Source organism: Salvia hispanica, chromosome 3 (genome assembly GCF_023119035.1).
Source record: "Salvia hispanica cultivar TCC Black 2014 chromosome 3, UniMelb_Shisp_WGS_1.0, whole genome shotgun sequence".
Lineage (NCBI taxonomy): Eukaryota > Viridiplantae > Streptophyta > Magnoliopsida > Lamiales > Lamiaceae > Salvia > Salvia hispanica.
In genome coordinates this window covers 23,529,760-23,599,849 of record NC_062967.1, presented here as the reverse complement: position 1 = coordinate 23,599,849, position 70,090 = coordinate 23,529,760, and the positions used below count along the sequence as shown (strand labels likewise).

At 36.4% G+C, this 70,090-nt stretch overlaps 9 protein-coding genes across 12 annotated transcripts in view; 8 read left to right on the top strand and 1 right to left on the bottom strand.

Moving 5' to 3' along the window:
* The window catches only part of LOC125216995 (subtilisin-like serine-protease S), a 4,045-nt gene extending 1,511 nt beyond the window's left edge, over window positions 1–2,534 (top strand). For all 4 annotated transcript variants that reach the window (XM_048118809.1, XM_048118808.1, XM_048118807.1 and 1 more), the window contains 7 exons: window positions 1–15; window positions 112–640; window positions 718–812; window positions 907–1,149; window positions 1,239–1,353; window positions 1,462–1,648; window positions 1,782–2,534. The exon at window positions 1–15 is cut by the window's left edge and continues 97 nt beyond it. In XM_048118809.1, coding sequence (XP_047974766.1) covers window positions 1–15; window positions 112–640; window positions 718–812; window positions 907–1,149; window positions 1,239–1,353; window positions 1,462–1,648; window positions 1,782–2,341 — 1,744 coding nt within the window. In that variant the 3' untranslated portion in view covers window positions 2,342–2,534. The remainder of the gene's footprint in view (window positions 16–111; window positions 641–717; window positions 813–906; window positions 1,150–1,238; window positions 1,354–1,461; window positions 1,649–1,781) is intronic.
* Window positions 2,535–11,211: 8,677 nt separating this feature from the next.
* Window positions 11,212–12,011, top strand: LOC125212555. Its single transcript, XM_048112763.1, has 3 exons — window positions 11,212–11,583; window positions 11,673–11,789; window positions 11,874–12,011. Exons 1-3 carry the CDS (start codon window positions 11,284–11,286, stop codon window positions 11,949–11,951), a joined length of 495 nt encoding a protein of 164 aa, XP_047968720.1. The 5' UTR covers window positions 11,212–11,283; the 3' UTR covers window positions 11,952–12,011.
* A 9,008-nt stretch (window positions 12,012–21,019) lies between these two features.
* Window positions 21,020–23,895, top strand: LOC125215334 (probable L-type lectin-domain containing receptor kinase S.5). The gene is made up of 2 exons (XM_048116723.1): window positions 21,020–22,320; window positions 22,884–23,895. Exons 1-2 carry the CDS (start codon window positions 21,093–21,095, stop codon window positions 23,699–23,701), a joined length of 2,046 nt encoding a protein of 681 aa, XP_047972680.1. The 5' UTR covers window positions 21,020–21,092; the 3' UTR covers window positions 23,702–23,895.
* A 372-nt stretch (window positions 23,896–24,267) lies between these two features.
* Window positions 24,268–34,134, bottom strand: LOC125214790 (kinesin-like protein KIN-14E). The gene is made up of 24 exons (XM_048115947.1): window positions 34,035–34,134; window positions 33,296–33,556; window positions 33,072–33,144; window positions 32,830–32,961; window positions 32,495–32,733; window positions 31,994–32,321; window positions 30,497–30,593; window positions 30,204–30,385; window positions 29,918–30,033; window positions 29,674–29,776; window positions 29,173–29,325; window positions 28,909–29,055; window positions 28,593–28,817; window positions 28,233–28,397; window positions 28,034–28,138; window positions 27,516–27,656; window positions 27,239–27,433; window positions 26,947–27,073; window positions 26,264–26,466; window positions 25,995–26,177; window positions 25,678–25,773; window positions 25,335–25,532; window positions 24,970–25,241; window positions 24,268–24,814 (listed from the first exon to the last, which is right to left on the bottom strand). The coding sequence occupies exons 2-24, from the start codon at window positions 33,436–33,438 to the stop codon at window positions 24,622–24,624; spliced, it is 3,816 nt and encodes a 1,271-aa protein (XP_047971904.1). The 5' UTR covers window positions 33,439–33,556; window positions 34,035–34,134; the 3' UTR covers window positions 24,268–24,621.
* A 2,764-nt stretch (window positions 34,135–36,898) lies between these two features.
* Window positions 36,899–37,828, top strand: LOC125209635. The gene is made up of 2 exons (XM_048109224.1): window positions 36,899–37,335; window positions 37,795–37,828. Exons 1-2 carry the CDS (start codon window positions 36,899–36,901, stop codon window positions 37,826–37,828), a joined length of 471 nt encoding a protein of 156 aa, XP_047965181.1.
* Window positions 37,829–38,801: 973 nt separating this feature from the next.
* Window positions 38,802–39,776, top strand: LOC125209634. The gene has a single exon (XM_048109223.1). The coding sequence runs from the start codon at window positions 38,802–38,804 to the stop codon at window positions 39,774–39,776; it is 975 nt and encodes a 324-aa protein (XP_047965180.1).
* A 3,974-nt stretch (window positions 39,777–43,750) lies between these two features.
* LOC125213198 (auxin response factor 8-like) lies at window positions 43,751–51,373 on the top strand. The gene is given in 15 exon segments (XM_048113596.1): window positions 43,751–44,391; window positions 44,612–44,730; window positions 44,824–44,922; window positions 45,026–45,082; window positions 45,190–45,345; window positions 45,423–45,507; window positions 46,348–46,438; window positions 46,524–46,688; window positions 46,751–46,873; window positions 47,228–47,303; window positions 47,621–47,768; window positions 49,296–50,257; window positions 50,330–50,520; window positions 50,846–50,978; window positions 50,980–51,373. Coding segments are annotated over 15 exon segments (2,628 nt in total). The 5' UTR covers window positions 43,751–44,321; the 3' UTR covers window positions 51,133–51,373.
* Window positions 51,374–54,101: 2,728 nt separating this feature from the next.
* On the top strand, window positions 54,102–59,952 carry LOC125209633 (auxin response factor 8-like). The gene is made up of 16 exons (XM_048109222.1): window positions 54,102–54,369; window positions 54,438–54,535; window positions 54,625–54,683; window positions 54,827–54,939; window positions 55,015–55,113; window positions 55,214–55,270; window positions 55,361–55,516; window positions 55,592–55,676; window positions 56,123–56,213; window positions 56,307–56,471; window positions 56,545–56,667; window positions 56,900–56,935; window positions 57,810–57,843; window positions 58,131–58,278; window positions 58,539–59,580; window positions 59,672–59,952. The coding sequence occupies exons 1-16, from the start codon at window positions 54,349–54,351 to the stop codon at window positions 59,799–59,801; spliced, it is 2,457 nt and encodes an 818-aa protein (XP_047965179.1). The 5' UTR covers window positions 54,102–54,348; the 3' UTR covers window positions 59,802–59,952.
* Window positions 59,953–60,899: 947 nt separating this feature from the next.
* LOC125213199 (protein LEAD-SENSITIVE 1) lies at window positions 60,900–63,764 on the top strand. Its single transcript, XM_048113597.1, has 2 exons — window positions 60,900–61,056; window positions 62,854–63,764. Exons 1-2 carry the CDS (start codon window positions 60,960–60,962, stop codon window positions 63,564–63,566), a joined length of 810 nt encoding a protein of 269 aa, XP_047969554.1. The 5' UTR covers window positions 60,900–60,959; the 3' UTR covers window positions 63,567–63,764.
* The last annotated feature ends 6,326 nt before the right edge of the window (window positions 63,765–70,090 follow it).

The following is a 70,090-nucleotide window of genomic DNA, read 5'->3' as shown; positions in this document are numbered from 1 at the left end:
TTCCATGTGCAACAGGTTGAGTACATCTGGCTTCTTCTTCTTCACCAATCATTGCATATATTTCATCGTTCGTTGTACTGAATTGCATGGGGTAATATGTCTTTCTTGTAGGAAAGTGATTGGTGCAAGATACTACCTGAATGGCTATCAAGCGGAAGAAGAGCAGGAGAAGATAGTATCATACAGATCTGCAAGGGACAGTGTTGGACACGGGAGTCATACCTCGTCAATTGCTGCAGGTCGATTTGTTGATAACATGAACTACAGCGGGTTGGCAGCGGGTGGAGCCAGAGGGGGTGTTCCGATGGCTAGGGTTGCTGTATACAAGACCTGTTGGAGGTCTGCTTGCTATGACGTTGACTTGTTGGCTGCATTTGATGATGCCATTAGGGACGGGGTGAATATCATATCCCTATCTTTGGGCGGTGATTCTCCACAGGGAGATTATTTCAGTGATGCCATTTCCATCGGGGCCTTTCATGCTGTCAGCCATGGAGTGGTGGTGGTTGCTTCAGCCGGAAATGAAGGGACTCCGGGGTCTGTAACGAATCTTGCTCCTTGGATTATCACTGTGGGAGCTAGTTCCACAGACAGAGACTTCACATCTGATATTGTTCTTGGAAATGGAGCTCATTTTTCGGTAAATCACAATCTCCTGAATTCCAAGTGCTGTCGAGTAATTCATTCAATCCTCAACAAGTCCTTTTTGTTCAACAGGGTGAGAGTCTAAGTATTTCAAAGATGCACACCTCAGCTAGTATCATATCCGCTGCTGAAGCTTACGGAGGATACTTCACTCCTTACCAATCCAGGTGAAGCCGAAAGGTAGTTTGTTGTGAGTACGTTCAGCATATCTATTTTCCACGTAGAATCTCAAGTTGCTTTAGTCTTTTGTGTTCATACCAGTTACTGTTTGGAGAGTTCCTTGAATATCACGAAGGTGAAAGGTAAAGTTCTGGTTTGTCGTCATGCTGGGAGCTCCACAGAGTCGAAGCTTGCAAAAGGCACTGTAGTGAAAGATGCCGGTGGAGTTGGAATGATCCTCATTGATGAAGCTGATAAAGATGTCGCCATTCCTTTTGCAATCCCAGCAGCCATTGTTGGAAATAGAGTTGGATATAGGATCTTATCTTACATAAAAAAATCAAGGTTTGCTCTCTCTCCCTCTCTCCCTCTGTCTGTCTGTCTGTCTGTCTCTAATTATAACCTCCTTTCTAACTCACTTATTTTTGTAACAGGAAACCTACATCAACAATTATGTCTGCCAAGACTATTATAGGATCTCGATCTGCACCTCAAGTTGCTCCATTTTCTTCAAAGGGTCCGAACGCGTTGACTCCTGAAATCCTTAAGGTGAAATGATGGATTCTTTTGCTTCCTTTTTGGCTGCTTCTTTTTGTTACTCGTTGAGTATTTGGTCATAACAGGCTCGTTTCTGTGGCCTATTTGATGAATTTGTAGCCCGATGTTCTAGCTCCGGGACTCAATATCCTGGCTGCCTGGTCCCCAGCAACCGCAAAAAGGAACTTCAACATACTCTCTGGAACTTCCATGGCTTGCCCTCATGTAACAGGAATAGCAGCCTTGATCAAGTCCGTGCACCCGTCTTGGTCCCCGTCTGCCATCAAGTCTGCTATTATGACAACTGGTAAAAAACACTGGAGTTTCAAATTTCAAATAAGTATATGCATTTTGCTAAAATTTGGTATGACGTCGCTCAATGCCTGCACTATAAGCACGTTCTTGGATTAAAGAACGTAACTTTTAACTTTTTTATGCAGCTACGACATGGAACAAGCACCGGAAACCCATTAGGGCAGGCCCTGATGGCCGGAAGGCGAATCCATTTGACCTGGGGTCAGGCTTTGTGAGGCCAAAACAAGTCCTCGATCCTGGTCTGGTATATGATGCAACACCCTCTGACTACAAAGCTTTCCTCTGCTCGATTGGCTACAGCGACAGGAAACTGCAGCTGATCACAAGAGACAACAGCACTTGCAGTAGTGAAGTATCAACATCGGCCCTCAACTATCCTTCCATCACGGTCCCGGATTTGAAAAGCTCGTTTTCAGTGATCCGGACAGTGACAAATGTTGGGAGGCCGCGGAGTGTCTACAAAGCAGTGGTGTATCCCCCAACCGGTGTCAATGTTACTGTGGTGCCTAAGAGGCTGGTATTTTACAGGTACGGCCAGAAGATCAGCTTCACAGTTAAATTCGAGGCGACTGCTCCAACCAGAGACTATGTGTTCGGGTCGTTATCATGGAGGAGCAGGAGGTCGTGGGTGACCACGCCATTGGTAGTCCGTGCCTTGAGTTCGAGGTCGGGTTTACAGATGTAGGCTGCGCGCTCGGGTTGGATATGAAGGTGAAGAAGGTGTAGAGCCAAATGGAGTTGAAGATTAAAATTTTGGTTTGCAACATTTGATTCGTGAATAGGGTTGTTTAGAACTAGGAAAAGAGTAGGATATTCATTGCACCCACTTCTTGTATTACAAATGTTGTTTGAAGTATTTATCTTATTGTTAGTAGTGAGTATAATGTGTTGTTGCTCCTGTAACATTTCTGACTACTAAAAGAGTATAAATACAATCACTATTTTTTACAAAAATAAAATAAAATAAAATAAAACAGTATTCACTTTTGTGTATTATAAAAAACCTTTTTTACAATATGTTTGCGAATTTGTTGAGATTGATGGTTTAATTTTCTGTTTCGAATTATAAGTGATAACTAACTTAATTTTAGGTCTTGACACAACATAAGGTTACAAATCTTGAAATGCGAGGCATGCTTTCATCACAAAAATCTCCCTTGGTCACATATTATAAGTTTTCTATTTTATGGCTTGTGAGAACAAAATAATCAAATTCAAAATTAGTAGTGACTTCAAAATGATGCATCAACAAGACTTTTAAAACAAAATCTCCTACCGTTTCCAGATGAAATACATACAGATCACTCACAAAAATAACAAATGATATGATAAAACAAAGTACTCCCACATCAACAAAGCCAAAGACAACAAGCAAGAAACAATGAATATAACACCAAATTATAATCACAACCTATCACAAACCAAAGAGTCAGCCACTCCAACCAAAAATTAGAACTAAGGATGTATTGTACCTTACAAATGAAATAACAATAGTAGGTACTAGTATTACTATATCGAAGGATTTTATATTTAATTTTTCGAGCTACTATGTACTCCATAAGAGACCAACTTCACATAGATTATAATGTTCCGAGAAATCTGATTAAAAATTTAAGACATGATATCTCCTATTATGACTCATTGTCACATAGGGTTTGGATCCTTGTCCCATATTGTCTCTCCTGACTCAGAGTCCTCACTTTATAGTTTTGAATTTAACTAACACTTCAATTATCATAGATTAATTAAATTAATTAATTAATTAATATACTAAATATACATCATTTTATAAAATTTTAAGTACTACTTATAGGTGAAATTGTGAATAACATGAATTATCCGTCATTATCAATTTTAAAACTAGATTTTCCAACTTTATACTACCAACAAAAGTAAGATTTCCAATTAAATAAACGTTGATCAAGCACAAACTTCTAGGCAGGGTTACTTAGGTCATCCGCATCTCTGTTTTTTATCCGACTCTTAACCGTCTCATCTCTTAACTATTCATGGGCCCCACTGTACTTTTCAGCTCATCTCTTAACTAAGAGACAACACCTGCATCCCTCCATCTCTTAACCATCTCTTAACTATTCATTCAATTTCATTTTTAATTTTTAATTCCAACAAATTCAATTAATAAAAAACACACTTCATTAAATAAAATAAAATTACAATTTAAATACCTAAAAAAATAAAAAAGACATAATTAAAAAACTAGAAATTACAAATTGCACACTTAAACTCAAAAAAAAAAAAAATGGAGGCAAAGAAGCAGAAAAAGGAGTTCTCTAGTGACGATCATCTAACGGTTGCCAAATTTTGCCCAAATATGCTCCATTAGATCCTCCTGGAGTTGGGCGTGGGCGTTAGAATCACGTGTCCTTGCCCGAATAGACAACCGCTCTTGCAAAGACCGATGCACTCCCGTTCGAGGCGGACTACTTGCGGTTGAGCTTCCCGGGGTTTCAGGATTGAACCAATTTCCCGCCTCAGGTCCTTCGTCGCGACAATCATGTTGTGCAAGATTATGCCCGGACGTCTTTGCAGAAGTTCAACAAACAAAGTCTCCCAGTGGATTCTCCGACGTGCAGGTATTCGTCGACGGAAGTAGATATCTCCCCATACCGGGTTCGGACTGAAGTAATCACGTTCCAACCTTGCGGCGGCTTCCTCTCGGTTACGATGGAAGTAAGTCCGGCGTCGCCTTTGAGGAGGCGTGGCGGCTTCCTCCTCCCTACGTCGATCTTCTTCTAGCGATTCTTCCATTATTCGACGCATTTGCTTAAATGGATCCATAATGGATTAAATTTGGGAGAAGAAAAAAATAAAGGAATGATTTTATAGAAGTGATTGGAGAGGAAAGAAAGAGAGATGAGAGAATAGATGTGTGTTTGTGTGTAAAATGGAGAATGGAGAAGAGTATATATAGAATAAAATAAAATAAAAAAATTTAAAATATTACCGTTGAACGATCATATTACCGTTTTTTTTAAATTTTTTTTTTTGGAAAATTGATTTTTTTTTAAAATATGAATTATGACGTCATAATTCCGACGCTCACTCGCGGATCAGCGAGTGGGCGTCACACCAGCCGCCCGCGCGCGTGTCTCGCGAGCTCAAGGCCGGCCTCGCCGGGACGCGTCACGTGTCAAGACAGCTCGTCTCGTCGAGATGAGACGGAGCCCGCATCGCTGTCTCGATACCGTCTCGTCTCGTCGAGACGAGATCAAGACTGCATCGCGCAGCGATGCGGATGCCCTTAGTGCCGAGTCACGCATAAAAACCTTGGAAAATAAATCATATGATTGATCCCTGATCTATCACGTAGAGCACGAACATATGTACAAGGGACTTTGAATGAGAAAGCAAAAATATAGCCCTAATTGAGGTGCTATGGTTTGCAATGTGACTGAAAAAAGGTACCCCCTCCATCATTTGATTCGGTACGGGTTTTAAAAAATGTAACGAAAAGTGGGTTGAAAAAGTTAATGGCGTGTGAGTCCTACTTTTATATGTTAGTTTTAAAATAAAATGTTGACTCAGCTTATCTTAAGCACAAATATACCCGCAAGTGTATGAGGCTACTGTAGCAAATAGCAAGCAAGAGTATCATATCCGGAGAGACAGTATGTGTCAACCTAAATACCATAAACCAATCTTCACTACAATAGACGAATCAAAAAGGTTTTTTTTTTCTAAATCTGTTTGAAAGCAAAAGCATAAACAATAATTTGAATAACAAAATCAAATAAAAACAACTTGGAAAGCAAAAAAAAGATGTAGGTTATAGATCAAGAATTGGAGAGGTAGAATCCTACGAGTTTGATAACAACTATCATATGCTCAACTAAATTTCAAACTATGTCAACAAAGGGTCTCATGGGTTATTAAGCTATCACTAAGGTAAAACTATATCTTCTCTCAAGCATACAATTAATTTGTAGATTGCTACCTACAACCGAAGTCTCCTTCCTAGAACTAAGGCAACAACCCTTAAAAGCTCCTAAGATACTTAGCTTCGTTCAAAGGCTCAAATCTCTCGATTATATTGGCAAAGACGTCAATTTCTCATCTTTCAAATTAAACTACTCTATCTCACGATTATTGTAGTAGAATCCACATGCATAATATATAAGGTGATCAGTCAAATATATGTATAAGTACGAGACAAATCAAAATAACCACGTGAGCCAAGACATAGGAAAAAGAATTTAATTAAACATAAGAATCATTGTATCTCCCTTGTAGAATTCTATGGAAGGTTTAGCCACAAATGTTCATCATGAAAGTCAAATAACAAAAGGGATGAAACATCATAAATCTAAACTAACTACACCCTTGAGTTGGGAAATCTTGATTGGAAGCTCCTTCTTCAAACCTTGGAATGAAATGGAGAAGTTTAATCTTGAGTCCTTGCTCTCAAAGTTGTTTCTTCCCCCTCCCCCCTCTCTCTCAGCCTCTCGGATTGTAGGAATGATCTCCAATGATGTGAAAATCTCCCAGTACCCAAAGTTTCCAAACATGAATAGGCATCAAAATCCCGCAAATATGGAAAGAATTTGTGCTTTGCCGCCTCTCCGGAGCAAGCCGCTCGGCACAGGAGTGAAGGCTCGATATTTCTGCCTGGGATTGCCTTGACTGCACTCCGGAGCGGGCCGCTCGAGGTGTTGGTCTGGATTGGAGCGGACCGCTCCATGTCTCTGGAATGGGGCTGCTTCGACTCCTTTCAAAGCGGGCCGTTTGGGGCTTGGTTTTCGGCTAAGCGGGCCGCTCGGGGCTCCTTTCTTCGACTTCATTTGATACTTGACACCATTTTTCATCCATTTTTCACCTATTTCTCAACATTTCCTCAACAAACTCATCATATAACCAATTGCTGCATAATTAACACAAATATGGGCTTCAAGTTACTAAACTCGACAATAAACAAGTCAATTCAATGCTCAGAAATCACAAAATAACGAGTTTATCAAATGTGAATGAGAATGAGTCAGCAGAATATGAGGTCCACTACCAAAAGTGGTAAAAGTGAAAGGTGACAAATTTATAGGGATGTACGAAAATGGAAACAAGTAACAAAGTTTCAAGAACGGAGGGAGTATTTCTTTTACTACCTCCGTCTCACAATAGAAGTCACATTTGGTGTGAGTACGAATTTTAATAAATGTAAACAATAGTGGGTTGGAAAAATTAGTAGAATATGTGGCCCACTTTTTTATATTGGCTTTATAAAAAAATGTGAGTGAAGTGAGTTAGTGGAATGTGAGTCCTAATTACCATTTATGGTAAAAGTGAAATGTGACTCTTATTGTGGAACAGGCCGAAATGACAAAATGTGACTCTTATTGTGGGACAGATGTAGCATTTCTCAATGAATATTTTCCTATGAAATTCTAATATTTATAGAATCCACAATCCTATACGGTTCGACCTTTCTAGTTCATTTCGGGAAATAAACGTCAAGAAAAACCAAGGATAGACATAAACTATGACTCAACGCTATCTCGCATCGTAACGAAAATATTAAAATGAAAATTACAATAAAATAATACTCCTACAAAAGATATTCATGAACGATCCTAACTATTTGAAGTTATCGACCATGAAGCGGGCGGGCTTTTTTCAAGCGTGAACCAGACAATCCAAATGTGTCGCTTAGGCCGTGGCTGGAGGCTTATCGGTATTGTTTGGTTGCTTGTCCATGTTGCTTTGCGGTGACGTGGTCATTGGGAAGGGTGACGATGTTGTTGTATGATCGGAGCTCCTATCATCACACTCTCTCCATCCATGAGAAAAGGCCCAAAGATGATCAGAATGACTTAAAATTTGCACGGTACTTGAAGTTCGCACGGTGGCCTTATATATGACTTCGTTTAGGGAGCGAAAAAGAAAACTTAGGTTGCTTGAAATTTGCACGGTGGCCATATGACTTGAAATTCGGATGGTGACCACATGACATCGTTTAGGGAGTGAAAAGACAATTTACTAGTACTATTTAATTGAATACGAGTGATATGAAATGATGAGCAGTCCAAACACAAACACCCGATGCAAAAACAAACTCCAATTCCAAATTTCTATATGGTTGGCCGCCGTGGTTGCAGAGGGTACAAAGATGACAATGTGCGACGTAAGCTATAAGGATTTCAATGCAGTCAAAGACACATTTATTCGGGAAGGCTTTGCATCAATCAACCTAGGTAACCACCGATACTGGTAGTTCCATTATTGACATCTCCTATATCTCTAATCACATCTTCCTTTACAAGCGCTTTCGCCTCAGCGAAAATCCCTCTTTCAACATATTCCTGATCAACATTTATTCTGTTGGAACATATATACTAAAAAGCATTTTTCGAGTTTTTGAATTTGATAAATTGCTTGTATATTGTATACACTCTTCATTTAATGAGAATAATAAATGTTTTCTTCACACTGTGTATTTTACTTTAATGGGTATTGACCGTATTTAATTATATATTAAATTATATATAATTAAAGCGCCGGAAAGTAAAATCAGTCTAAGTCTTCTACATTGAAGGTTGGGTCGTGGAACAGGTCATCACAGTAGGTGGCCCAACCGGTACCTTGTAGAAGTAAAACTTTTTCACAACCTAGATAGGCTTTGGCTACCTATCGTGAAAGGTTGCAGTGTCCATCCGAAAGTCGTCTTTACCTTGAGAATGACTAGTGACACTGGTGTGGTATAGCATTGAATGGATCTAAAGTATAGACACGTCTTTGTTGCTATCTACTGTAAGACGATGTCTTGGAGATTTAATATTTCCTAATCTTTGTAATAATATAGGACACGCGTTATTTAATCATACGCTGCTTTGACTTATCAATAGGTGCGGGTTTTTCGTAACCCAATATTCCTGATATCTTGGGTAGTAGTAATTAATAACTAGTATGGTGTCAGTTTTATTATTACATTGAATCGTGTGCCTGCGCGGTTTGACTATATCCCCAAGAGGTGTTCGAGAGAAGTTCTATTATTCGGAAACCCGGCCGGTTTGGATTTAATCCAAGAATAAATAGAAAAGGAAAAGTATATTTTTAATATACATCTCGTACTAGACAAACTCTTGGAAATAAAGATATTAATTAATTTAAACTCTATAGCAGACTACAAATTAATTAATGGATATAGAAAGTCTTAGACACGGGAAATAATATATTAAAGAGGTTAACCCGGATTGCTTGTAATCACGGATTGGATGGGCGGTCAATATTTCTTCTATAGTGGCACAAGAAATATTCCATTGGCCTTATATTAAATTATGGGTTATAATTTAATTAGTAAAGAAGGTCCAATGGGGGAGGCTCAATCCAAGCCCCATAGATCCCTAACCTAGCCCATCATAAACTCTATAAATAAGAATGTAAGGAGATGAGACAAATGTTATCACAAACCCTAGCCTCCACACTTGGCTTTCTTGTCCTCTCCTTCAAGATTCTTATAATTTCTAAGAGATTCCTCCCACAAGGAATTTAGATCTATAGAGTTAAGGGTCATAGGTTAGAAGATCTTTGGTCTTGCATTCATAATCAAGCTTCAAGATCTACACGTGGAGAAGTAGCAAGCCACTTCGATTCTTTGGAGAATCATTGTTGTAAGTATTTAACAACATAATTTAAATTAAATTATGTGATTAATTGCGCAATTATATGTTTCTACATGTTCAAGCATGAAATTGAATCGATCCACATAATCACCTAAATAGATTCTTTTGTGAATTTATTTGTTTTGCAATTTCCGCTGCGATTATCCCCAACATATTCCCCACATAAAAAAACGAAGGAAGGATGTGTTTAATGAGGGTTGGCAAGCTGGATCTTTCTATAGGCGAAAGTGACTGCTGAGGAGGATGCAGCTGGAGAGATTGGTGATGATGATATAGGAACCACTTACTAGCAGAGCTTTAAGGTGGATTGATGAATTGCCTTCCTGAATAAACGTGTCCTTGTCTCTAGCTGCATCGAAATTAGTGTAGCTTCCCGTGAACATTTTCATATTTGTGTCTTCCACAACCACGACTTCCAAGCATATGACTAAAACGGCGGCAGCGGCGAAGTACACCATATGGAGTTGGATTTTCGTTCGGGGTGTTTGTGTTTGGATCCTCTACATCATTGGTCTCTTGAATTTGCTAGTTCTTTTTATCTGGTTTTGAAAAGTTGAAAACAGTATCGATTTTTATTCATCGAAGGTGAAAAGTTGGTAAATATAGAAAAATAATTCCATAAATAACCAAGCAACAATTTTGTTGTTAGTGAAGAACTTAATTACGCGTTTCTGATGTTGATGTAACAATACATATATGATGTTTCAAGTCATATGACCACCGTGCAAATTTCAAGTCATATGGCCTCCATGCAAATTTCAAGCAACCTAAATTTTCTTTTTCGCTCGCTAAAAGAAGTTATATGGCCACAGTGCGAATTTTAAGTCTCTGATCATCTTTGGGCTTTTTTTCGTATTTTTACTATTATTGAGTTTACTTTGTTTTATAACTTGTTATTCTCTTACGAAATCATCCTATTGCAATAAAAGAACTTGTACATTTATTATAATTCTCGTATTTCCACTATCAATATTCTTATTTGTAAGTTTTGTGTCTCATACTATTTGTTTCGGTCTGCAACATCTGATTCGTGGATAGATTTGTTTTGAACTAGGAAAAGAAAAGAGTAGGATTGCAGCCATTTCTTCAACTACAAATGTTGTTTGAAGTATTTATCTCATTTTTAGCGGTGAGTATTTGGTGTTTAGTATCGTCTTTGACATAATTTTAGAATGAAAGTGATATTTTTATTGTTATAAAACAGATAAACAAGCTTTTGAATAAGATGTCACTGCATTCTAAAATATAAAGGATAGAGTAATTCATGATTTAGAAGCTCATCCCAATTAGAGATGTTTATTAAACTTAATAATCTATGGATAAAGGTGCGTTAAAATGTCAACATCTCTTAAAGTAACACTATACCATCATTCCTAAATTTTATAAATTAAAATTGCCTTTATTGATTAATTGTTAATTTATAAAATAAAATATTTACTATTTATTATAAAATTTATATTATTTAATTGTATTTTAATTATTTAATAAATTATTGTTATTATTATGAATTATTATAAAATAAGTTATAATTATGATAATTTTAATTATAGTTTTTTTATTATAGTGAAATTAAGTATGATTTATAATTTTAAATTATTTTAAAAACATTATTATTATTATTATTATTATTATTATTATGTTATTATTATTATCATTATTAATAATAAAATTATACTATATTGCTTAAATATGTAAGAATCCTAAAACTATGATTTGGATTGTTATTTAATACCAACAAAAAATATCAATACATTTTAATACGGTGTTGATATTGTGTTGACCTTTCTATTGCTACTATTTTGTACAATATATAAAGTTTGCATTTTATGACTGCCTATTATATCTCCCATCATTGTACTAATATTGTAAGTTGAATAATATTAAATCGAAAATAATTTTGAATTTATATCTGAATATCATAATTTATCCATTGGCAGTTTCACACAACCACAAGTTGAAATATCTGAAAGCTCCCCTGTGTTGTTGAAATTCCGGCATGGCCGCCGCATTAGCCTCTTCTTGTCTCCACTTATCAGCAGCTCGGCAGCTATTGAAGTCACCAGCTTTCGCCTATCCAAAGAAACAGAATTTGAAGGTTGGGATTCGAGTGAGGGCCGCCTCAAAAGGGAAAGACGATGGCAGTGTGGAAGACCCTTCAATTCCTCAGTGGGCCCAGCCCGGTTCGGAAGAGCCTCCACCGTGGGCCCGAGAAGAAACCCAGAAAGAGAGCTCATCGGGCGTGGAGGTTCCCTTCTACGCTTACTTGATCGCATCCAGCATCACCGCCATTGCTGCGGTACTTTACTTACATTCTTTCTTTCTTGCTTTGGAATTGAATCAAGATTGCTCTTTTTTGGAGTTAGAATTTTATCCTGATTTGTACAGATTGGGTCAATTTTTGAGTACGTGAATGAGAAGCCGGTGTTTGGGGTATTGAGTTCGGACAGTGTATTGTATGCGCCTGTGCTGGGGTTCTTTGTATTCACTGGCATCCCCACTTCGGTGAGTTAAATTTGATTTCAATTTTCAACATAAATGGTACTCCGTATAATAAATTATGAGAATTGGTTGATGATTCAAATGCAGGCATTTCTTTGGTACAAATCGGTTGAAGCAGCTAATAAAGAGGCGGAGGAACAAGATCGGAGGGATGGATTTCTCTGAACTTACTTGTATTTCTGGCTGGATGTATATACCATAATATATCAATTTTGTTGTGCATTCGATCCCATTCCCACCATTTTGATTTGCATTCACCCATCTCAAGATTTGTCCTAGTTTTAACATTGTTGGTTGCTCTGTGAAATTTTCAGACTACTATAGACAGAGATATTACACGATTGATGGTGGGGTCCATCACACATGCTCGTGTGGGTGGAGGAGGAATTGTGGTAGGTGCTATATAGTAGTAGTACTTTCTTAGGATGAGGTGTGATTTGTTGCTGATTTTCTTAATTCTAGTTGATATTTTAACGTGATCATGTTGACATTTTCAATACACTGCATAATGCGTCGATGAGTTAGCAAATTAGCAAGAAAAGTTATTATTACAATACACCCCTTCTCAGGGAGGTGGCCAAGCCACCGCTCCAGCGGGGGCTTGGCCGGAACCAGACCCATACCCACCCCTATGCAGCCGCGGGGGCTTGGCCGGAACCAGACCCATACCCACCCCTATGCAGCCGTGACCCGGAGTTCGGATGGCCTGAACTTCTGCGAGTCTGCGACGGCAAAACTGGAAAAGAGTAGTCTGAGCAGATCCCAATTTGGAGAAGACAACATTGATGAAATTGGGCTTCTAACTGGGTCATTAATTATATTGTATATTAGACTATAAAACTTGGGCCTTTAATATATGATAGAAAAACTAAAATAGCCTTACTTGAACATCGAAGCCCAAATTTATAATACAATTAATTTTCTTCTCCTATTAAAATCATCAGAGACGCACCGCAATTTACAACAGGTCAGCAACGGCAAAATCATATCAGAGGTCTCCTACTAAAATCAAGGAATGATTCAAGTGTTGAAGCTAATCCGGAAAACATAGTTAATGACCAGAGTGCGATTTTGAATCAAGAAAGAGTCAATGTTGAAGTTAATCCGAAAAACATAGTTAGTGACCCGGGGCTACGGCTTATTTGAATCAAGAAAGAATTAATGTTGCAATTTTTTTTGTTTTTTTTTTAAAGATTTCAGCACTGGCTTATTTGAAAGTCTAGCTCCGTCCCTGCCCCTTCTCACAATTGTATCCCAAATCAATAGATAAAAATTTAAAAAATAAACACTTTTTAAATTACCAAAAATACGATAAATATTCACTTTGTGTTTTATAGAAAAACAATTTTACAATATGTTCGTAGAGATTGATGGTTTTATTTTTTGTTTCAAATTATGACTATGAGTGATAAGTGTCAAGTGATAACCAATTTTTTTTCGATCCTGAGTCCTTGACACAATATGAGATTAGAACTATTGATAAGATGCAAAGCATGCTTTCTAGTTTCAACACAACAATCTCCCTCGGTCATAGATTATATGTTTTCTATCTTATGAGAACAAAATAATCAAATTCGAAATTATTAGTGACTTGAAATTCAACAACGGATAAAAAGAGCACATTAACAAGACTTTCAGTAAAACATAATTTCCTACCGTATCCGGAGGAAGTATAAAAGCTAAAAATACTATTGCCAGACACATATAAATCCCAAACTATATAAAAAAAATACGTCTATTAGAAACAGAGCAAATGAAATTAAAAAAAGACAGATTACATCCTAAATCAACAAAGCCATAACATGTAGAAGTACAAAGAAATAAACAAGAAACAAGGAATATAACACAAAATTATAACCAAGAAATATACTGAGCATTATTACCTTAAAAAATTACTACTATTAACAATAGTATCGAAGGATTTTATTCTTTGGAGCTACTAGGTGTAGAGCCCAACTCCACAAAGATTAATAATGTTCTGATTAAAATTTTAAAACATGAAATCTCCAATTTCGATTGGTTTATTACCTAATTTATTATTTAACGAATTTATGACTCATTGTCCAAACTTATCTCTCCTGACTCTGAATCCTCGTTTTCTAGTTTTGACTTGAACTTACACTTCAATTTGTTATAGATTAATTTATTTACTAATGAATTCTTATATGTAAATTGACAAAACTAAGATTTCCAATTAAATAAGCATTGATCAAGCACAAATTCTGTAGGATTACAAATTGCTGAATCATGCTCAAAAACCTTGCAAAGTATCAAATCATATCCTAGTAAATATGGTTGTGGGTTCGACATTTCTTTCATTTTCTTTTCTTTTAGATATTCTATTGGAATTCTGAGGATTTGATTTTTTAGATTTAAGGGTCTTTCTCTCTCTTTTGGAGAAATCGAGTTGGTTTTGTTTTTGGTGGAATCGAATAAATAAATTCGACGCATTTTCCGCGAATCTACTTGTTATATTTAATACGGAGTATATAATATTATAAATATTAAACTCGTGGGTAAATGAAGATAAATGGTGGAGCCAGTTGACATGAGTGAGAGTGAGTGGAGCCTTTGAAATTCGGCCACCAGTCTTCTTTGACCATACCTTCTTTTGTTGGGTTTGATCTTAAAAAACTGAAGTGATTACTAGTGAAGAAAGAATATTTATTTAGATTTAGTAATTAGTATAACATTTAATAATGTATAAAGATTGTGATAATTTTTTTGTATTTAAATATTACTCCATAATAGTAGTAGGAGTATTATTATTGTGTGTTCGTTTTATGAATTCAACATGACTTAAGCCCCATTAATTTGATTGGGTACTTAATTTTGGACAATGCCTCGAAGAATTAATATTACTCCATAAATCTTTTCTCCCATGTGATAAAATTATTTTTTAGACAATTTGCATCAATTTAATTTTACACGAAATTTGTGGAAAGATCGCTCAAAAATGTCACATGCACTAATACACTATGCTAACATTTCCCTGAGAAGAAGAAGTACTCCCTACATTTAACTTAGCTACATGATTATGTAAGAGAGTAAAATTGTAGTGTAAATATTGTGTGTGACGTTTAATTTATGAGTCACATGTTTTATGCCTTATGTTAAGACTTAAGATGTTCTTTATAATCCTCCACTACACAAAATATTTAACTATTTGAATGTGGACATGTTTACCTAATTAACAAAAGTGGACATGTTTACCTAATTAACAAAAGGCACAGAAAAGTAGTCTCATATCAATAATACTCTCTCTTTTGGGGAAAGAAGAAAAAACAAGCATCTAGTCTTTTGAAGAAATAAACACTGATTTTCAACGTACAAGATCTGGATGCAAGTTAAATGTCAAGTAACTTCACTTCACTTTCAAGATCAAATATTTATTCTTGCTACCCATAAAATTTGATTGAGAGAATAAAAAATACTCCTACTTTCTTCTGAAAATGATTTAAAACTAAACAATAAAATACGTGTTTAGTTTATGTTTAGCTAGTCGAGTCGACTTAGCCTTGATTGGTTAAAATTTTTAAACCAATTTTCTTAATCAACTAGTTCAAACGATAATTAGTTATGATCGGATCCCTAACAACTCTTCTTACAGCTTACATTATTCAATATTACTAGTATACTACTATCCTTCTAGAATTCCTTCTCTAGTCAACCAAAATATCCCCTTTGATTTAATAACATATTCATAATTCATCCAATAGATACTTTCAACTATTATCGCTTTATCATAACATATATACTACAGTCGTTAATGAAAAATAATTTTGTTTTTTATTTTTGGATCATCCATTAAAATTAGTATATTTATAGTAATTTTTTCTTTCTAATAATGTGGCCAGGTCTTATTTTTCACTAACAACACTTCTACCATTTTTTTTCTCTATCTCTCTTACTTTACAAATTTATATTAAAACTCGTATCTACGACTACCAAAACTATTTTTTTAGACTAATATAATATTATGTATTAATTTAATATAAAATGCAATTAATCGAAGCGAAACTTTTGAAGGATCGCGAGACAATGCACCAACATTGTCAAAATCCACAAAATAATTTACGTCTGAATTAATTGACTTAAAATAAAGCATAATTGACTTAAAGATGTGTCGTGTCACAAATTTTATGTTATTAACTTGATCGTGTATGCATGTATTAAAGTATAATCCTCGTGCTCTCTTTATTAATACGACTCATTCTCCATTAAATCTATTAGTACTACTATGTAATTAAATACGCATGGAACCTTTCACAAACTAAAAATGCATAGATATTTAACACAATTCGGAGACAAATTACATTCTAGCTAGAAACTCCTTATAATATTTTATTTATAAGGCGGATTCAATATTAGTTTCGAACAGAAATTAAGTGATAAAAAACAAAAGTGTCCATATAGAGAAAATAATATTATTTCCCATTTAATTTTCGGGTACTACGAATTTGCGATTCATTTTCAAATCCTTGCTTTATCCGACATTATTGAAAGAAAAATAAATAAAATGATTAAAGTTGTCATTTTCAATCAATAAGAAGACAAATTCAAAAGATAGGAATTGCAGCAAAAAAATGATTATAAATGACATGTGAAGACTGGCTGTGGCTGGATCGAATAAAGTTGCATGTTTTATAAAAGTAACTATTAAATATCTAATCTATAATAATAATAATAGCATCCACTAACCAAAGCTTCCAATAATTCACCGAGTAAAGAAAAGTGGTGTATTTGGTCCCTTTTTCTCTCTTTCTATTTCAATATACTCATCCTTTATACGTATAATATAAGTTTAGTAAAAAATTTATGATCAAGAATATCTATTTTAATATGCTATAATGTTTGTTTATTAGTTCCACGCAAATCTGATACTCAAAATTAACTATATTTCGAAGTTTGGTTTATATGCTCAGGTTTAAGCTTATTGTTTTAAAAACTCTTAAATCTTGTTCCACGTCAACTTGGTGACGATCCTAGCTTATCTATAAAAATAAGGATAACCTCCTTTTCATAAGTTCTTTTAAGGGGTGAGTAGCTCATTTTTAATATAGTATGACCCAAGTCGATGATGGATTATATCTCTTTATCTCTTCTCTTGCCTACCCATGTGATTGAAGTTCCATTGTGTCATTCCGGCCCACACGTGAGGGGGCATGTTAAAAACTCTTAAATCTTATTCTACATCGACTTAGTAACGATCCTAGCTCATCTATAAAAATATGGATAACCCTCCACTTTATAAGGGCATTTAAGAAGTGAGTGACTCATTTCATTTCTAATACTTGTCTCGCATACACTAATGTTGGAGTGAATATATCACTTTCATAGTGACATTTTTTCTAATGCATAATTGACACTATTAGTCTAACAAAAAAAAACAACTCTCCGTCCTTTTCATGATTTCATCCTAAATGCCACTTTTTTCTAATAAGAAGTTCAAAACTTCCTAGAACTTTAAAATATTTCTTAAAATGTGCATAAAATCATGGCAAACACAAGGTTATGTTCATATGTATGTGTCTCAGTCTAACCAATGTTATTATGATTGAATGGTGTGTAAATATAATTTATATATATCCAATATAGGGTTTTATTCTAATGCTTATAGCACCCTAATCCAAAATCAAGACTAAATCTCCATCCTTGGATTTTAAAATGAGTGGATGAGATTAAAGCTCACAAATCTCAATAAATAGTAGACAAAATATCAACAAAAGGGTAATATCGTCATTATGTTATTATATGATAATTTTCGTGGGTGTTTTTTTATATCAACATTGTGTATTACAAATATCAACAATATGATATAAGAATATCAACACTACTACAAGAAAATATCAACACATATTTATTGAGATTTTTACATGGTTTTATTGAGATTTTTTGATGTATTTGTTGATAAAAATCTGGATATCAACATTTACGAAAACTAAAATAAAAAATATCAAATTTCATCATCCGAACGTCGTCGGAACATATGCAATTGAGATCTCGTTGGAATCCTTATTAAATTATCTTTAATTTGATATATTTTTTGCGAAAAAATAATTTAAATTGAGAGAATTACGTAAATTTAAAGATTTGAGATGATTTTAAGGAGAGCGAAAGTACTTAGTTATAATTACTACATATAGGATTTGACATTAATACCCTTTTAATTTAATTGATAATTATTTAAATTTAAAATATATTACACTTGACGTCATATTAACCACAAGATCTTCTAATCTAATGGTTGAAAATTAATCTCAATTTAGAATTGGTAATTAGTTAGCAATTGATTACATCACGTCTAATATATATACTTCAATAATTCTATTCACTCTATGTAATGCACCTGCGTCATAAAAGGAAGGTACTAATACTATTCCATTGTCTAGAAATAAAAGCTAGCCGTTTACTTTTATCTTAATTAGATGTCTTAAGCTAGATTAATCTCGTAAAAGAATGGTACTACTACTACCTTTAAATTGATCATGGATGAATTCATCTAAATTTAATTAACAGTATAGACTTAATAATATGTCCTAATATATTAAGGTGGTTTTCGGTTGTCATGACTAATTATCATAGAACTATCCATCTAGAATTAAGTTGTGGGATTATTTTAGTTGGAAGAGAAAAACTATAATTAATTATCATAAGACTACCATCTAGGATTAAGTTGAGGGAGTAAATCTTATGAACCAAACATGATACATATTTAATCATGAGATTTAGTGTTACCAACCGAACACCCCCTAACATAATTAAAATATGTTAATATTATGGAATTCCACGCTTAAACAGTACTCCACTGTTAATAACGGTTGCGTAGTTACATGTCTACACTTGTCTCAAGTCAGAGATTATTTTTTAACGCGTTGGGAAATTATAATGAAGCAATATATATTTTCAATTGAATAGTCTAATCAGTAATTACACTACTATACAATTTGGTAATTTACAAATTAATTGAATAGTAATATTGACTAGGATTTTCCATCTAGATAAGTGGATATTTCGACTTTCCTTTTCTTTTCCCTTTATTTTCATGCTTGATAGACATGGTGATATGACATGTCATGATGATGGTGAATATATATATAAATGTAATTGTAATGTAAGAAAATATTTTGCGTATAAATAATGAAACATACTACTGTTATATTACTACCTTCTCCCTCTTGTAAAAATAGTTTGATTAATATACTAATTGACATTTCAATTTAGGAGGAAAAGAATGAATGAACACTGTTACACTACGTAATGTATTATCATCAGTTTAATTAGTCATTGACTGATAAAAATAACCTACTAATTTTTTTTAAGAAACAATGATTTTTCGTTGTCTCTAGACAAGCATCAAACGAATTAACGAAACAACCCTTCCATATATAAATAAATTATTTTTTGTGATTTCATGTGCAAGAATAATTAATATCAGTATCTGTGCCTGGTCTTCACTAGTGTTGAAGAATTTTTTATATTCCATTGGTGGTCCTGAGATGTAAAGATAAGCTTTTAAAAAAGTATTTATAGCCTATAGGCTAATTTTTTAATTATCTAAGAAGATAAGCCTTGTTAGTAAAGAAACTTAATTATGCGTTATTGATGGCGATGTCGGAATCCGAAATCAAATAAAATCGATGCTTGCTTATATATACTCGTAGTATCTCAAAAGATCTACTCCTATTGTTTATGAAATTATTCTTCTATAAATGATGTTTTCAACTCTTCAACTTTCACAAGTACTCGCGATTAAAAAAATCATTCTATATTCTTATATAGTAACTTCAAACAACCAAATAGGTTTAATTAATACGGTAATTGTCTTAGAAAAAAATTCTAATAAATCTATCAGCCGTCCTTGTAGATTGAATTGCTAATCTTTTCTGCTCTCCCTATTCAATCATTAAATATCTCATTTATCCCTTTTTTTTCCGTCCGCTCATGAATAACCATTTTTTTAGTGGAGTATATATTTTTATAAATAACCATTTTTCTAGTGGAGTCATTTTTTATAAGTGAGTCTTTCAATTTAATAACTCACTTAATTCATATTTTATTATATAATTAATATTTCCTTCGTCAGTTAAAAATAGAAACTCTTTTCTTTTTGATCTGTTCTTAAAAATAGAAATTTTCTATTTTAGGATATTTATTTCTCTCTAATAAGGTGAGACTCATTTTTCACTAACACAATTTTTTTTATATCTCTCTTATTTTACCAATTTTGCATTAAAATATGCATGTCATTTCAAAAACTTCTATATTGGGTGGACGGAGGGAATATATAAAAATAGGATGCATGTTTTACTATCTTTTTCTACCTCTTTCTTTAAGAAGTTAAACAATTTTTTAAAAATCTGAACCGGTAAAAATGAGATAGTTATTGATATATTGAAGGAGTATCATATTTCCAAAAACTATATCTAATCAAGTTATTTTGAAATCGGGCTTTGTAATATGGCTTGTGCGCGCTTCATCATTGTGGTGACTCTCTTTGTGCACGGGCTAGATTTATTATTTTTTTTAAGAACATGCTTATATTTACTTAGATTTACTGTGATTTACCAATCCTCCTTTTGAGTTTGAGTATTTCTATATCTTATAACGTAAAGAACAAGGTTGAAAATTGTCTAACCTAATTTTGAGTTTATTAGCTTAAATGGAGTATTTTATAGATACATCTTACCAACGTATAACGGTTCGTGAATCAGATGAGATTCGAGTTGAGCATGTGATTGACCAAGATCCGGACCCGGACTACTTCACTTTGTACAAATAAGTACTCCCTCCGTCCCCGAATAAGAGTTACTACTAATTTCCATTTTGGTACGTCCCCAATTAAGAGTAGCACTTCATTTTTTACAAGTAGGTCTCACATTCCACTGACTCATTTCACTCACATTTTATTATAAAATCAATATAAAAAAGTAGGTCTCACATTCCACTAAATTTTTTTATCAACTTTTCTTTATATTTCTTAAAACTTGGTCAAAGTGCGTGGGACGGAATGTGTATTCCTCAATTAGAAAAATTCCTAGTACTGTATAATTTTCTTGTGTTACGAAATATATTGGAAAGTCAGCTTTGCAAATTACAAAACCAGATTTAAAAAAAACTGGAAAATAGCAAGTTCCAAGCAAATGCAGGCTAGAGTGAGACGACCAATGACTGTATTTTAATTTATTTATAGCAACTTCAAACTTTAGCTCCCATTCAACTTTATTTAAATGAATACTATAGAAAATATGAAACTATAGTGCAGTCTAAAACCAAAATCCTAACTCCGATTCCAAATATTTCCATATGGTCTCCTCCGCCGCTGCCGCCGCCGCCGCCGTTGTAGTGATATTGCTGGCCACCGTAGTTGCACAAGGCAAAAAGGTGAAAACGTTCAAAACAAGCTACGATAAATTCGACCCGGTTAGAGACTATGACACCTTGATTCAACAAGGCGATGCATCAATCCACCTTGATGCTCTTCAGGTCACCAAGGATTCCGCTAATACCGCTGTCGTCAACATCTCCAATCTCTCCGGTCGCATCCTCCTCAACAAGCGCTTTCGCCTCTGGGAAGATCGAGCTCGCCAGCCCTCCTTCAGCACCTCCTTCCTTGTCAACATTTTTCCCAAAGATCCTGGAACTGAAGGTGGAGGTCTGGCCTTCGTCATCGTCCCCGACCACCCTGCCGGCCTGCCGGCACGAAGCACCGGCGGCTATCTCGGATTCACCAACGCCTCCACTGACAGTAACTCCACCGCTAATCAATTAGTCGCCGTCGAGCTCGACACCTCCAAGCAAGGCTTCGATCCAGACAGCAACCACATCGGTTTGAATCTCCACAGCGTCAGATCTGTGGTGGCGAAGCCTCTGACGCCGCACCACATCACGCTAGCCTCATTCACCCCCCGATTCTACAACGTCTGGGTTGAATACGACGGCCGTCGCATCCAGGTCTACATTGCGGAGCAGCATGGGCAGAACGCCTCCACCCCGCTGAAGCCACGGGACGCGATAATCGAGCGCGATCTGAATCTGACGGAGCACGTGAGCCAGTACTCGTATTTCGGGTTCGCGGCGTCGACGGGGGACATGACGCAGCTCAACTGTATTCGGAGGTGGAATCTGACTGTGCAGCACTTTGAGAAGGATCCGAACTGGCTGGTGATCGGGCTGGGGACGGGGATTGGGGCGGCGGTGGTGTTGGCGCTGGGCGCAGTGGGGTTGGTCTACTACTGCCGGAAGCGGCGGGCGATTTCAAATCCGAATCTGGTGGGGGCGCTGCGGAGCCTTCCCGGGACGCCGCAGGAGTTTGAGTTCAAGGACTTGAAGAAGGCCACCAACAGCTTCGACGAGAGGAACAAGCTCGGCCAGGGCGGCTACGGCGAGGTTTTCCGGGGGAATCTGGCCAAGGAGAATCTCGACATCGCCGTCAAGAGATTCTCCAGGGAAAGCCTTCAAGGCCAGGACGATTTCCTGGCCGAGCTCACCATCATCAACCGTCTCCGCCACCGCCATCTTGTCAAGTTACTCGGTACGTACAATAATGTCATATTCTAGTTAGTTAGTCCCACATTTTTTAAAATCTGAAAATTAAATATGCAATGATGTGATGTTCTGCAACTTGATTTTGTGTTTGAATAGGATTCCAAGTATGTTTATGAGATTTCTTGATATAAGTTGATGTTATTTCATAACAAAATTAGTTGGTTTTTATGTCATTTCAGGTTTTTTTTTTTCAGATTTTAATGGTTAACAATAGGAATGTCTTGAATGTCAAAATTTATGAAAAAGCCCATGTTGTCGTCTCTTGTCATGGTGACCAAATCCTCTGACCTCATCCAATTTTGATGAACCTTCCTTTCTTTTGGTCCAAACCAAATTATTCAAAACTAAACATCGAAAGCGACTATTTTTCATACTCTTCAACCAACAACTTGACATTATTCAAACGTGCATCCCCCTAAATATTTCAACTTGCAATATATATTGTGTTTTTGTCGTGAACGGTGAGTCATATTTGATGGCGAAATGCTACCATAAATTTACCATGTAAAAAAAAAGTAAATAATGATTGTGTTATGTTAATTTATCTAGGGTGGTGCCACAAGTATGGGAAGCTATTGCTGGTGTATGAGTACATGCCCAACGGCAGCCTAGACAAGCACCTGTTCGTGGGGCCGGACGTGCAGCCGCTGGGGTGGCACGTTCGCTACAAGATCGTATCAGGCGTGGCCTCTGCCTTGCAGTACCTTCACAACGAGTACGAACAGAGGGTGGTGCACCGCGACCTCAAGGCCAGCAACATCATGCTCGACTCCAACTTCAATGCCCGTCTCGGTGATTTTGGCCTGGCCAGGGCGCTAGACAACGAGAAGACGTCCTACGCCGAGGCAGAGGGGGTGCTGGGCACCATGGGGTACATCGCGCCCGAGTGCTTCCACATGGGCAAGGCCACGCAGCAGTCGGACGTCTACGCGTTTGGCGCTGTGGTGCTGGAGCTCGTGTGCGGGAGGCGGCCCGGGGCCAAGATCGGCGGGTTCCAGCTGCTGGTCGATTGGGTGTGGTATCTGCATCGCGACGGGCGGCTGCTGGAGGCCGTGGACCCGAGGCTGGGGGAAGACTTTGTGGGGCCCGAGGCGGAGAGGCTGCTGCTGCTGGGGCTGGCGTGCTCGCACCCTATCGCAGCCGAGAGGCCTAAGACGCAGGCGATAGTGCAGATCATATCGGGGACGGTGGCTGCCCCCGTGGTCCCACCGTTTAAGCCAGCATTCGTGTGGCCTGCAGCGGCGGGGCCCATGGGTTTGGACACGGGCTCCGCCACCGAGACCACTTCACATTTGGGGTCCGAGTGGAGTGGGCAGTACCTTAGCAGGGAGAGCTACACTGGCTACACTGACTCCTCCTTGGTCTAGTGCATTGGATGAGCGATCTCTTTCTATCTCTTGTTTGTTTAGCATACAAATTTGTTAGTTTAATTTGTTGTTGGATGGGAAATCCCAAGATTTTCTATCCAGATAGCAGCAGTCAAAGTGCAGTCCATGTTGTCATGTAACACGTATATTTTTGACGAATGTGTATGATAAAATACCACATGTGCATAGTTAAATCTGAGAATTCAATACTTGTTGAGATACTTCACTTATCGTACTAAAAAAATTATCGAAACCTTCCCACCCCTAGATAAATTTGGTGATGCCTTTATAAAACCATTGCACCATTCTTAAGTCAAATCTAACATAACGATTTTCTGTTTCAAACTACATAACATGTTTCGTTGAATATGAATTCGTTAAATTTTGTATAGCCATAAATACCTAAATCTAAGTGGGGTGTCAATTCTTTAAGAATTTATAATGACATTGAATTCTGACATTTTTTATCACTTCAGTGAATGCAATCACCAATAATTGAAATGTTCGTTAACCCTTACAGAAGCATAATAGAGTATATTAATATTCATGTGGACAGTTTGAGGGAATTAAATGAACTTGAGTCGGTCAGAATAAATAATTGTAGGATATCATATTTACAACTTTTGAGTACAATGATATGAGAGATAGGAAGGCGTAGTCCCAAATATTGGTAGCAATCTCAACAATATACATACATCTCTACTATACAAAACTAGGAATCCGGTAGGTATCCCTACAGAAAGCATTCTTGCCACAACAAAATTTGAGGACGTAGATACCAGCAAGGAAGCAATGCAAACAACTATTGACAAGCTATGCTACGAGATGTATCACTTGCTGTATTTCCAAGAATACGTATATCCTTAGCCAACGAGACGGGAAACTTTGCCAAAGCATTGCATAGAGCTTAAATACCTACCTCACATAGAATGGCGATTATCTGACTTGTTTCCGGGGGTCTGTTCCTCTTGGATCTCTTCTAGCTCCTCGTCGTCGCATCTTTGGCCCGCCTGCTCTTTCCAATAAGCTACCAACTTCTTCAGTCGAGCTACTTCCTTAGACGACACATTTTTACTAGGGTCGTTCACAATTGAACGGACTCTAGATGCATACCTGAAGCACAAGGAATCACAAGTGTCAAGACTTAACTTCGTTGTGGCTTTATCAATGAAGGTAGTTTACACAGACGAAATAAGCATGAGTTGTTAGATTGCTTTCTTTACAAGATAATATTGTCCTAGTTAAGTAAGGCGCAAAAGCTAACTTACGTTAAAGAGTTGTAGGTCTCGTCCAGATTGGACTGTGCGGGGGACACATTGACAAACATCAATGTTTTGGCATTACCACCAAGTGAATCGCTCATCAACATGGTCAGTTTATGGTTTCTGTAAGGGATGTGTTGATTGCTGGAAGATAAAGCACCAATAACATCTCCAAGGGCTGAAAGCGATTTGTTTATACTTTGGGCTTCTTTCAACTGGTCACCAGAAGAACCTGATTTCTTCACTCGTTCAGATCCAGCAAGATCAACAAAGCTTAGCTGCACGAAGTTTAGGATGCTTATTAACGTTAGTAAAAAAAGTTGATCAGTTTACACAATTAGAACAATCAGATTGATACAATCATACAATACCTTTCCTCTGGAAATTGTCTGAGTTTGAAGGTTGGTGCTTTCAATTATAATGGACAAGATTAAATGAGATCTCGAACTTTGCTCGTTCATCATTGTCCCAGTTGTGTGACGCTGTTCAGATCCTCTTTCAATAATATTTCTCAATTCATCATATGATGAAATTAATAAGACCGTCGCGTTTTCGACAACAACCATTCCCTATTAGAAAAAAACAGTACAAAATCATTAAACAACTTCAGGATATCAACCAAGGAAATATATCTAAATGTAGCATGAAAGAAAATCATAAATTCCAAACATAAGGAGTTAAGTTTAGATTCATTTATGCATATATCAGCAATACCTTTGGATCTTTTTTAATTTCCAATTTCGAACGTTTTGCATTCTTTGGGAGCAGGAGATCGATTAGGGTATCTTGATATAACTCCACCATGTATGCCTGCATATGTTCTTAAATATATTAGACAATGATACAACAAATACAAATTGGTAATACATGCTTCTTGCTTTTGATTTCAGATTTTGTTTTATTATTAAGAAGAAATCAGCTACAAAATCATTCAGATTATTCAAACATAAAACAATCACACAATTTGGTTCTATTAATGGACAATATTTTGTTGAATGGAAAACTCCATCTGCAAGTACAAAGTTTGTTACCTTTAGAGTAAATGAGAATTTTTTACTATCCCGCTTCATAATTCTAAAAAGTTCTGATATAGCACGTGGAGTTAGCCCAGGATTTTCTTCGGATCCATATATTGTAAATGTCTTCCCAGAACCAGTTTGCCCATATGCAAATATGCAAACGTTGTATCCATCCACAGCAGATTGTATTAGGTACTGCATTAAAGGAAAAGTCAACCATGTTAGTCAAATTAGTGAGAATGTATGTCACAGCCAACCACACAAAATTCTATAAGACTTGCCTTGGTGTCCTCAAAAACATCATCTTGAGTGGCATATCCATCAAAAACTCTATCATACAAATGTTGTTTCAATCTGTCATCTTTCCACGTATGTTCTACAGTGAATTCATCAATATTTCTCAGAACATCTTTTTCTCTCTCAGATATTTCCTTATTACTGAGAGGCCTTAGTCGACAATAGACTCGAATCTTTCCTTTCATATCTGGATAATAAGAGAAGTGTCAAAGCATAGTCGTTGACAAAATAAGGAAATTGGAAAAGGACATTCCTAATACCATAGACATTTTGACACCAAAGGAAGACCACTAAACTTTGAAACAAAACTAGATATCTTTTTTCTTATATTAACATGCTCAAGTTCCTTTTTTGGGTTCTGGGATGTTATAGTTTCATCTAAGATGTAGCAATTTTCCCTCTGAAAAATATTGTATCGTTAAACTAATGTATGAACTATGAAGCCAACTAATTCTCAAATCTAAGACTTTATAGGCAGAAGAGTAATGACACAAAAACTATACATTTTTAAGTTTTATATTAAATCCAAGCACAAAACAGATCAGGATAGGAATAGCTCAACAGCATCATATAGGGGGATTATATGGGTGTGCATGGTTGAATATTATTCCTTTAACGGAAACATGCCAGAGGACAGAATCAAGAATAGCTAGAGTGTCAGTGGTACCTTCAATCGTGTTGAAATATCTTTTTCTCATAATTTGTTCCTCCTTATAAAGTGCCTCCATCTCAGCCAATTGAGCTCCTTGCATCTTCAAAATTGCAGCAGTTTGCTCATTTTTTCTGTCAATATCCTGCTCAAGGAACCAACCGTTAAATGTATGTACAATGTAACATTATAGTCTATTATCTTTTGAATAATGCAACACTAATATCAACTCATAAAAATACCTCTCATGCACACATAACAAGTCTCAGAATTTAAATAAAGGAAAAAACTGGTGACATGAAGATCCCACCTCTTTCATTTCTCTAAGTTCTTCCAATTCTCTGAGATTAGTTTGCACTGCAGAGATCTCTGTGTCCTTAAGGGCAAGAGATGACTTTGCTGCAACCAAATTTTGCGTGGCCACTTCCAGTTCCCTTTCAAGCTCCGAAACGCGAAGCTTCAAGCTCTTTCGTTCTTGTTCAAAGTTACTCTCAAAAATAGCAATCTGCATTCGAAGTGCCACAGCAGTTTAAGGTCATTTAAGCTATAAAGAGTTGTCCAAATAAAGAAAAATACGATATCGTTACCTCATCAGCATTCTTCTTATGAAGCCTTGAAAGTTTCTCTTCAAGAGATGCTCTTTCACTCGCAAGTTTTCTATTGGTTTCTTCTGCATCATGCAACTCAGTTGTGCGTGCTTTCAAATCATCTTGAATCTTATGCAAGACCTGTTCATAAAAATCAAAACAAGATGGTCAATATTGAAGAATAAATCAAATGCAGCAAATTGGATTGACCAATTATTTGAAGTGAATAAAATAACATGTAATCACAACACTTTTAGGGTGTGTTCTCTTTGATGGATAAGGGTGGGCAACATATATTTTCACTCATTTTCTACTCTTTTCACATGTTCCCTAGGATAGAAAAAAATTTCCCCGGTCAGCCCATTTTCCCTCTTCTTGTTCACTCCGATTCCTAATAATATTATTATTATCATAGGTATTAGTGTGATAAAAATTTCCCTCCTTTTCATATGATATATTTGCAACCAAAAAGAACACTCTTAGGGGAAAAAAGATATTGAAAAGCCACGCATGTATACCTTATTATTTGTTTCAAGCAACTCTTTCCTCATATTGTTTTCCGCCCCTTGGCTATTCAGCTTTGCCAACTTCACCTCAATCTTCTGTTTCTCCAATAAAGCAGCCTACAGGCGATTGGAGGATGAGATTTGGCAAACATCAATGGAGATTGGGCAAACATCAATGGAGATTGAGCACATTCTTCTCAAAGATTCCTACCTGAATTGCTGAATCTTTTTCATCACACAAGTTTCTCAGTTTGTCACGTTCACAGATGATTTCTTCTAAATAATTTTTCTCAGACCTTAGTCTGCCTTTCAGACCCTCCAAATCTTCTTTCATCTCCAATTCTTGCTTTTGCATTTCATGCAGATCCTTTTGCAACTGAAAACCAAAAGTATGAATTGTCTGAGTTTGAAGAGAAATATAGGATACTTTGTAATGTAAAATAGCAATGAGTAACATAGTGTTAGTTAAGCAGAGATTTCAAGAAAAAAATAGCAGAAGTTAGTCGTGGGAACAAATACAGTCAATATGTTAGAGTTGACTAGCAATTACTTTAGTGATTCACAAACTCACTTGATTGACTTTATTCTCTGATTCTTCAAGAGATTTTGACAATTCCAGAACACGCTTCTCATTCGGGTCCAGAGGAGGTCGAACATTATGAGAAGGACTTCCATTAACCGAACCATTAACTGAACCATTATTTACTGAACCATAAGCAACTGCACGTGCTTTGGAGTACCGACGAAGCATTACATCATTTATATGTGTTTGAAGGGCAACACAGATTTCCTCCCCCTGAATCAATAAGATTGACAGAGATAATTGAGTAACAACACAAAGGAATACAAAGAACGAAATATATGAACAAAAATCACAAATAGCTAACCTGCTTAGTTTCAAACTGAAATATATGCAGGACACCAGCAACCCTCATCTTAAAAAATACAGCAGTATTACTGCTTCCAAATTGCATTATATCCCTTAACTCAGCTGAGTGTAGATACTCCTTTGGCACTGGGCGGAAGAAATGAACCTTTGGGTGACAAGCATCATAGTTAGGAATTAGACTTTGTGGTTTTAAATGCCATTTTAAAATAGGAATCAGATTTGTGGTTTTAAATGTCATTCTGAAAGTAGAATTCATACTTACCCCACGCTTATTAATGCCTAGTATAATTTTCCCTGGCAGGAGCCCAATGGGATCGTCAATCTTACGGACAGCAAAGAACACTGAGTTCCCATAAGGAAGCGTTCTCAGGATCCGCAAAAATTGTTGTCTAGCATCGTCTTTCGTCAAATTTTCCTGAAGTTCAACACAATTTACTACATAAACCTCCAGTATACATTGTTCACAATGACTCTTTAGTCTTTATCCTGACAAACATACAGACTATCAAAATGAAATGAAATATAGAAGATTGTAAAGGATTTGAATGATGAGGAGATACTACCTGGCAGGGAATGAAGTTACGCAAGCTATTGATAAATAGTAAAAACTATAAGCAACGTATATGCATTGTATACTATAAATACCTAGTGTTACTCAATTCTTTGTATATACAGAATAAGCATGATGATGTTTACAAAATCTGAAAAGAAAATAATAGTACTGTAGGTCAAGAAAAATGAAAAATAAAACAAAAATTCTCACCATGGAACGATAACGGGAAAGAACATCCAGCTCCCAGTCTCTCTTGGCTCGAGTGATGGCAAGTTGTCTTGGGAGAAATCTTTCCAAAAGTGATGTCCAATCTCTGATATGTGGTTGAGCATACCAACAAGAAGAAAAAAACATATTTCACCATAACTTCCATGATAACAAGTTAAACGGCAATAAATAAACAAGTTAAACATTCAGAAAGCAAAGCAAAGAGAAATGGAGTCAGGCAACTAACGTGCATGTTTCGGGAGAAACAACATATCCAATTTCAACAAGAATTTGCAAAGCAGATAGCTGTGCAGCATCATCCCTTCCAACAGGATAATTGCCTAATACATAATCATGTTGTAGCTGTAGAAAGGGTCAAAGAATGTGAGAGGAAGATACTGCCATGAAATAGTGAGCAAATTTCTTGAAATTGAGCCAATCAGGTTTAACAATAGAAGCAAGTGAATTGGCAATAAAAAAAATGTAAATATAACAAAATTATGAAAGACAAGAATCAAGGAAAGGAGACATACTTGGACATATGATAATTGCACAAACATTGGGTCTATAATAGCTTCATCTGACTCCCGGAATAGCCTCTTTTTGAATATGAGTTTGCATTGTAAAATTTCCCCCTTACTTCGATCCTTTGAAGCCTTAAAGTCAGCAAGTAGATCTCCAATATACTTATTATCATCCAAACCTATATACTCCTCTACAGAACATATGAGAATAGATTTTTAGCATTGTATGAATTTTATGATGGATAATTGGAAGCATGTATTTCCTTGATGATTTTGGAAACAAAATATATCTACATGAGTACCATTTCCAGGGTCTGGTGATTTTGAAACAACAGCCTTGTGACATTCAAACAAACTGAAGCTAGAATATGCCGATAATTTGATTATTCCAGCAAGCTCCTGTTTATGTGGTCGGTAGACCATACTATGCTCTTCTTTATCACGCCCCATTGGCCCCAAAGAAAATCTTCTCTTAATCATGTACACTATTTATTGTGTCATCCCATGATTCATCATCTGCAAAATCTCTTGGTATGCACACAACTTTCCATTCTCTACAAAGAGGGATAGAGAGAACGTTTATGTGATAAACTATAACTTCCAAAACAACTACCTAGTGACATTGGACAATGATGAACAGATGAAGGCAAAGGAAGTAGAAGTGCTTGTACTACTGCAGGCTTCAAATTTGCAATATAAATGCAGTGAGAAGTAGAATTGCTGTTCCAATGAAACAAATAAGCCAGAACAATTCCGTACACTATCTACATTTCTAAAAATTAGGGTACAATAAAGGTTTGCTTATTGTGTCATAGAGAGCACAATTGCACGAGGTGAAAGCAAAATAAGCATATTGGCAAACCCAAATATGGAATCACGTGTGAATCTCATATTTCGTGTCTACTAGCTTAAGAACAATGTTATGGATGGCGTATGGCGGCTTACGGCGGCCAGCTGAAAAACCGCGAAAGGGATATGGCGCATCGGTGTGGCGGTTGATAAATAAATTAATAAAATATTATTAATATACACATATATCAATTCAAAAAATTAGAAAATAATAAAAAAATGTAATATATCAACTATTAAAACAATAAAGAAAGCATAAAGTCATTAGTACTATATAATATGCCTAATACTTAAAGTCTTAGTTCAAATTTCAAAATATAAAGCCGTCATCATCATCATCATAATAATAATTATTATCAATATTTTATGTTTTTATTATAATTTAGTAAAAACTAATTAATAAAATTTTAATGAAAATTTGAAATTATGAATTATATTCAATTATAATACTAATTAATAACTATAAACATTATTATACTATTTCTCATGATTATATGTTATAAACTAATACTACCAACTTATTAAGAAAATCTTAATATAATTTTAATATTATTGATTATATTAACTTATTCTTATTATTACTATATATTATTTTTATTATTATTATTTAATAACAAAATTTTGTTTATCGTTACATCATTCACTTAAGGCGGGGGGCAGCAGGGACACTAGGGCAGTAGGTCAAATATTATTTATCATTACATCATTCAGTCAAGTTCATTTGTTTACTGTCCCAATCGTCTTTCGCTCTATCACTAACAAGCAGGTAAATAAAAAGAGCCAATGAATGCCAAGTTGTGAATAACAGTTCAGGCTGGGAAGATCCTTTAATAACCTCATGAGAGATCGTAGTAGAGAAATTGGTTTTTTGTTTAAACAAAATAAAAACATCGACTGACAAATATGAAATGTATGTGTACAGTGTACACATGAGGAAGTGTGATTAGTACCTCAACAACATCAGCAACAGTTGTGGCCATCTCATATGTAATCTCTTCAAATGTCTCATCCAGGAAAAAAACTATAGTTGTGAGTTTTTTCCCAGTCAGCACAGCATTAATCTCCTCACGTCCAGGTATTGTATGCCGTGGTCCAGCCTTAACAGAACGCTTTAATGCATTCAATGTGTTCATGGCAAGGACGTGTACTTCAGAATCATTACTGATACTGTGTGCCACAGTATGTACATACTCGGACAAATACCCACCGATTTCCTTGCAAGGGGGCATGCAGGATGCACATAAACACATCAGCTCCCATGCCCTAATTAATGAGTGCCTGTTTACAACACAGCACAAGACCAACTACATATCAGCAAGCTGCGTGGAGCAATGGTAATAAAGGAGAGTGTATCAACCAGTATTGGCACCTAGATAAAAGCACTAGGGTGATGAGTAACAACAACTAGATTAAGAATTTGAGAACTTCAAATTGGGAATCTAAAAACAAACCTATCAGGATTATTTCTTGTCTGCTTCAACACTTGCATAAATAATTCATCACGAAGTTCAGAACGCTTCAAAGCTTGCTTGTATAGTTTGTTAACAAGCTCAATGCGTTCATCTAAGCTCATTGGAGAAACTCGATCAGAGGTATCAACCCCAATATACTTCAGGATGACTTGGAACAGCTTAACTGCTCTGCCAATAAGATCACTGTTTATTTTAAGCAGCGAAGTTGGTATAGGTTCCTGTCAAAAGGTATAATCTACATTTAGCACACAAAATGGTAAAGATGAACATTAATATACAAATATTTTAGCTATACAAATATTTTAGCTCAATACCTTCTGGAAACATAGCATATCCTCAAAGGTGAACTTTTCTCGAACTTGTGTTCCAGATGTCCTTTTTGAGAAGAAACCACGTTTTCCAGCTGAATTAAGCTGCTTCTGCATAGCCCTCAAGAATCCCTCCACCTAAATGAAGAAAAATCATTACAGACTAACGAGGTTGAATATCCACACCCAAATACAATGGGTATCATTCATTGCAATATCTGAAAAAAAAGAAACTTTTGTATATTCACCTGGAACTTGTCAATCAGTGGTAAAGCACCAGCAAGTTCAGGTGGCATAGCTGAAGATAGTGTATTCGGTGTACTGCAACTCAAATGACAAATCAGTAAGGTTGGCGTAACCGCATTGTAATCTTAAAAATCTAGATTTACATCCAACTCAATCTCTCACTACGCACCAAAAACATATAAACGCAATTCAAAAGTAGCACATGCGATGAAATGAAATAACTTACAGTGGAGCAAAATTGGAACCATCGGAGTCATAATCATCACCGTTTGAGGTGGCAAAAGAGTTGTGTGAAGGGGTCCCCAACCCATTGCTAGAGCCAAATGAAGACCTGCTTGATCTCAAACTGTGTGCCATATCAGTTGCCATTTCTTGTAAGCAGCACGAATGCCCAATAGATCAATTCAAACCATAGTTCTTTCTCTTTTTCTATTTCTCTTATCAGAATTAAATCAATCAAGCCCTTTGTCTATCTCGGGAAAAATTTCTGTACAGCAACAACAATGAACAATCAGCATATAAATCCCAACAATAACAATAATAAAAGCTACCGAATTTTATATTTTTTTAAAAGTAGCCCAGAAATGAGGAACAGACTAGAACCTAAGCAGAAGTAACGAATCGCATTTACAAAAAAGAATACCCTATTTAAGATCAGAATTTGATAAACCCCAATCTCTGAGATCCGGCACAAATTCCAGACATAAAACAGTGGATTAACAGCATCTAACTACGAAAATTGCAGCTGAGAAGACCGAATGAATTTACAAAAAATTAAGATCACAAAAGTTAAACTAGAATGAAGTACGGATAGACGATAGTAAGCACTAAACGCCAACAATGGCAGCAGAAAGTGAAGGAAAAACACTCCGCAAATGCCCAAATTGAAGGAAGTTAAGTCAATGCACGAAACAAATCTAGTGAAACAAGGAATAGCGATAAGTAAATCAGAGCACAGAATGTACCGCGTGAGCTAATCAATGTCTGATGGAGGAATTTCGGTTGCCCAAATCCAACTGGGGAGAGTGAAGCAAGAAGAAGGTGGGTAAAGGTTGGATTTTTAAATTTTCTTTTCTTCTACGATAACATTTGTCCTTTTTAAAATTAAATTCAATTGAATATTCTTATAAAAATAGTAGTAGTACTCCTACAAATTTATTCAATATTCACAATGCAGTATAACAATATAGATATTCAAATTTCAAACTAAATTGTGTGAATATGTTGTATCGCTATAGAAAAAGATAGTATTATTGATTAGCACACTTAAAATAAATAAAAAAACAATATTGAAGCACAATATCTATGTGTCTATGACTAACAAAATTAATTATAAATCCAAGCACATAGGTGAAAGAGTTTTTTTTTCTTCTAAATTTTTGTACTTTTAATGTGTGTTTGAGATAATGTGAATCAAAAATTTAATAAAGATTTTTACTAACTACTATATTTGTCAATCCAAAAGGGGGAAATTAAAATTGCTTACGATATATAGTACTAGTATGTTTTATTGTAATAGATGAAATATTATTTTTGGTTAAAAGATTACTGTAATCTTAGGTGGTAGAGGATAAGAAGGTCTATGCACAAAATACTATAGATTTATAGATTAATTAAAAATAAAAGTATAAAATTACAAATTAATCCCGGCAAAGACATTATATCTTTAAATTATGACCCGAATAAAATAGGGTTACTACTTTCCTTTTTTATGAATACATGAAAATTCGTTTGTTTTTCATGTTTGGCTGTTTCTTAATGTCATTTAGTAAAAAGTTCTTTACTTCAATTTATTTTCCTCACCTTTATACGAAAGAATGTCAATGCAAATAATTATGCACTTAATGCCTTGATTAACGAATATCTGTTTATTAACTTCATATTAACTTTATAATTATATTTTTTTTTAAGGATTCAAAGCTCTTAGCCCATAGGCGTATTATAGATCTATATATATATATATATATATATATATATATCAATAAAAATTAATAAAATAAAAGTAGGAAGTATTTGACTCATTGAGCGTCATCCAGTAGGAGTACAGAGTACTAGCATTTATGCTTCCACAATGATTGCACAACTCTAAAAATACAATACAAAATACTAGTATAAAATTAAGTATATTTGGTGGATTTATGTTTAATCATATATGATCAAGTTTCATTACAATGGTTCTCAAATTTCAGACGGTAGTATAACATTATAAGCATACCTTCTTGTTAAAAGAGTAGTTGTTCAAAAGTAGGAAATGGAAATAATAAAGTGAGAGAGAGAGAGTGAATAAATTAAAAGAGTTTTCAATGGCATGTTGTGAAAACAATATTTAGTTACATTTGAATATGTTATGCATTGGATTTTAATTTTAGATAGTGGGATATTGAAATGAAACATGCAAGTAACTAAATATAATATCGCATTGAAGTGGGAATCGAAGGAGTAATTTTTATGCAACATTGCGAAGTACAAACATAGTGCTTATACAATGTTCAAATACCTTTAGGTGTTTGATTAAATCAAAAATAAAAAAAAAATAAAAAAGAAAGAAAGAAAGGCATTTTGCATTTCATTTGTTCGAAAATGTTAACATTCCGTAAGTCAATGAGATTATATCTGAATTTTCAAATATGTGTGAATGAGTTATTTAGACATTTTCCCTAAAATTACTGCAGAATGTTATTTGGATCGCCGAGTGGCGTATTTATCGCCGGATTATCGCCGAGCGATCGCCGGCCACTGTGGGCGACGCTCGGCGATAATCGGCGATTTTTAAAATTTTTTTTTTTTTTTTTTTTTTTTTTTGGCCGAACGGCTATTTTATCCCACCCCTATAAATATTTCATCCTCTTCCTCCATTCATCACCCACAAACTTCATTCACACAAATTTTCAATCTTTTTTCTCTCCATCTTTATTAAATGAGTTCTGATTCATCGTCTCGTGCTCAGTCCGACGAGGAAATATCACATTCTTCTTCCGAAGAAGAGGTACCTCCCGCTCCCACCGGATGGGATGTAGCGGGTTTCGCCAACAACCCAATCAACAACTATATCTCCCGCCGCATACAAAGCGAGATCGCTCGAATGCAGCAGCCACCCCCCCCAACGGCCAATCCGCCCGGCGGCGCCGATACATCCCTCGCAACCACACTGGTGTGCGCACGATCGGCTGTTCGCCGATTATTTCGCGGAGGAACCACGTTATCCGGCAGATGTATTTCGTCGCCGGTTCGAGAATGCGCCGCTCCCTCTTCCTGCGCATTGTTAATGCGTTGTCCGCGCGTTACCCCGAGTTCCGGCTCCAGCGAGACGCAGCAGGGAAGCCCGGACTATCGCCCCTACAGAAATGCACTTGTTGCCATCCGGCAGTTGGCATATGGAGGGTCCGCCGACATGTTCGATGAGTATCTGCAATGCGGCGAGACGACGGCAACGAGTGCCTGAAGAATTTCTGTCAGGGCGTGCGAGAGATATTTGGGGAGCACTACCTTCGCTCGCCGGACGCAGCTGATTGCCAGTTCCTACTTGGATTGGCACTGGAGGACCCACGGCTTTCCGGGGATGCTCGGCAGCATCGACTGTATGCACTGGCAGTGGAAGAACTGCCCAACCGCGTGGCGAGGCCAGTTTACTACCGGCTACAAAGGTACGCATCCCACCATCATTCTTGAAGCCGTTGCCGACCAACGGCTTTGGATTTGGCATGCTTATTTTGGTATAGCCGGGTCGAACAACGACCTAAATGTTCTCAATTCCTCGCCCCTTTTCAACGAGCGGATCAACGGATTAGGCCCCTCCATCGAATTCACGGCCAATGGCAATGTGCATAACATGGGGTACTACCTGGCTGACGGCATCTATCCGCAATGGCCCGTGTTTCTGAAGACGATCAGATGCCCACTCGGAGATAGAAGAAGGTATTTTGCCCGAGCGCAAGAGTCTGCGCGCAAGGATGTGGAGAGGGCATTTGGGGTGCTCCAATCGCGATTTGCACTGGTAAAGGGTCCGACGCGCTTTTTCTACCAGGGGGATATTGCCGATATCATGTATGCGTGCATCATCATGCATAACATGATCATCGAAGATGAACACGAAGGCGTCCTCGACGTCACCAACGACCCAAGTGTTGCATCATCGAGTCACGGTGTCTCAACCGAGTCCGCCCGCCAGGGTGTACCGCACAACGAACATGAACGGTTCCAGGCGTTCATGGACATACACCAGAAGGAGGCCCATCAAGCACTACAACACGATATCATCGAAGAATTGTGGGCAAATAGAAACCGCGCCCACCGCCCTTGAATTTTTTTTTCTTTGAATTTTTTTTTTGATTTTTTATTTCCATTCGTGTACTTTTTTTTTTTTTAATTTTCTTCGTTGTAATGTGTACCCGTGTTTAATACAACGAACTTTATTACTATTTATTTGATTTATCTTTATAAATTAAATAAGCTAGCTTTATTATATATAAAAATAAAACAATTAAATTAGTGATGATGTAAAAATGAAATGTTGAGTTAGGGAGAAATAAGGGAGAAATAAGGGAGAAACCATTGTAGGGGTTGGCTAAAAGTTGGCTAAAAAAAAAATAAAAAAGAAAGAAAGAAAGGCATTTTGCATTTCATTTGTTCGAAAATGTTAACATTCCGTAAGTCAATGAGATTATATCTGAATTTTCAAATATGTGTGAATGAGTTATTTAGACATTTTCCCTAAAATTACTGCAGAGCGAATTTGGATCGCAAATTTGTGTATACGTGAACACACTACAAATGCGACTAATAAAAGTTCACTATTAAAATCCCCTAAAATAAAAGTATGTACTGTAATAATTTTATTGTTTTTATTTACGCAAGAAGAGTAAATATAGCTAAGAGTATTTGTGTGATATATTATTGGTATAAGAAGATCTTTGTGCAATGTCATTTAGATTCTCGATCCATCCTTGTAGCACAAAGGGTTGTAAGTTCAAACCGCGGTCCCATGCATATTATTCTCATGCATAACATGCAAAATCCATGAAATAAGTGATAGTGATAGACAATTGTGAAAATGCAATCTAAGTGAAGCCCTTAGAGCATCCACAATGGATGCCCGATCGCGCGCCCGATCGGCCGAGATCGGGCTCGGGCGTGGTCGGGCATCCATTGCAGCCCTCGGTCATGCCCGAGCGCGACCGATAGTTCGGTCGTGCCCGATCCCGAGCCCGATCGATCGGGCGCCCATTGCTGAGGCGCGCCCGATCACGCTCGAGCCCGATCACGCGTTTTTGATTTTTTTTTTTTTTTTTTTTTTTTTTAATTCTATATATATACACCTTCATTTCACTCATTTTTCACACAACTCTCACACATCTCTCTCAACTCTCTCTCTCATAGCAATATCTCTTTCACTCACTTTTCCAAAATGTTTCCCGGGGAAGATATTGGTCGGTCTATGGAACGCGCAATGTTTGCTTTCGGGAACCAGATTCTCGCCGGTATTCGTGCAATACATGAGCAAGAGCAAGCCGAACAGCAGGCCCAAGAGCAGGTCCCGAGGCCCATCCGCCGACGGACATCCGTCCGTCGAGAGCATGTCTTAGCTCATCAACGTCTGTTCGAGGACTACTTCGCCGAACATCCCCGGTGGGGCGCGCCGGTTTTTCGCCGACGGCTTAGGATGCGGCGAGAGTTGTTTCTCCAGATTGTTCACGCGTTGGAGGCGCGCGACGAGTACTTCCAGTGGCGGGAAGATGCGGCCCATAGAAAGGGTCCATCCCCGCCGACGAAGTGCACCGTTGCGCTTTGTCGGTTGGCATACGGCACTACGGCGGACGTGTTCGGACGAGTATCTTCACGTCCGGGATACAACCGGCCGGGAGTGTCTGGTAAATTTTTGTGCGGGCGTTATTGACGCCTTCGGCGCCACATATTTGCGCAAGCCGAATGCCCAAGACTGCCAGGACCTGCTGCGGATGCACGATACGGTGCACGGCTTTCCTGGAATGTTAGGGAGTATTGATTGTATGCACTGGGAGTGGAAGAATTGTCCTGCAGCGTGGAGAGGCCAATTCACCAGTGGGTATAAGGGTACCCACCCGACGATGATCCTTGAAGCAATCGTTGACCACAGTCTTTGGATTTGGCATGCTCACTTTGGCGTGGCGGGGTCCAACAACGACATCAATGTGCTGAACTTGTCCAGTCTCTTCACCGAGCAATGCAATGGCAACGGTCCGGTTATCAGCTTCACTGTCAACGGACGACAACATCATATGGGGTACTACTTAGTCGACGGCATTTACCCGAGATGGCCAGTTTTCTGGAAGACGATCTCTTGTCCAACGGGTGCGAGGAGAGAGTTTTTTGCGACAAAGCAGGAGGCTGCACGGAAGGACGTGGAACGAGGATTCGGTGTGCTTCAAGCGCGTTGGGGAATAGTGAAAGACCCGACTCGTTTCTGGTACAGGCATCATATCGCCAATGTCATGTACGCGTGCATCATCTTGCACAACATGATTATTCACGACGAAGGTCGTGCAGCTAGCCAGTGGTCCGACGATGAAGCCGCTCCGAGCGCAGGTCATGCAGCCCCGCCGGTCGTTCGAGGTTTACCCTATGGACTCAACGAGAGATTACAAGCTCATGAGAGCATGCGCAACCAACATGCCCATCTTGATCTCATGAACGACATGATTGAAAAAGTTTGGACACGTAGTGGTCGTTGAAATTGTACCTCTTTTTTGTAACTTAAAAAAAAATTAAGTAATGTATGTTTTTTGCTAGTTCTTTAATTTAGAAGTCTAATTTTGCTATTTATAATTGGTAAACATAAAAAAAATTAAAACTAAAATTGAAATGAAAAGTGGATAAGAGATAGGGCATGCACTAGGGCTCCACCATTGCAGAAAGATAGGGCATGCTGACGTGGCAACCACTAGGGCTCTCACTGGGGCATGCACTAGGGCATCCATTGTGGATGCCCTTAGGGCTCGTATAAATGGGCAGAATTGGGTTGAAAACTTGACAATTATACAAGTTCGGTGTTCAGTACATAATTCTACGAAAACCCCCAAGCCCGCACGGTTGCTATCACCTAAATCATTTCTGGTGAATTAGTTGATATTAGTTTCTATGTTCACAGTTCACACAGTGGAGCAAGAAATGGTATTGAGTTTACTTCTTTGCCCCTGAAAAATTCTAATCCCCCAAGATTGGCGTTCCCCAAAATCACTCTCAACTGAACAAGCTGGAGCTCTTTCTCTCTCTAAGCTCTCGGCTGCAGCCCTCGTCGGGGAGGATGGTATCCAACCAGCAGCGGACGGAGGGTCATGAGAGATAGATGGAGAGTTACGGCAGTTTAGAAACCGCGACTTCAGTTGTCGCGCTAGTCGCCGAAGTGAGAAGTGAGAGAGAAGGAGACGAGAGTGTTGAAGACCATCTTCTTCGAACGTAGTATTCGGTATTGTAGTTTCTCTTACCCCTACACGATTATCATGCAGATACATACATTTTGGTGAGCCCCACTAGATATTAATCATTCAAGAATTATTTCATGCAAAATCAATTACTCAAACCGAATAACTCATAAATTGGAATTAATATATCATATTATTATTATATTAACGAGATCAAAACAATTTGTATATCTTAAACTACTTTAGTGGCAGCAAGAAACTCCAACAAGTGTACGGATAAAATAAAGTATGCAGCCCCTATCAATTTTAGAAACTCCAACCTTCATTGCTCATCCTTTTAGATAAACATGAGATATATTGACCCACGAAGCTCACTAAAAAATATTCAAGAATTTAAAACTCTATATATAGTTCATGTGTACTCACTTTCACAACATGAGGCAAAATGGATGGCTATTGCTCTTTTGTCAGCATAAGAATTTTATAGCATAAAGAAGAAGACGAAGAATTTTTTTATACATGGAGTTTGTGGAGGAAAAAAAAAGGTATGTTAAAACTAAGGAGAAACAATTATATTAAAATATTTATGGTTATGGGTTTTATTTGGGCCTAGACTATACCCGTCCTAGGTCTGGGATGGACTGAGCTATGTTTGTGCATGAGCTGGATTGGGTTTCTAATGGATTTGAGTTTGAAAAACGGTCTAATTAAAACTAACTTCAACTTATGAGCTCATACACGTCTGGATCATGCAGGACTGAATCGACTCGACCCAATTGACAATTCTATTTAAGGCTTTCTTTTTATTTCAAAGATAAGAAAACGATAATTGTTAATAATAATGTTTGATGTTTAAAGTGTGTATTGTTTAGTTAAATGCAAGTCGCAAAGCATGTGATTGAATACTAGTAGTAAAAAAATACTCTCTCCGTTCCTTCATAGTTGAGTCATTTTTCCATTTTGGGAAGTTCCCTCATAGTTGAGTCATTTCCATATATAGTAACATTTTCCTCTCTCTTACTTTACTCTCTCTTACTTTATTCTCTCTACTTTATTCACTTTTACTTTATTCTCTCTACATTTCTCTCTTTCTAACTTTTTTATCTATTTATTTAACACACTCAACATTCATTTCTTAAACTCCGTGCCGAAAAGTTCCGCTTCAACTATGAGGGAACAGAGGAAGTACTACATCATGCTTAACTTTAAAATGTTGGACAATGTTCTAATTTCGATCATCAAGAAGAATTACAAAATATCCATATTGGTATCATATATATTATCAAGTGAAGCAAAACATATTAACTTCTAAGTTCTTCTAAAATGGCATATTTACGGTAAATTTAGTTACAATGATGTCATTTTGTTGTGATAAAAAATTATGTCTCATTGTTTTTAATACTTTGAAAAAAGATGTGTTTGGTAGGGAACTGGCTAATTGTGTGAGTTTTAGGTACATACAATTCGACTAAAATAATAAAATTGGAGGGAAGGAAATATTTTTTAATAAAAATTGGTAACTATATTGACTATCCAAGAACATGGGTTCAGAAACTTATGGACCAATAGCAATGCCTATCATAGAATTTGGCCCGTGACGATATACTATGTAATTGTTTATAAATTGGTCCCCCTCTCTACTCTAGCGGCGTCATGGGCCATTTCATCCATCTTATATAAGTATGAATAATTTCAAGGCCTGGGATTTTCCTTAAAAGAAAAAATGAAATATAAAAATAAAGAATGGAATGATAATTTTCATCCAAAAAAGACCAATAATGGAGACGAATTTGTTATTTTGAATATTATCACTTGTTGCTGGTATTCTCAATATTATCTTGTCGAGGTTAATAGTAGTAACAAGATTGTGGCCATAGACATATGTTTGGTTAGAGGCCATCTAACATGTTAAATTGAATTTATACTTTTATAGGAGTATATATATTTTTTTAAAAAGGTAAAATACGGTATTTCTAAATTAGTTGTTACGTGAAAATTGCTCTTTTTAACTTAGGGATAGTTTTTTACTATTAAGCAAAATTATATATATTCCTGCGTCGTCTCGTATTATGTGGTATGGTTAGAAAATAGGACAACTAATTGATCTATCGCTGTTCCATTCATTGACAAAAAATAATACTCCTAGTTCTTCTATTTTTACATCTTGTTTCACAGGTAATTGTACAAAGTAAGTAAGACGATTATTCATGATATAAACATTAGAATTTTATGGAGAATTTGCTTCCACGGGAATGTAATTTTAGAGAGAAGCGGTTTCTCTCTGAGAAAAACAACGTGAGAATAATAAAATAATATAATTCTTCATTTTTAATTATATATTATATATTTAAAACATATTTATAACACGTGTGTACAAAAGGATCTCCTAAAATAAAGGAACTAACAAACTAAATCAAATACTATAATCCTAACAACTTATGGGAATAGATAATAAAAATAATACTAATTATATTCTAGAATCATGGAGAAAATTAGATGACGTGGTCGTTCATACTTTTCAAAATTGAATTTATTCGCTTCAAATATGAAACAACACCATTTACTAATGTGTCTGTCACCTCCAATTGCTGTAAATCTGGTCTTCAAAATGAACACAAATTAAATCTACCAATTTTGGTTAATGTAATACTCCTCCTATAAACTATGAAAAAATCTTTTTATTTAATTAAAGTCGTAGTAGTATTTTATTTAACATGCAAACACTTTGACTTCACCTACACACATCCACTTCACCAATCCTAAATTCCCAAATTTAAGATAAAAAAAATAAATAAAACTGCAATTTTCCAATCAAATCAGCCGGATATATGAACCAAATTATCCTAGATTCTAAATTAATTTTGAAAATATGACTGATAATTAGAGGGGAATGAGTAACCTCATTTGAGCAGACCTCAATTAAAAAAATTTCAACATATAATCAGCAAATCGGCTTTCCTCTTGTCTCCAAATGAGGAAATGAAAATATGAGGAAATAAAGGGAGATGCACAGATTTGGATCCAAGAGTGAAATAAAAATGGAGGATAAAATGGGGATAGGTGCAGTGGCAATGCTTTCACTTTCACTACATCATATTTTAATGTCCGTACTCCCTGAGCAACCATGGCCCCACCTCCACATGCTCCTGTCACCATCATTTTTTCCATTCCACGGCCACCCTCCGCCGTACGATCCAATCAACCGCTCACATTTTTCCCCATTTCTTTTTATCTCTTGAGAGAGAGAAGAGAGAGGGGGACAGCGACTGAGCCACATTGCATTGTATCAGCAGTACCGTATCTAGCATTTTAGATACACGAATTGTGTTACACGCTCCATCTCTCTCTCTCTCTCTCGATAGATATCATACCCCCTGCTACCAGGTCGACCTCGGTCGGCCGGGATATAAAACTCAACAAATCTGCAACAGTCTTTCGGTTTTTTACTCTCTCTCTCTCTCGCTCTCGAAGATTGTTGCTTGATAGCGATTGACCATCAAAAGTTACCCACTTTCTAGCTCTTACTTAGAATATGAAAAAAAGAGGGGAATTTCCCATTTTCATGTGTTCTTCATTGTTGAGTCTTGATGATTAGGGGGGATTTGGGGTTATGAGGTTTAGGGTTGGTTTTAGGGGTTTTGTGGTGAATTTGGTGTGTGGAGTGGAATGTGAGCGAGGAATTGAGATGGGGAGGAGTGGAATTGGGAGCGTGGGAGTGTTGGAGCTTAGCAAGATTGGATTTTTAGGGGCTGAGATATTGAGGGTTGGAAGTGAGGGTTTTGTTTGAGAGGGATGAGTAGGATTGTAGGTTTATTGTAGTAGTTAGTAGTGATTGTTGAAGTACTACCTTTTTATATGAGTGAAGTCATGGATAAAACTATGAAGCTTTCAACATCAGGGCTGGGTCAGCAACATGGTCATGAAGGTGCTTATTTGTTCTTCTTTTTCTCGTGCTTACTTTTCATTTCCCTTTTGTGTTTTTTTTAATCTTTTTAAAACAATGTTTTTCGGTTTTGTCTAGTCTTGAGCCGTCTATGCATGAAATTGTAGATTGTTTCTTTTCTTGGAAGGACTCTTATGTTTGCTGTCCAAGAGAAATTCATCTTGCTTTAAGCAGATTAGCCTGATTAATTTGTGATTGGTAGGGGAAGAGGAGAAGAAGTGCTTGAACTCGGAGCTATGGCATGCATGTGCTGGTCCGTTAGTGTCCCTGCCAACGGTAGGCAGCCGTGTGGTTTACTTCCCTCAGGGTCACAGCGAGCAGGTTTACCGGAACCTTCTTTCACCGAATGTTTGTTTTACATCAAGTACTCGTTCAGGTTAGATTTAATAGATATTTTCTGGAAATGCTGTGCAGGTTGCTGCAACAACTAATAAAGAAGTTGATGCCCATTTCCCCAATTACCCGAGCTTGCCCCCCCAGTTGATTTGCCAACTCCATAATGTTACAATGCATGTAGGTTTTCTTCAGTAGATTTGTGTGGTCCCATCTTGTTGGCAAAGCTTATTTATAAGCCTTAATTAGAAGTTGGTCTTTTTGTTATTTTGTTTAATTTCAGGCAGACATTGAAACAGACGAAGTATATGCCCAGATGACATTGCAGCCCTTGACTCCGGTATTTTCAAATTTCAAACTATAATAGAATGCTTGATTGCTTAACATTGGTGTCCTTTACTTGTTGACTCAGAATTTGTAAGCATAATATATATTGCTTGGATACAGCAAGAACAGAAAGATGGATACCTTCCTGTGGAGCTGGGAATGCCCAGCAGACAACCAACTAATTACTTTTGCAAGACTCTGACTGCAAGTGATACTAGTACACATGGAGGCTTCTCTGTTCCTCGTCGAGCTGCAGAAAAAGTTTTTCCACCTCTGGTACCATTATCTTAGTGTCTGATTGCTCTAATAGAAACTCCGGCATTAAACAGTTCATAATTTCATTGGTGCTTCAGGATTTCTCACAAACACCACCTGCACAAGAACTTATTGCCAGGGATCTACATGATGCGGAATGGAAGTTTAGGCATATTTTTCGGGGTAAATACTAGCCATTGACTTGTTAAACTGTCTTACTGTTGGAATTTGATGCTTGGAGATTTAGTGCGAAATGCAATTGCAACCCTATCTTAGCATTGCCTATGTAAATTCTAGAGATCTCTTTATGTAGCATTGCTTTGGCCAGGACTTAGAAATTGTGGTGTTTGCATTCATTCTCAGAGAAACATATCTTGAAACCCCAGCCAAATCATAACTGGAGTCCTACAAACTAACAATAAGCTTAATTCTCAACACAAGGTAATAAGTTTTCAGTCATCTCTCTGCTTAAAAACATGGTTTAAGCTTTAAAGTCAATAGTTTTAAAATTTTACTGGAAAACTAGAAAGAAGCATAACTAATGGTACTCCTTAATCACTACAAAAATGTTTCCATGTCAGGATTTACTAGGACACCATACACATGAGCTGGGGGAACTGGTCTTAAGTTGTTAAACATCTTCTCTTTTCAAGATTATGGTCAATGGTATGCCAGAGTCTTGGTTTCAACCTGATAAAGGGAGGTGACCCTTTCTCTGGCTTTTGATCAATTCGGCAGTCAATATTTTAGTGTAAAAATTTTGTACAGGGTACCACGTTTTGTTTCTGAAGTACAAATAACCCTTTCCAATAAAGGAAAATTTTAAGAATTTTGGTGTTATTACTGGTAGGATTAGTGTGGGGAAAGCTCCGCACTAATTATGCCGTAATTTCTTGGCTGATGAGTGATGTCATGTGGTTTTACATTTGTGTGCCATAACCCTATAAGTTTAACTTTATTCAGTAGACAATTTGATATTGAAGGAAATTCTAAACTTTATAATGTGGTTGCTGCTTCTCTCAGGTCAACCGAAGCGTCATTTGCTGACTACTGGCTGGAGTGTCTTTGTCAGCGCTAAACGTCTTGTTGCTGGAGACTCTGTTCTTTTTATATGGTACTTATACTGTTGATTTCCAATTCCAATTTTCAAAATTTGCACTAAAAAAAATTCAATGTTTGCTTCGCCGACCTGGCTTTAGGAATGATAAAAATCAGCTTCTTCTGGGTATCCGTCGTGCCACTAGACCCCAGACTGTGATGCCATCTTCTGTTCTATCAAGTGACAGTATGCACATCGGACTGCTTGCTGCTGCTGCCCATGCTGCTGCTACTAATAGCTGCTTCACTGTTTTCTATAACCCGAGGTAATAGTAGTTTTTCCTTAAATTTTTGTTTTAGCATATCTGACAAAAGCATTTCTCATCAGGGCTAGTCCGTCAGAGTTTGTAATTCCTTTCTCAAAGTATGTCCAAGCAGTATGTCACACACGTGTCTCTGTTGGAATGCGTTTCCGGATGCTGTTTGAAACTGAGGAATCCAGTGTCCGCAGGTATCTAGTACATGCGTGGTCAATATGACAACGCCTTTATCTTTATAACTCTTATAAAATATATTACTATTATCTAGGCAGTTGATTAGTATGTATTCTGCATGGATGTCAATGTCCAAACTCCAAAGTCATTTAGCATGTTAAGATGAGATATCTGGCTTGTTTCTTCACCTTATTTACTCGTATCATCATTCACTGCTGATAGATTTCTGGGCTCAAACAGTTGGTTGACTCACTTAAAATGGCACTTAGACCTAAATATGTCCAAAATACCCTACTTACCTAAGATTGGTTTTAATGAACTTCGTCTTATGAATTATTGGTCTTCTTACACGTCAATCACCACATATCCAGATACATGGGCACGATTACTGGCATTGGTGACTTGGATCCTGTTCGTTGGCCGAACTCTCACTGGCGGTCAGTAAAGGTAAACTGCATATATTGTATTACCTCCACTAACTTTTAATATTGGTGTTTATTTGAACATACTATCATATGTAAATATGTAATAGATATGTATAATGTGAAATCATTAATCAATAATGATCACCATTATAAATTACATAGTTAATTAGTTTTATCTAGTATATATGTTGATAAAGTGACTTTAGCTTTTCGCATCGGGCCTAGGATATGGTTAGACTAAATTAATCATTCTGTGCATGCATGTGCGAGAGGCTCATTGACTTAGATAATACCCAATAATCACTTGCTAGTTGTTACCCCCTTTCTCTAAATTTGTAGGTCGGTTGGGATGAATCAACGGCAGGTGACAGGCAGCCAAGGGTATCATTATGGGAAATTGAACCTTTGACAACATTTCCCATGTACCCCTCATTATTTCCTCTGAGACTGAAACGGCCATGGTACCCCGGGCAATCATCTTCCCAAGGTATATGACCACCAAAATATTGCTTTTCTTGTTTCCTTGGTTTATGGAATGATTAGTTTTTCTCGTTTGTTTTTCTTTATCTCCAGTGGTAGTCTCGTTTCAACAATTGTATATGTAATTTGATAGTTGCCTTTTGAGACCTAGTTTTCTAATCAACTACTCCCTTCATTCCACCATAGGCGAGACATTCTTTTGGGGACAAGACTTGAGAAAAATAGTGTTTAGTGGGTTAAGTGGAGAGAGAATAAAACAAAGAAGTGAAGAGAGAATAAAGTAAGAGAAGGTAAACATGTTTTTTTTTTTGCTAAAAAGGGAGATGACTCACTTATGGTGGGACGGCCAAAAAGGAATACGACTCACTTATGGTGGGATGGAGGGAGTAGATTATTAGTACTACTTCATATAGATTTTGTATCATTATTCGCAAGGTTAGTACCTTAATGACATTTTATAATTGTGCCGAGCACCCTTATGAAAATACTGAAAAGAACTTAGAATCCTAATTTTTAAAGAATTGAAACAAAGAAAGATAAATAATTTGCATGACTTGGATCCTTGCATTAGTCATTCTTGACCTCCATGTCTGCTTCATATTCCACCTGTCACCTTAGAATTTGAAATAGGAAGGGCGAGTCATTCCTAAATATGCTTAGTGAGGAACAATACAATTATCCACATGCATGTAAGCATGGTACTAAATACATGTTTATAAACAAATAATACTTGTGATGTCACCTTAGAATTTGAAATAGGAAGGGCGAGTCGTTCCTATATGCTTAGTGAGGAACAATACAATTATCCACATACATTTAAACATGGTATTAAAGATACATATAAATCAATAATACTTGTGAATTGGCAAAGCTGCAGAGACTTGCGCCCCCAAGGCAGAGGCTTGATTTGAAATAATAATAATATGAATAATGTGAAAGGACATCAAAATTTTCCCTCTCAGATCCTCAACCTTGATTTGAAATACCTCGATGGGACCTAGTTGCCTGTCACTTAATTAATTAATAAAGATATCTTAATATCCACTTGAAATATTTCCTACTTAGAAGGTCCTAGTGATTGGCTTCATAGTATCTGAATTATATATTTAAAAGCTTAGTCATGATAACTAAAAGAAATGCATATAACTTTAAACCCATAAGAAAAAGTCCGAATCAAGTTTCTAGGTCAGTACTTCTCTTTGCCAAATTCCTTTATCTCAGTCCTCGCTATCTTTATATTTTTTTCCTTATTTATTGTTGGCTCAACTTCAATCAATCAAAACCAAGACGAGGAATTAAAGAAAGGGATGGTAGAACTTATGAGATACCTACACACTATTGGAGCCACAATGTGTTTGCCTGCCACACCTTATTATAGACACTATTAGCATGAACATTTAAGGATGAATCTGCACTTGCTTTTGTTAAATTATTCTGCCGTTTCCATGTTGAATGTGTAATAAGTCTGAACACAGTTGCATGTTTTATGCTCCTCGTATAGTCTTTTACCAAGCATTCATTCACTGCTCTTCAGATGCTGGTAATGAAGCTATCAATGGCATGGCATGGTTAAGAGGTGAAGCTGGTCCGCAAGGATTCAACTCTTTGAATTTTCAGTCTGTTGGGATGATTCCGTTGATGCAGCAAAGGTTTGATCCAATTGGCTCAAGGAACGATCTGACTCAGCAGTATCAGGCAATGCTGGCTGGGGGAGGGCTGCAAAACTTTGGGAGCGGGGAGTTGCTGAAAAACCAATTAATGCAATTCCAGCAGCCTGTTCATTACCTTTCAAGTACAGGTGGCCATAGTCCCGTCACGCAGCTGCAGCACAGGCCCCAGTCATTGGGTTCTCCTCAGATGCTGACTGATAATCTGCAGAGACCACTTGAACAGCAAATTGACAATCAAGCTGAAAAACGCGAGCAAGAACATACTTATCAGGAAGCATACTTCGCCCAACACAATCAGCTCCAACAAAGGCCAATGTTCGATATTCCATCGTCTTCAATCTCAAAACCAGATTTTGCAACTTCAAACAATAAATTTTCATCAACGGGTCATTCTACCATGCAAAATCTACTCAGCTCGATTGGTCCCGAAGGCAGTGGTAATCTTCTAAATTTCTCAAGAATTGGTGAGCCGGTACTCAATGAGCAGTCACCGCAGCAATCCTGGATGTCAAGATTTACTCAGTCACCAGCAAATGGTTGTTCCAGTCCGAAAACTTGTGCACCGTTTTCTGGAAAAGATGCTTCTGTTGAGCTGGAAAGTGGTAGCTTGGATGTGCAAACTCAAGCCCTTTTTGGTGCTAATATCGACTCTTCTGCAATCCTATTGCCAACCACTGTGTCAGTCGCTGGTACTGTTCATGCTGATATGCAGTCAGGACCGTCGGGGTATCAGAATCCTCTATATGGATGCGTTCAGGATTCTTCTGATGTGTTGCAAAATACAGGAGAACTCGACCAACCTACAGACACCCGTGCTTTTGTAAAGGTGCTTGTGAGAAATTTGTCTTCCGTAACTGCAAGCCTTAATAGTAGTTTGATGACTTTATTTATTGTATAGGTCTACAAAACGGGATCTGTGGGTAGGTCACTGGACATCACCCAGTTCAACAGCTATCATGAGCTGAGAAGGGAACTGGGTCAGATGTTTGGGGTTGAAGGGTTGCTTGAAGACCCTCCAAGATCAGGCTGGCAGCTTGTATTCGTTGACAGGGAGAATGACATACTTCTCCTTGGAGACGATCCGTGGGAGTGAGTTTTTCACGAAACGTTTCCCTTATGGGTTTTCATTATCATTTTCCGACATTTTTATTATCTGCAGTTGTAAGGATACGATATGCTATGAGTTCCCTTCAGTCTGATAATTCCTCTTGATGTGCTGTGTTGAGAATCTAGAATCATCCATTCATTTCACTCACATATGCATAAGATCATGATATTGTCTCTAATAGAAATAAGATGATAAAGTTTGAGTGTGTTCAAGAATCAGAGTCTCGGCTGTTGGCTCAAAACATCAGATTATCTTGGTTTATGAAAAATTGCGTGCTACTGAATTGACCGTTATAAATGTGGACAGGGCTTTTGTTAATAACGTGTGGTATATCAAGATCCTCTCTCCCGAAGATGTGATGAAGCTGGGAAAGCAAGAGGCAGAGTCGTTGAGCATGAGCACAGGTACAGAGGACAGGATGAACAATGCGGAGAACACCCAAAACTGTCTCTGGACTCCCGTCTCTAGGATCGCTTGAGATGCCTGCTCTGTGCCAATCAGCTCCAACACAAGTACCTCAAATCTCCTTGTTTTTGGACACCACTATAATGTTTTTCATGAATTTGTTTGTTCAGTCGTGCAGCTGGGAGTAGATTCCGTGCAAGTGTTCCTGAGTGTAGCAAGAAGCTCGTAGAATTAGTGTTGTACTTTGGTTTCCCATTTGGCATTGCTGAAACTGTCTTTTACTAGTAATTATTGAAGCAAAAATCTCTTGACTGATTGATACTCCATGAGATTGAGGATATTACTATGATATAATCTAGGACTACTTTCGACATGGATTGTGTAATGTTGGAACTCGTCGTCATTGTTATCGTGTGGGTTCCGTTGTCACTGCCCTACTTGTCTTTCATCTGCGCTTACACCATAACCTAGTTTTCACTCATTTATCATTATCTTGATTGTTCCACTTGATGGAGATCCATGTTTTCAGAATTTAGATTGGATTATTATATGATATTTTAACTGAAGGTTAGAAATTGACATATAAAATTGCACTATTTGTATTCTATAAATAGGACTTTACTTTGATCAACAATTTTGAATTACTCCTTACTATATATGCACAGGTATTTTCACATAAATGTAAAATATTGAAAATTACTGTATAGTAGTAGTAGTATAATAATTGGGCTAGTAAATGGGTAACACGACAGCACACTATTATAATTGAAGTATGTGAAACAGAATAGGTTGGACTCATTTTGTTGATAAAGAAAAAAGTGTTTCCATCGAAGAACAGGAAACCCTTTTTCTGTACAGTTAACTGATTTCCCAAATTCCTTTTCAATTAAGTATTTGAGTCATAGATTTTGACACACACAAATTAAATCAAATGGTCCTCCCTTTCCAGTCAGAGGCCATGGACCACTTCATATGGATATGGTCCACTTTTTGTCAATTATTTTTCTCTCCCAAACCACATGTTTCTTTCCTTCTTAATTTTATGTTTCTTATTTTTATCCTTTTGTTTTTTTAAGTTGGGTGACATTGAGATTCAAATTTTCATCTCACAATTATAAGTGATTGAAACAAATCGATGAGCAACCTAAACAAAAATTTTCAAGATCAAAACATATCAACGGCACCCTTTTTTTGTTAGACATGTTTGATCTTTTTTGTTAGCTAAGCATAATTATGTGGGACTGAGTTTTCTATGACTGCTATGAGAAAAGATTGGATTTTTCACATTTTAATGGCTCCCATATTTTATTATCTCAAGTTTTTAAGCATTATTTCATGTTTTTTAGTATCTAAGTACTACATAAGTATCTAATGACAATATTATCATAGTTTGTAATTTGGTTTGAAAATGTAAGAAATGGGCTGTCCGAGTTCTCTATCCATCTTTACAATTATTATTTCAACTATATGGCTACGTATCAAAAGACAATTGATAAAAAGTTTATCACTAAATATCAAAAGACAAACAACAAACATATATAATTTGTCGATAAAAATTCATTTTTTTTGCAACTTTTGGTTTTGTATATTAACATTAAAATCCGTCTAAAAGTTACTAAATTAGTACTATTAATTTGTTCTGATTTTTCAATCAAATTATTAATTTGTTCTGATTTTGCAATCAATCAAGATTTTGCTAACAAAGCTTAGATTTGGCACTATAGGAGGCCAACCAAAACGACGTCACGTTTAAGCCATCGAAATAACATAGTATTATATACTACGTGTATAATTTCTTTTATTGAATTATACTTCCTTTGTTCCATAGTAGTATAGTCTTTTCATTTTCTGCATTCATTTTGAAAAAAAAATAATTATAAATAGTTAAAGTGGAGAAATAACAAAGTAAGAGTTCTCTCTTTCTACTTTACTCTCTTATCTACATTATCTCTCTTATTTTACCCTCTCTCCACTTTAACTATTTATTACTTATCATTTTTTAAAATGAGTATCGAAAATGAAATGACTCCACTTCTATGAAATGGAGAAAGAAGTAATTTATAATATTAGAGAAAAAATTCTATGTTTGGTTCATATCAATGTATAAATTCTATTGTAGAAAAAAATTAATATTAGTTTCTTCTTTAAATGTCCCTCCTCAAACACTTTAAATATCCCCACATGTATTTTTGAACCTTCAATGATCATTTTCTGGATCCGGCCTGGATCAACTTCACAACAAGTTTTCGCTCTTGGAATTGAAGTGTCCAAAATTGCTCATGGCCTACAACTTTCACAAGTTGCCTATATTAAAGAGCTTTTGAAAAGAGCCAGGATGCTTGATGCTAAACATTATCTAACTCCAATGATTTCAGGCCTTGAGCTAAGCAAATCAGAGGGAACATTTACTGTTGATGGCAAGTTTCTCCCTCTATCCACAAAATGTTATCCACGGCTGTCTCGTTCTAGATTTTAAGAAATGTGAAAAAAAATGGAAAAAAAAGTTAATGGAAGGTGGATTCCACATTTATAAATTACTCTAGTTTTGATAAGAAATTTTATATACACATTTCTTAAATCTGCCCGGAAAAAAGGGCTTAAGTTAGTTGGTCCAATCGATTTCTTGAAATTTTCATTAATTCCTAAACCCTCCCTCAAATTCAAACACCAACACTATAAAAACATTACTAACCTTGTTTCTTGATGTGTATGGAATATTAAACAAAAAGTGAAAAGTAATGAGCGCAATATTCAGACTTTGAGAGTGCTGTCTATTGCAGAACACTAATAATAACGGTGCTTGTAAAATTCCATGAAATTTCTTACTGCCACCACGGGTACAACATCGATATGCGTAGTGTACAAACGGGTGATGCAAGAAAAGGGGGAGTGGAATGGGCACGTTTTCAACCCTTTTTCCGGTGATTGTCATGGGCAGCCAGTATAATATTTTTTCTGTCCGTACCCTGACAGCGACCATTGAATGATGGTGCCACATGCTTCCTGTCAAATCATTTCACTTCCAACGGGCTCGATTCATCGTACGCTTAAATACACGGCTCAGATGCTCTCTCTCTCTTGATCAAATGGCAAAGAGCTCACTCACTGAGTCTGTATATCTCTGCCTCATCCCCTGAAACGACTGCCACCAGGTCGACCTTGGTCGGGTGGACTATAAAATAGAGGAAAAGCCAGTCTTTTGATTTTCTCTCATTTCATTTTCTTGAGAGAAAGTGGAGGCTGATAGCCATAGGCTTCACCAAAAAAGCTCTCATTTTTCACTCTCCCTGCTCAATAATCATGAAAATACTTTCATGGGGTTGAAGTTTTCTTGGCAATGCAGTGAAGTTATAATATGGGGAAGAAGAGTGAGTTAGGAAGGAAAGAGATATTGGAATTGAGTCATGGGCGGCTTAGGTTTTGAGGTTTTAATTTCCAAGAATTGTCATTGTGGGTTGTCTTGCTTGACTATAACGAACAACTTTGTTGATAGGGAAAGGAAAATATTAACAAAAGTTTGGATTTTGGTGAAGTGTGGATAAAGAAGCATGAAGCTTTCAACATCAGAGTTGGGTCAGCAGGCTCAAGAAGGTACTCCTAATTATGTCTTATCTTTATCTAAATACTTTTTTCATTTCTTTATGTGAATTGAACTCTCTTTCTCCCTTTCTCTTTGGTAGAATTCCTTTGATATATCTCGTTCAGCTTGTCCTTGTCGTTGAAACTTTTGTCGCCTCAAGTATGCATTTGTCCTTTTCTTGAATGGGCTCTCAGTTTCAGTGCTTGTCAATCAATTAAAGAAACAGAACTCAGTGAGTTAGTTAGTTAATTGGACTTACTTTTTGATTGATGGATTTTCTAATTGATGCTGGGATATGGAAGGGGAGAAGAAGTTCTTGAATTCTGAGCTATGGCATGCTTGTGCTGGCCCTTTAGTGTCGTTGCCAACAGTTGGGACTCGTGTGGTTTACTTCCCTCAGGGTCACAGTGAGCAGGTTTTTCTGAATATTTCCAAAACCCTTGCTTAAGGTTATGCATTTGTCATAGATCTTAACGTGAAATGTTGGCAGGTTTCTGCAACAACTAGTAAAGAAGTGGATGCCCACATACCAAATTACCCCAGCTTGTCGCCCCAATTAATCTGTCAACTCCACAATGTTACTATGCATGTGGGTTTTCTTCGGTAGACGTTTATGGCCTATCTTGTTAGCTAAATCATTTTAGTCGAATGAACGTTAATAAGTAGTTGGTTTGTTTGTTGATTCTCAGGCAGATGTTGAAACTGATGAAGTATATGCTCAGATGACATTGCAGCCTCTGACTCCGGTATTTCTTTATTTAGGAACGCTCGAGTCTTTAATGTTATTTTCTTCTACTCATTCCCCAGAAACCTGACCTGAATCTGCTTGGATGCAGCAAGAACAAAAAGACACATGTCTCCCAGTGGAGCTGGGATTTCCTAGCAGGCAACCAACCAATTACTTTTGCAAGACTCTCACTGCAAGTGATACTAGTACGCATGGAGGTTTCTCTGTTCCTCGTCGTGCTGCAGAGAGAGTTTTTCCACCCCTGGTATCCTATCTTGTCTAATCATCCTCGATGCAAATCTACTTGTACAGTTATTCACAATTTCCTATGGTGCCTCAGGATTTCTCACAAACACCGCCTGCTCAAGAACTTATGGCAAGAGATCTCCATGATGTCGAATGGAAGTTCAGGCATATTTTTCGGGGTAGGTTCCATTGTCGACTCTTCAGACCAATTTAATGTTTACAGTTAAATCCTTTGATGTTATTGCTTTACAATAGTTGCTATATGTGAATATTGTAATTCTGGTTTTAAGCTAATTTGGCATGAATTTGTCTTTTTATTGTCCTGAACTGCAGAAGTGAGTATAAAATTGGCAGAAAGATAAGATATAACACTTAATTGTAAGAATTTTTTCATTCAGAGATACGTACGTAAATGCCAAGATATGCTTATGTTTCAGTTTCCTTCAAATTCCAGAAGGTCCAAACAGAGTTGAATGTGTATGCCTTGATAATGGTGAAAAAAACTAACACTTTCCTTGAATGATGATCATTACATGGCTAGTTGTTCACTTGTTATGAATCATTTTATATTTGTTTCCAATTATTTTGACCTGTTAATTACCAATGTTGGCACCTCCACACTCAGGCCAGCCCAAGCGTCATTTGCTCACCACCGGCTGGAGTGTCTTTGTCAGTGCCAAACGTCTTGTTGCTGGCGATTCCATTTTATTTATCTGGTAAAACTCATATAGCTTTCAACCGTACACATTTTAGTGTATGCACTTGAGATCTTGTTCTGATATTGTAAAATTGCATCTATTTGACTTTAGGAATGAGAAAAATCAGCTCCTATTGGGCATTCGTCGTGCCACTCGACCTCAAACTGTGATGCCGTCCTCTGTTCTTTCAAGTGACAGTATGCACATCGGACTACTTGCTGCAGCAGCTCATGCTGCTGCAACCAATAGCTGCTTCACTGTTTTCTATAACCCCAGGTGGTAATACACTGTGTTCCTCTTTCTTTCTTTTCCCGTGTGCACACCTTCTGATAGAACCTTGCAACATCAGGGCTAGTCCGTCTGAGTTCATCATACCACTTTCAAAGTATGCCAAAGCTGTGTATCATACACGCATTTCAGTTGGAATGCGTTTCCGCATGCTGTTTGAAACTGAAGAATCTAGTGTTCGCAGGTATATTTATCAGTTCAGAACATCTACTGTTACTCCCGAACCATTTTCACACTGTGTCTATACTTGCAATAAACCAATATAAATGTCTAATGTATGTCCATGTAGAAAGAAGATCTGCAAAGCATCTAATCTAATCAATGAGTATTTACCTGGTTAATAAATATTATCGTTTTTTTTTTGTCACTTAGGGAAACTTTTTTCTCAACTCTTGGTCTTTTTGTGCATGTTCCAGATACATGGGTACCATTAGCATCACATTTTATCCCCAGTTTTTAGCCAACCCCTACAATGGTTTCTCCCTTATTTCTCCCTTATTTCTCCCTAACTCAACATTTCATTTTTACATCATCACTAATTTAATTGTTTTATTTTTATATATAATAAAGCTAGCTTATTTAATTTATAAAGATAAATCAAATAAATAGTAATAAAGTTCGTTGTATTAAACACGGGTACACATTACAACGAAGAAAATTAAAAAAAAAAAAAAAAAAAGTACACGAATGGAAATAAAAAATCAAAAAAAAAATTCAAAGAAAAAAAAATTCAAGGGCGGTGGGCGCGGTTTCTATTTGCCCACAATTCTTCGATGATATCGTGTTGTAGTGCTTGATGGGCCTCCTTCTGGTGTATGTCCATGAACGCCTGGAACCGTTCATGTTCGTTGTGCGGTACACCCTGGCGGGCGGACTCGGTTGAGACACCGTGACTCGATGATGCAACACTTGGGTCGTTGGTGACGTCGAGGACGCCTTCGTGTTCATCTTCGATGATCATGTTATGCATGATGATGCACGCATACATGATATCGGCAATATCCCCCTGGTAGAAAAAGCGCGTCGGACCCTTTACCAGTGCAAATCGCGATTGGAGCACCCCAAATGCCCTCTCCACATCCTTGCGCGCAGACTCTTGCGCTCGGGCAAAATACCTTCTTCTATCTCCGAGTGGGCATCTCGATCGTCTTCGAAACACGGGCCATTGCGGATAGATGCCGTCAGCCAGGTAGTACCCCATGTTATGCACATTGCCATTGGCCGTGAATTCGATGGAGGGGCCTAATCCGTTGATCCGCTCGTTGAAAAGGGGCGAGGAATTGGGAACATTTAGGTCGTTGTTCGACCCGGCTATACCAAAATAAGCATGCCAAATCCAAAGCCGTTGGTCTCTGTTAAGGTATTTAACTTAACTTTCTTGCTTAAATTTTTTTTTTTTACTTTCTTGCTTGAAGTGCAGCAGCCACATGCTTGTTTATTTTCTTTTTCTCAAAGTTATGTTTATTCCATATGCAATCTGTTTAGATTTATACTAATACAGTTTTCGTTAACTGAGATTTTTTTACTAACATGCACATTAGGTTGATCTCATTTCTTGCAGAAGTCTGTATAGTCGAAAGATGCACTTCTGCCACAGCTCTGACCTCTTTCGATTGAATGTTTATGTACTCTGTTGTATGTTTGTAGGTTGGTTGGGATGAATCGACAGCAGGTGAGAGGCAACCAAGGGTATCATTATGGGAAATCGAGCCTTTGACAACGTTTCCTATGTATCCTTCACTGTTTCCTCTCAGATTAAAAAGGCCCTGGTATCCTGGCGTTTCATCATATCAAGGTATAAGTTCAAAACTCGAATGCAAAACCAGAATTTGGCTAAAACTTAGATTAACTGTTTGAGTTTGTCAAAGAAAGTGAATGACTAAAACTAATTAGTACTAGTACAATTTACACATTTACTCAATAATCTCTTTTGTTGGAGAAATGCATGTGCAATGATATATGACACATCAATCATCATACTTGTTTTGTGGTGATTGCTTAAGTTCTCAAACTTGACTGGCTCCATTACTATAATGTTTTTGGCTTTCATCTCAGATGCTGGCTCTGAAGCAATCAATGGCATGCCGTGGTTAAGAGGCGAAGCTGGTGAGGTAGGTTTTAATTCCATAAACTTTCAGTCTGTCGGAGTGTTACCTTGGATGCAGCAGAGGTACGAACCGACAGCCTCAAGAAACGATCTCAACCAGCAATATCAGGCCATAATGGCTGCCGGGCAGTTTCAGCAGCAGCCCGTCGCCTATCTTCAACACTCAGGAAGCCACAATCCTCAAACACAGCAGCATCATATAATCCAGCCATCAGTTCCTCTTCAAACCCAAATGCTGTCGGATAATATGCAGAAGCCGATGCCACAGCAAGCTGACAACCAATCTAAAGACAATCATCAAACTTATCCGGAAGCGTATTTAGTGAGGCACCCGTTAGATATCCCTTCCCCTTCATTTACAAAACCAGAATTCTCAAACTCAGCAGCACCTATGGCTCATCCTTGTGTGCAAAATATGTTGGGTTCACTTTGTCCCGAAGGAAGCAGTGGCAATCTTTTAAATCTATCGGGAGCTGGCCAGGCCACGCTTGATGAGCAGTCGCCCCAGCATTCCTGGGTGGCAAAATATACTGGAAAAGATGCTTCCTTGGAACAAGAAAACTGCGGCTTAGATGTGCAGAATCACTCTCTCTTCGGAGCCAGTATCGACTCCGGTCTCCTGTTGCCCACTACTGTCTCCAGAGTCGCTACTGCCTCGGTTCCAGCAGATATGTTCCCTATGGGGTTAGGGTCGTCCGGGTTCCAGAACTCTGTATACGACTACGTGCAAGATTCTTCCAACTTGTTGCAGAACACAGGACAAGTGGACCAACCAGCGCCCGATGGAACCTATGTGAAGGTGTATAAAACAGGATCTGTTGGTAGGTCAGTGGATATCGGCCGTTTCAGCAGCTACGAGGAGCTAAGGCAGGAACTTGGTCAGATGTTCGGGGTTGAAGGGTTGGTTGAAGATCCTCAGAGATCAGGCTGGCAGCTTGTATTCGTAGACAGGGAGAACGACATTCTTCTCCTTGGAGACGACCCGTGGGAGTAAGCATTTATGCATTTGTTTCTTCGTTGTCTTCTTGTTTGTAAAGTTGAATTCTTTGGGGTTGATTAGTAGTGTTTGGGAAATATGCAGGGCGTTTGTGAACAATGTGTGGTACATAAAGATCCTTTCACCTCAAGATGTAGTCAAGCTTGGGAAGCAAGAAGGCGAGTCCTTGAATGCTGGTTCAGTTGAGAGGGATGCTCACAATCTTCATTACTGATTGAGTTTCTCTGTTTCTCTCCTTCAATGCACAACTTATGTAGTATCGACGATATCTACCTATTTTGCTAGATTTGATACATTGCTGTTGTATGCAACCATTGACCACTCTTTTGATTGATATGATGATGGAAGGAAACTAATCTCATGAATTAATGGTTGGAATGTGATATTGATCCAGATTTCCAAGTAGGAGTATATCATACGTCATTAGTGTGAAGGGACATAATAGTAGAAACAGATATATTTCGGGATAATTATATCATTCATGCAAAATATTTTATTATTATTGTATGTTGGTATAAAAAGTTTGAACTTAGTAAATAGATTCGATAATTAAAAAGGTGGGTTATTGTTTTATTATTAAATATGAATATAATTATTTATTTGAATGTGAGATCCGTTTATTAGGTATATGAAAATTATAATTGTGAATATTATCAAAATGTGAAATATACCAAAAATAGTAAAATTGAGCAATATTGTGGACGAAAAGAGTACAAAATATGTCCAACAAGCAAAATGAGACATTACAAAAGTTTTATCTTTTTAATTATAATTAAATTTAGATTCACAATATACTCGATTCATGTAGAATTTATTTCAAACTTCAAGCCTAACGAAGTCAATCACCAAGGCCTTAAGGCTTTATTTATAAATTTGATAGACACTTCAACATAAGAAATAGTGAAATTTGATTGAGTCTGAATGTAGAACATTTTACTTTATTGATAGAAACCCATTTGTTATTTAATTTTTTCTCTAATCATGATTTCACGAAAGATGGAAAAAGTTATTTATCTGATTCACCAATTCAATTAGAGCATTTAACATGCTTATTAAGATCATATGAATTAAACAAAAAAAGTGATAGCAGTATAAATTTACATCAAAATAAGTAAGTAATCTAAATTCCAAAGAAATGGATTGCTCTGATTATGCCCACTTTAATTAAGAAAGTTGATGACCTTTTAATATTATGATGCAATGGTAATTAATCTTAAAATTCAAAATAGAGACATTGTGATTGGATTAAGAAACGCTGATTCAACACGTTTATTTATTTTAATACTTATTGATAAAGTAAACTTTGTGATTTTCTTCTCAGAAAACATAAATTCTTCTAACCGAAAGAGGAAACCCTTCTTCTTAAGCAAAGATGGTGGCACTGTTCTCCAACAAGATCGCCAAGGATGAACTCAAACCCGGCGACCATATCTATTCCTGGAGGCACTCTTATCTCTACGCCCACCACGGTCCTTTCCCCTCTCCCGCTCTCTACAATTATGCATTTTTTAAATATCAGTGTGTGAAATGAAATCTCCATTTCAGTTCGCGCAGCTCTCGATTTTATGCATTTTTTGTCTGATTCTCACTATTCTGTTGATATTTGATGAATTTGGGTGGCAGGAGAATGCCAATTTTGTCAATTTGTTTACTTTTATATATTTGGGAATCGTGTATTAGGAATGGAGTATCGAAGGGATTTTGCTGGAATTAATTTGTTAGCGAAATATGACAATGTTTTTGAGCAAAAAGATAATACCTTGTCTTGTTCTTGTTTAATTTTTCTAAAGGTATACTTTTAGCAATGTGCATCTCAGGTTGTTGAACCTTACTTGCAATTTGCAGACAGATAGTACTATAATCGTCTGAATTTACCAATAATAAAGTGTTCTTGATTCGCCAGTAATTGTTGATTGGGCATTCTACACTTCTTGCATTTCCCATGGTCCTGTTTCTGAGATCAGATTGCAGGTATATTTAATAAGTTGCATTCTAGAGACTACGTGTTAATCGAGTGTATGGAGTCGGACCAATATTAGGTAGTGAATGATGTTTAAATACTCCATATTTATATGTTATCTAGCTGTATGTCATTCTATACTTAACCTAATATGAACATTCACACTGTTGATCACCACAGTTAGCTGACTGTGGTGGCCAGAGTCATGCAACCCATTGCTTTCCTTGCTCTTGTATTAGTAGTGATTAAGGAATTGAGTTAAGAACCTGAAACCTTTTCTAGTTTAAAGGATTCTGTTTTTGAGCAGTTAGGAGAAGAACCCAGATGCTCTTGTGATTAACTCTTTTACTGAGAATTATATATCTTGCTATGTGAAGTGCATTATGTTAGTTGTTTTTTTCCCTTGAAATAGTTCTATATTGTTGTCCTTATTTACTTAAACTTATTTTGTACGAACACAAATTGGTTTTTGACACAGGAATTTCAGTATCTTCCGTTTGGTTGCTGTATATTTTGAAGCTTTATTTAAATTTTTGGTGATAAAATAGTTCTCAAATATTTTCCGTAATGATAAAATACTTAATTAATTATAGAACATATCAAATTTATTTCTTCTTAATTGACCATCAAATCTTATAACAATCTTCAACCTAAAATAATTAGAGAACAAAAAGATGTCCTTAATGGGCTCAGGGGCAAAATAGGAAAAAATTAAATGTGGTGTTATTTTTCATTTTCCAGAGAATTATGGTGATAATTTTCAAATTCCAGGGACCTAAAAGGTGCACACTCCTATTTTATATGATTTGAGGATATATTTGAAGTTCGCTATTCGTACAATTAGTTGTTTTTTGTTCTCTTATATGGTTTCAGGGTATTTTATAACGAAACGTGCTGTTGTGCATTTTATACGATTTTCCCACGATCTCCAAGTTTTTGTCTATGAATGAAGAGGATTGATTAGCATCCTTTCTTCCATCCCCTTTCCGGGCTTTATTGTCAATAACTTCAGAATCTATAGTTTTTCTTTTGTAAGTTAGCTGTCTCAAGTTACTTTCTCTGTGTTATGCCGCGCCAACAAGTTTTATATGCCTATTATTTATTTACCGCATATTGTTAAATGGCTAAAGATTGGGATTGATTATTTGGCTTTTTGTTGTGGATGGGTACCTCCTCTTGGACCTTCATTTTTGTTTTGAATTATGCAATTATTTCACTCACTCATGGAGAACTTTAAGTTTTGGCGTGTACAACATGGGGAAGTTTCCAGTTACTGACATGCTCTCCTTCAACATTTAAACATCAGGAATATATGTTGGGAACGGAAATGTGATCCATTTCACTCGTGGGGCGGGGCAGGAGATTGGGACAGGAACGGTGTTAGACAAATTCATATTTAGCTCCTCTCCATCAAACCCCTCGGACTCTCCCTGCCCAAGATGCGGTGACCAGTCTAAAGATGATGGTGTCATATCTTCTTGCCTTGAATGCTTCCTTTCCGATGGAGAGCTCTATCAGTTTCAGTATGGTGTCACACCAGCCGTGTTTCTTGCTAAAGCTCGTGGTGGCACATGTACCCTTGCCCGTGCTGACCCACCCGAAGATGTCATCCATCGTGCTGAATACCTCTTTCAGAATGGTTTTGGCGGCTACAACATTTTCAAGAACAACTGTGAGGATTTTGCAATCTACTGCAAGACAGGCCTGCTCATCTTCACAACTGTCAGTGTAGGACGGAGTGGTCAAGCGACATCGTTCATAGCTGCAGCCAGTGCCATTGTATCATCACCACTTCGATTTCTGACTACAGGTTTTGCTGGCCTCACAGCAATGGGTTGTGGCATTTACTGCATTAGCCGACTTGTCTCTGATATTGGAGTACGACGTGATGTGATGAAGATCCCGGTTGAGAGGCTCGTTTGTCATCCGGGCCTCAACGAGCCTGAAGCTGAAAGCCTTGTGAGCCATCCGGTCCTTGACGAGCCAGAGGCTGAAACCAGAACTCCCAAAGAAAAGTAAAAACTACTTGTTGCAGCTAAGTTGTGTTATGTATTCTATCTCATTGCATATATATGGTGCTTCCCATTTTACCTGTCATTGATGTAAGATGGCATCTATCAATCAGACTTTGTTTGGCTGCTTTGATAACCATTCACTTGTACGGACATTTTCTGATGTTAATTGGTTGATGTTAATGTAAATGTATTACATCGTCTACTTTATGTAGTGATTTGATATATTTCTTTGTTGTGGTTTGAGACTTTGTGCTTTTGTTGTGCTGGTTCATATTTTGCAGCCGGCTACTGCCTTTTAAAAGGCAGTAAAACAGTATCGAAAATAAAGATAGAAATTAGAAAACTAATGAGGTTTGATCGAGAAATTTCATTATTAAATTAACCCCTAATAATGAAATTTCTCGTTTGATTACGACGTATTTTACCCTACATATGAGTTTTGGGCATATTAGATACTCTCACAGTTCGAATTAAAACAATCGTTTTACTATTTTGGTAAATTTCAAGTTAATTTAGTCATTTTTATTTTTGTCAAAAGTAATTATCTCTCTTATTTTATCCTCTTTTATTTTATTTACTATCCACATAAAACACTATTCTTAAATTCTCTACCGAAAAGAAGTGTCTCCATTAACAAAAAACGGAGGAAACAGAGAAAGTATTTCCTCCATTTCATGCTAGTAGAGTCATTTTTCCATTATTAGGTGTTTTATGGTAGTAGAGTCTTTTTTTTAATAAGACGTAATACATTTTTTCACTCTTATTTTATCCTCTCTCTTACTTTTTTTCTCTTTTTTTCCTCCTCTCCTAATTTATTATCTTTTTATTTAATACATTACACACTTTTTATCCTTTTTATTTGTTAATGTTAATGATCCTAAAAGGGATGCATTATCTCTCTAATGCATAATGACAAAAACGTATAGATTATAGATTATCATTAACGAGTTCGAAATGAATAGTTAAACTGAAACACCGTTAAATAATAAAAACTATGCATTCATAATATAAAATACAAAATAAAATATCTAAATAAATTAATTATATAAAGTAATTAAATTAAATATTTTTATTAAATTATTTTATACCCATTTTAAGGTTGAAACACCTGACTAAAAATATTTAACATTTTATATGATTATGAATACAATTCAACATGTAAATTTTTATGAAGCCTATATTGATTAGTTACTAATTTAATATAAAATAATAATAATAATAATAATAATTATTATTATTATTATTACATAATATTTTTGTGCTTCATAATTTATATAATTATACTATAATTATTTATTAATTACTAATAGTTTTTAGTATTATAACAATAATATCATTATAATAATTAAAAATAATTATAACTATAATCATATTTAAGTACATTTGAATGATATTAAAAATGAATTAATTATTAATTTATAACATCAAAATAATAATATTAATATTGATTAATAATAACGGTATACAGAGTGAGGAGAATGAGAAAAAATATTATAATATCACTTTTGGTACTAATTTTATGTATGTCTAAAATACGACATAAATGAGAAATATAATTGTTTAAAGGGCATTTTGGGAATAAAATTGCATCAGATACCAAAAATGTGATTTATAGGTACTAAAAACAATATAAAATAAAGATCATGTACCATTTACGTGCGAAAGTGAAAGATCAGATACCATTTACGTAGTTAACTCTAAAAACTAAAACACTAGAGAGAATGCCGCTTACAATCATGAGTTTCTTAGTACGAGTAATATAGTATTTGAATTAGTTATGGCTAATCTTGAATCTATCCCAACATTTATGTCACACGACTCACACCCACGTCCCATATTAAATTTGTTATAAAAATAAAATTTTACTATCAAAGAATTGAAGTCACGTCCCATATTAAATTTGTTATAAAAATAAAATTTTACTATCAAAGAATTAACTTCAATGAATATGTATATTAAGGGTCATCTTCTAATGCTTATAGCACCCTATTTCAAAATCAAGATCAAATTTCCATTCTTAGATTTTAAAATGAATGGATGAGATTAAATCTTATGAATATCAATAAATAGTAGACAAAATATCAACAAAATGGTAATATCGTCATTATGTTATCATATGATAATTTTCGTGAATGTTTTTTTATATTAACATAGTGTATTACAAATATCAACAATATGACATAAGAATATCAACACTAGTACAAGAAAATATCAACACATTTATTGAGATTTTTATATGGTTTTATTGAGATTTTTTGATGTATTTGTTGAAAAATCTGGTTATCAACATTTACTTAAAACTAAAATAAAAAATATCAAATTTCATCATTTGAACGTCGTCGGAACATATGCAATTGAGATCTCGTTGGAACCCTTATAAAATTATCTTTAGTTTGATATATTTTTTGCGAAAAAATAATTTAAATCGAGAGAGTTACGTAAATTTAAAGTTTTAAGATGATTTTAATGAGAGGGAATTGACATTAATACCCTCTAATTTTATTTATTAATTTTTTTAATTAAAAATATAATTCATATAGCATATTCCTAGATCTTCTAATCTAATGGCTAACATTTAGTTTTAGTTTGAGATTGCTTAAGCAACTTGTATTAAAACATTCATATGCCGATCTTAATAATCAGTTTTAACTGTAAATAATCTAGTTAAACGGTATAATTCTAATTTATTAAAGTTACACTAAAAGTAGGTAAACATGAACCACGAATAAGACACCAAAAAATAGAATATGGAGTAAAAAAGAGAGGATAGAATGTCGTCGTTGCAACTCTAATCTCTTAGGTCCGACACGTTTATAGTCATCTACAACACGGCATTTCATTATATACTTAGCTCGTATATCTAATTCTAGTATAAGATTAAGACAACTTATTAGCAACCAGCCACTTTTATTTAAGTTATTTTTGCATACGGAGTATTTTTTTTCATTACGATATAAGTGAATGATTTCTTGTAAGTTTTGAAAAACATAGTACTATGAATTACTTCCTCCGTCCCACATTTGGAGTCACTTATTGTTATGGTTCGGATTTTAAGAAAGAGTTGAAGTGTGTGATAAATGAAGTGAGATGGTGGAGTTGGTTGAAGGTAGATCCCTTTTGACTTTTGATTTTTGTTTTGATTTATTTTAATATAGATAATGACATTTTTATGTAATTTTGATGAAGAATGGGGTAAAATTATATGACCAAATATGAGAAATTCTAAAAGTGAAACTGGGACGAATTTTTATGGCAAAAAGTGACTCTTAATCTGGAACGAAGGGAGTAGTATTCTGGTCTATCTCATAGAAGACATGTGGGGACTAAAAATAAGTGTTAGTATTATCTTCATAAAAAGTAATTTTGATAATTTTAGTATGAATTTTAAAGCATAATTAGAGAGAATAAATGGTTAAAGTATTCTAGGTAAAAAAACGAAACACACGGGAAATTTTTTGTTGTAATTTAATTAAGACTAATTTTAGCGGACAACTGATAAGGACTAATTTTTATAAACTCATTAAATTCTAATTGGGTATACTTTCATGCGAGTTGGACTAGGTTAGTTTCTTTTAATAAATCCAGGCCCAACTCAGATCCATTTTATAAGTGACCTTACAGCTTGCACATAAAATTATTTTTATGCATTTTTTTAATTTCTCATAGAATTTGTTTACTACTTTATTAAATAAAATAAAATAAAATAAATAAAGTTTCATATCAATAATTAAACTATTTATAATGATCTTCTATTTTGAAAGATAGTTTATATATATCTAATGAATGGTTTTAAAATTATTATGAAATAAGTACTATATTATTGTTTATATTAAATATTATTAAAATAGATCGTATTGCAATTATTTTAAAAAACTTAACTGTATGGAGAGATTTTACAAAATATAAATTAATATAACTAGGGTAAATTATACTCTCATATCCCACTAAATTAGAGAGTTTTTCTATTTTGATCTGTCTCAATAGTCCTTTTTTATTTTTGGTGATTGTTCTCTATTTATTGAGGTGAGTCATTCTCCATTAACAATACTAATATACTATTACTTTTTTCTATCTATTTCTCTTATTTTACGAATTATGCATTAAAATCCATACTATCCCAAATGTCTCTATTTTTACAGGACGGTAGGAATATTAAAATTAAAGTAGAAATAAATATAGGATTACTAGTGTTGAATTAATTGTGGCCTATTATTCTTTGGGCTTGATTTATTTCTGTGTGGGATGTTGTTTTTTATTGGCCAAGCCCAGAAGCCCAATCTCTTAAGTGAGAGCAGCTGGATTACTGCCATGTGTCCCTTTCACTCGGATGGTGTCTCCTGACCGTTGGATGGAGGGTTTGTGAGATGTGTGGTTATGAGATGTGTGAGACGGTTGGTTTGCTGATTCATAATTTTGATACTCATCTCTCTCTCACCGCTCTCTGACTTCTCTCTACTTCTCCAATTGCTTCTCTGGTTAATTCTTTGGGGTTACTCACTATTCTTGTGTGAATATCCAAGTGTTGAGTGGTAGGAAGGCAACTGCTTCGGTTGCTTGTGGTGTGAGAACGAGGGTTTCTGATCTAAGGGGTTTCAGTGACCTAATCCGGTGTATAAGGGTGATGTGGTGAAGGTATTGACGGTTAGAGGGTAATCTCCAGTCAATTCATCAATGCTCTCTTGGATTTGGTTCTAGTTGAATAGATCTGGGCTATGTGGCGGGCTCTGAGCCATTTTCTGTGATCTATTTCGTTTCCCTTGTGATAGCTTCTGGTTTTCTGATCCGAATGGATCATGTGTGAAGTTACTGACCTTCTTCTTGAGTGTGCAGGATTCTTGATAAGGAAGATGAACCAGCTAGGGTTTCGGTTGAGAGATTTGTAATAGTTAGGGTTCCAATTCTTGTATCATTTGTACACTTACACTTCTCTAATAGTGTATATCAGCCGCGTGGGTGAGAGTTTGGCTGAGCTCTCTTGTACAAGAACAAAGAGGTCTTGGTAATTAGTGAATCCGTCCCTAATCTGATCCCTACAGTGGTATCAGAGCCACGGGGGGATTAGGGCGGCACGCCAAGTCGCATAAGGAGGTGGGCAAGTGGAATCCTCCTTCGAGTGAGGGTTCGCTCTGGTAAATTGGCTTTATCTCCTGGTTTCTTTATTTTTCTCTGTTTAGTGCCACTATAGGCTTGGGGTCTTGTTTTCTGGTAGATAGTCTCTGGCAAAGACTTAGGTCTCTCTCGTGCTTTCTGCTTCTTTCTGTTTTGCTTCCGCTCGGTTCTTGTGCTCAGTGATCTTGTGATCTCATTTTACTTGACCACCAAGCACCTTTACTGCCCAAGTGACCCCCTGCGCCCTCCACAAGTGAGTGATTGCGAGCTCGGGTAATAATGGAAAAAAAAGATAGATCTGGGTCGTAAAGCCCAAGACCTTGGTTTTTTCCCGGGGGGATGGGGGGCACTATAAAAAGGGGCACTAAACCAAAAAAGAATAACCCGAATAATAATTCCCGGTTTGAACCTCTTGTAATGTGGACATATGATAACATGAATGATTGTGTTCATGGTGCATAATCCCCTCGGAATCTTCCCTTTTTTTTCTACAATGTTTGGTTAGTATCGGGTGCTTACTGTGAGTCCTTTAAAGGAAGTGTTTTTGAAAAAAACCCTTTTAACTAAAACTTTTGTGTCAAATTTTGATGACAAGAAATGTGAAATTCTTGGTTTTCCCCGTGTGTTTGAATTTTAAAATGGTTATGTTTTTTAAAAGGATGTGAGATATTTTCCCGGACGTGTTATAACCTTATGTCTTGTTTTCTCTTGAAAATGAGGGGGGGGGAAAGTGGGGGAGGCGCTGTCAAAAGGGCATGTGTTTAATCTAACAAAAAGGGGTTTATTGATCTCCTCTTTCATGTAAAAAAGCATGCCAATGTTGTTAAAAATGATGAACCATTTGGGGAAAATAGGCTTGGTCACTGAGCTAAAGGTCGAGTATTCAAAAAACCCATCCTTCGATAATGATGTAAAAGGAGTTTCCGTATTTTTGCCGGGTAAAAAGGGTTTCTTTTCCTCTACCCCCCCGGAATGTGAGTAAATGCTTGGAATACTTGGTATGGATGTTTGGGGTCCCATTTTTCTTCACGGGTTTGGTATTTTTTTCTGATTGATGATTTTTAAAAAGTTTGGTGTTTTTTGATGAGATAAGTCGATGTTTTTGAAAACTTAAAACTTGGAAAATCTTGATGAAAATCAAACTGGAAAAAAAAAAATTAATATTAGAGGGTAATGGTGAGTTAAAAAATCATGGATACTTATGTGATGGTTTTTTAATTAAAAGACATAAAAACCCATATCTCCCAAAAAAAATGGGGTTCTTTGGGGAGACTAGTGGCAAAAGGCTTTACCCAACAAGAGGGGTAGATTATACAGAGATTTTTGCCCCTGTTGTTAAATTTACCACTGTGAGATTAATGCTTGCCTTATGTGCTCATTTTAATTGGGAATTAAAGTAGATGGATGTTAAGACTGCCT

What these genes read in the sequence shown, in the direction of transcription:
- LOC125209635 (XM_048109224.1), top strand. Translation starts at nt 36,899, where the DNA reads ATGGGGTACTACCTGGCTGACGGCATCTATCCGCAATGGCCCGTGTTT. An exon ending in CACGATATCATCGAAGAATT is followed by an intron (nt 37,336 to 37,794) that starts GTGGGCAAATAG and finishes AAATTACTGCAG; the next exon opens with AGCGAATTTGGATCGCAAAT.
- LOC125213199 (XM_048113597.1), top strand. Translation starts at nt 60,960, where the DNA reads ATGGTGGCACTGTTCTCCAACAAGATCGCCAAGGATGAACTCAAACCC. An exon ending in TTATCTCTACGCCCACCACG is followed by an intron (nt 61,057 to 62,853) that starts GTCCTTTCCCCT and finishes TTTAAACATCAG; the next exon opens with GAATATATGTTGGGAACGGA.
- LOC125209634 (XM_048109223.1), top strand. Translation starts at nt 38,802, where the DNA reads ATGCGGCCCATAGAAAGGGTCCATCCCCGCCGACGAAGTGCACCGTTG.
- LOC125214790 (XM_048115947.1), bottom strand. Translation starts at nt 33,438, where the DNA reads ATGGCAACTGATATGGCACACAGTTTGAGATCAAGCAGGTCTTCATTT. An exon ending in TGCAATTATCATATGTCCAA is followed by an intron (nt 30,034 to 30,203) that starts GTATGTCTCCTT and finishes CCCTTTCTACAG; the next exon opens with CTACAACATGATTATGTATT. An exon ending in AAAAAGATTCAGCAATTCAG is followed by an intron (nt 28,139 to 28,232) that starts GTAGGAATCTTT and finishes AATCGCCTGTAG; the next exon opens with GCTGCTTTATTGGAGAAACA.
- LOC125209633 (XM_048109222.1), top strand. Translation starts at nt 54,349, where the DNA reads ATGGGCGGCTTAGGTTTTGAG. An exon ending in CTCAGGGTCACAGTGAGCAG is followed by an intron (nt 54,940 to 55,014) that starts GTTTTTCTGAAT and finishes AAATGTTGGCAG; the next exon opens with GTTTCTGCAACAACTAGTAA. An exon ending in ACTGTTTTCTATAACCCCAG is followed by an intron (nt 56,472 to 56,544) that starts GTGGTAATACAC and finishes TTGCAACATCAG; the next exon opens with GGCTAGTCCGTCTGAGTTCA.
- LOC125212555 (XM_048112763.1), top strand. Translation starts at nt 11,284, where the DNA reads ATGGCCGCCGCATTAGCCTCTTCTTGTCTCCACTTATCAGCAGCTCGG. An exon ending in GCATCACCGCCATTGCTGCG is followed by an intron (nt 11,584 to 11,672) that starts GTACTTTACTTA and finishes TGATTTGTACAG; the next exon opens with ATTGGGTCAATTTTTGAGTA. An exon ending in TCACTGGCATCCCCACTTCG is followed by an intron (nt 11,790 to 11,873) that starts GTGAGTTAAATT and finishes ATTCAAATGCAG; the next exon opens with GCATTTCTTTGGTACAAATC.
- LOC125215334 (XM_048116723.1), top strand. Translation starts at nt 21,093, where the DNA reads ATGGTCTCCTCCGCCGCTGCCGCCGCCGCCGCCGTTGTAGTGATATTG. An exon ending in CCATCTTGTCAAGTTACTCG is followed by an intron (nt 22,321 to 22,883) that starts GTACGTACAATA and finishes TAATTTATCTAG; the next exon opens with GGTGGTGCCACAAGTATGGG.